A 71431-nucleotide genomic window follows, 5' to 3' on the forward strand; every position below is an offset into this window, starting at 1 on the left:
CATCCATTACCACTTATGCCAACTTGTGTTCCTGAATAAAAGAATAACACAGTTGGAAGGGACCCTCTTTTAGTCCAATCTCCTGCCCTTGCACTTATTTGAAGGGATGGGTCATTTGGCCGATAATCAAAGCTTGGAGTTAGAAGGGGAGGGGGGAGAAATGACATCTTTTTCCATCACTTTTGGGAGAATTGGCCATTGCAGAACAACTGGATATCTGGATTAGCGAGATATGTCACCTGTGTCAACATTCTTGTTTTAAAGAGTTTATGAGGATGATCAGAAAGCATATGATTCTCAAAAAATATTTAAGTGGAGATCAGTCTGAGGAAAGGCATATAGCAATTCCAGGCCATTCAAGTGGGACCTTCCTAATAGCGGGCTGGTTACCTGTAGGAAGAAAGGTGTTGCAGTAAGGCAGCTATCTCAGAAAGGATGCTCGTACACTTTGGATGAGTATATAGAACACTTTAATAAATAAGTAAAAAATAAGTAACAATAAGCTATGTATCCCAACATATAACTAACTTTTATAACATCTATAACATGGGGTTGTTTCCTGGAGGTGTATTTATTGGGTCTAGAGGAATAGAAGATTTGGGGGTATATACAAAGGTTTTTAGAGGTATAGAAGTTTCTGTGGATATGTACAAAGTTTTTAGAGGAGCAAGAGTTTCTGGAGATGAGGATGAAGGTTCTAGAGGCATAGGAGTTTGGGGAGATTTGTATGGAGGTTCTAGAGTAGCAGAGATCCCTGAAGACCTATATGATGTCTCAAGAGATGGAGGGATCTCCAACTGCACGTATGATGGTTCTAGAATATCTGAAACCTCTGTGGGTATGTATGGGCTTTCTAGAAGAACGGAGGTCTCCGTGGGGATGTATGGAGGCTCTAGAGAACCGGTGGTCTCCCAGAGAGTATATGGTGGTTCCAGAGAGGCAGTGGTTTCCAGAGGGATGTATGGAGGCTCTAGGGATCTGGTGGTCTCGTGCAGTGTATATGGTGGTTCCAGAGAGGTAGTCGTTTCCATAGGGATGTATGGAGATTCCAGAGATTTTGTAGTCTCTTGCAGAGTATATGGTGGTTCTAGAGAGGCAGTGGTTTCAGGAAGAATATATGGAGGTTTTATGTGGAGGGATGGCTCTGGGGGTAAGTACGGTGGCTGTAGAGGAGCAGAAGTCTCTAGCGGGATGTATTCGGGCTCCAGAGTGACCTTTGCTTGTGGAGGAATATATTGGGGGGGCAAAATAATTGTCCCTGGAAAGCGATATTCCGGTCTATCTGCTGATTTTGGTCTCAAGGGAAACGACTTGTCAACTACAACAAACGAAGGCTCCTTAGGGATGAAGGGGGGCACTGGAGGCAACGGGGTTATTTCATCCGGGACATATGGAGCTTCTAGAATTATGGGAACGGTTTCCTGAGGGACGTGTGGTGGTTCCATGACAATTGTTTCCTTAGTGGGATCGGTGACTGAGGCTGAACTGATGTCTTCATTGTTGCTGTTTTGTAGATGTTTCTCTTTTGGTTTACTTTCTGTTCCCATCATCTCCGTGGAGATCCATTCCACAAACTGCTGAATGGAGGTATAAATTATCGGATGCTTTGTCTTGGAACAGTCTGTCTGAAAGTTGGAGATGCCCACTACGTAGTACGGTGACTTGGGTGATGTCCTGCACGTCAATAGTCCCTCAAAGTTTCCCTGAAAGAAAAGGGGAATAAGATTCAGCAATCCAGCTTCAAGGCCACGAAGCATAGAGTAAAATAATCTTTGAAATGGAGCAAAGATGGAAATAAGATGTCACACTGCTGGAGATAGAAGCAGGAAAGGCATCTCCATTCTGACAAAGAGCTGTTGACTATTTTCATATGGCTGCTGTCTTGCTGTGATACACATTCTGACCTAACTGGGAGTTGTGGTTCGCCGGCAGACAGTGCAGACGGCAGCGGAATCGGACAGTGGGGAAGAAAGGGGACCAGTCAGGGAGTCCGGAGAAGACTTGGATGAGGGTCCTGCGTCCAATGCAGAGATGGGGCCAGGACCATCTGGGAGTGGGGTGCTGCCTTCAGAGTGTGTTGACCCAGGAAGCAGCACACACGTAATAAATTCCCAAGCGTAAATAAATTTCCTTTAATGCCTCCAACTTGGCCTCGCTGTTCAAGTATTCACAGTTGGAGATTAAACTCTTTCCAAAAATAGTCTCCAAAAGAAAGAAATGCAGTCCAAACTCAAAGAACAGATAACGGAGAAATAAAAAACCAAAACAAACCGCACTGAAGGAATTTCCATGACAGACCAGGATAATTAATTACAAACTTCAAGAAGATAACAAGGCACAGTCTGTTGGAAGAATGCCAACCAAGATAAACCTCAGCCAGGAATAAAACATGCTTTGCTTCTAGCAACGCTGTGTTTTAACCGTCTCTCTTATATACTATTCTCCCCAGCTGCAGCCAATGAGGGGGATCATGGCCACTTCCTCTCCTGTAAGCCATGTTGTTCCCTTCTCTGTTCCTCCCTGTGTGCCCTAGGGTGAAGAGGGGATGGGCCTGGGTCTTCCTCTGACTGCCTAGCCAGCCTCTGCCCTTCCCCAGCCTCCTCCACAACTTCTGGAGCCACACTTCCATTCCCTGTCAGCTGTTTCTCCTCTCCCTCGGAGTCAGTCTCCAACAGGGGCATGACATGGAGTCTGGCAGCAGCAAGGCAGAGGACCCAGGGGGGCCTGTTCCCAGTGCTCATGTGCACAGAGCTGCTAGAAGGCAAGAGCAGCTGAAACAAAAGGGGCAACTCGGAAGTAAGGCTGGGAGGTGATTGCCCCTCCCATAAGGGATAAAAGTCAGTCCTAAATTATGAAACCTTTGCAGGAAGCAAATTAGTTCGATCAGTTCTGTCCTCCAAATTGGCACAGAGTGTGAAGGTGATCTATCTTGGGGAACTATTTTAGGGAAATTTTGGGTGGGAAAACAATCCCAGCGCAATAGGTAAACAGTTGTGAATGAGGGGGGGGGGGGGGGGGGTGGGGGTTGTTGTGGAGCCTGGGCCTAAGTCTGCAATGTTGCAGTGTCGTGGTGGTCTCCAGAATTTTTGCTCTGGCTTCATACACAACAGCAGACATACCTGTGGCCAAAGCATGGAATTCAGTTGGATCCTTCCTTAACACACACTCACACGCCTCCTTTCCCAAATCACAAATCTAGAGCCTGCTTGACACGAACCTCACCGAGAGAGAGAGAGAGAGAGAAAGAATCCCAGTATTACTCATGAATTAGTCCTTACTAAACTATACATCTGGAATTGATGGGTTCACCTGGTCTGAGCTAAGGGGTTTCAACATCCGTGTGTTACTCAGTAATCAAGGTATCTTATTTGGCATGGTGGAAAAGCTAGCTCCCTGAGACCTGACCACAGCTGCACTTCCACTCACTAAGAAGAAAAATGGGCCAGAGAAAACTGTCCTGCACCCAAACGGAAAGAGACACACCAGCACAAAGTAACAGCAAGCATTGCACTCATCTTCTCCTCTACTGGCCTCCACCATCATAGAGGGTGAAACATGGCAAGTTGTCCCCATCCTGAGATGGACAATATTGTGAAGGCTTGTCCTTACCACAGTTAGATGGAGATGTGGGAAAGCCTATAGGATTTATAGCCTCTAAGGGAGAAGCAGAAAAAAATCCCATACCAGCACACTTGCCTGTCTCTAAGTGAACATGGGGAATCTACACAATAGAAGACCCATCTATGTGATTCCACGCTTGCTTGTGCCTCCCTCCACTCTGATTCCCTCACCCTCAGAGCTCCAGCTGCTGATGTAACAGCTGGAGAAGGCTTCAGGGTCCACGGAGACTGGTGGCAAACAGATTGGCTGCACGTAGTTATCAAAGTTCACAGGACTGTCAAGCTCAATGAGCGCAATGTCGTTGGTCATTGTGAACTGGTTGTAATCTTGGTGGAAGATGATTTGTTTTATTGATCGTAACTGTACTGTGTCCGGCAATCTAGAAAGGTCTCTGACACCGAACACAACCTTCCAGGATTTCAAGGAACTGCAAAGAAAGAAAGAAAGAAAGAAAGAAAGAAAGAAAGAAAGAAAGAAAGAAAGAAAGAAAGAAAGAAAGAAAGAAAGAAAGAAAGAAAGAAAGAAAGAAAGAAAGAAAGAAACATTAGATGTGCAGCACCCCAATAAATCTTTCAAACACAGCCTATATCCCCAGATTTCTAAAAATATGGGACCGTACGCCCTTCCTCAAATACAAAGAATTCAACCACAGTATGCAACTTCTGAAGGTCCCTGATGTGTACCTGGCACAACATGGCCCTCAGGGTGCTTAGATCTGGGCTTCAGGGCCACCCCTGGAAACAATGAAGGACCGACCCGCGGTGCCTCTGCCAGCAAAAACGGAGCTCCGTTTTCGGTGGCAGAGGGTTGCAGGAGGCCATCGTAACCTAAAATGGAGCTCGGGAGCCTATTTTCATTGGCAGAGTGCTAGGGTCTCCACAGGTGTCCCCAACACGAATGACATCAACCTGGCCATGCCCAACCTGGCCATGCCCCCCCCAACCCCTTGGGGTCAACCACCACCCTGATGTGGCCCTCAATGAGACGAGCTTGACACCCATGCTGTAGACTCTGGGAATTAGATGGATGGTATACCAATAAAATAAACGAAAGCCACATCTTCCCTGTTCCACAAATACTCAGCAAGTAGTAAATGCTGGCTTCTTTCTTACTCTCTCTTTGCAATGAAGCAGTGTGCTGCAGTGAGGATCCAACGGGCATTAATTATGGCTCCATCACAGGAATGCCTTGGTCCTCTGGCAGTGTAGATCTGGATGCTGATAAGCCATGGCCAGGTCCCAGGTAAGGCATGAACACCCTCCGTCACCTGCTTCTGGTCCTGGGGTTTGGGCTCCAAGAGCTGCATCCCACAGACTGAGAAGAAGCGAACCCAGAAAGATCAGAGGTCCAAGAAAGCAAGGAGAGAGAGAGAAAGAGAAAAAAAATGATCGCGCTGGATTGTAGTCAGGCCGAAATTGGCAGAAACGGCATTTCCAGAAGATGTCACAATCTGGGAGCAAAGAAACTGTGGGGGTGATTTCTCTGAGTGTGATCCCAAGGAAGCAAGATGCCTCCAAGGGCAAGACTTTCCTTGATTCCTGATCCTTGCATCACTTCTAGAAGGGGAAAAAAGGGGGACAGGAGGGGTTCCTTCAAGTTTCTTCTCGGAATAGCATAAAAATATGGGCAGCTAAGGGCACTGCAGATTGCTGGCGAGAAGATTGCAGAATAAAAAAAATAGGACATCTCTGCTCACCCCTTGCCCATCTCACTAACAACCAGAAGAGCATCCTGCTCCATCTGTCTTTCTCATTCAAATTCCTCTTCTCCTATGGAAGAATTTCTAAAGCAATCTCAATGTAAAATTAAGCTCACATGCGATCAATTTGAACAACCCACAACTAAATATAGCCACCAAACATTGTATTTAAACCTTGGCCATTCCTTTTCTTCAAATCCCTAATATTTAATCTACATTATAGGTTTGATGCAAATCTATACTTGGTAAGAAAGATTGTAAAGGAAAAAAACAACTGTAGCAGTTTTTAACAAACGAACGTTCTTCTGATGTCTGCAGTGCTATTCTCAACAGTCCGAGCTAGCAAGACTGCATTAAACATACATATTCATGTTTAAAGTAATGGTGGCTTGGACTATTAATTTGGATTGTCTCTTGATAGCTGTCTCCATACTGTACTAAGGGATTCTAATTTGGGAATTTGCAACTCGACTGATGAAGTCATAGAATCATCTTAGAATCTTGCATAGACTCATGCGGTAGACTAAAAGATTCATTGAGTCATGGACTCTTATGGACTCAAAGAGTCATAGGGCTGGAAGGAATGTTGGAGATCTTCCAATCCAGGGGTCTCCAACCTTGGCCACTTTAAGACTTGTGGACTTCAACTCCCAGAATTTGCTTTGCTGGCTGAGGAATTATTCTGGGAATTCTGAGGAATTCTGGGAATTGAAGTCCACAAGTCTTAAAGTGGCCAAGGTTGGAGACCCCTGTGAATCCAATCCAACCCTTGCCCAAGGCATGAGTCTTTATTATACCCATCCTGGACAAATGGTTGTCCAATCTTTTCTTGAAAACACCTAGTGATGGAGCAACCACAACTCCGGAAACTGTGATGTTTAATTGTTTTGTCAGGAAATTCCTCCTTATTTCCAGACTGGATCACCCTCTGATGAGTTTCACCCACTGCTTCTTGCCCTGCTGCCAGGTTCCACAGAGAATAAATTGAGCCCCTTTTTCCTATGACAGTCCCTCAAGTTTTGGAAGATGTTATCATGTCACGGCTAAGCTTTACCCTCCTTAGGCTAGTTTCCATATCTAGTTTCCCTAGCTGTTTTCATCATACTGTTTGGCCTCCTTTTCATCTCTCTTGCTCTTTTGGGCACTCTTTCTAGGGCCTCAGAATCTTTTTTTTTTTTTTTTTTGTATCCAAGTGAACAGAACTGGACACAGTATTCCAGCCATTATGACCTCACCAGTGCAATACAGAAGAGCAAGTCCAGGGGGACGCTAAAGCAAGACCACCTGACGAAGTCAGACAACAATCTTATTACAATAACAAGCTGACTTAATTCTATTATATAATTGTTTTCTAAGCATCATCATAACCACAGTACATTTTTGTCTGTTTCATGTAAAAACTCTATAAGGGCTTTCAAGTCAGCCATAAGTATAGATACTGTCTTTTTTTCTCTCACCAAAGAAATTAATTTAGCCATTTCTGCAAATCCCATCCTCTTCCTCAACCATTCCTCCATTGTGGGTAATTGCCAAGTATATAATAATTTCCCAGCTAGATTCCAGGGCTGCTTGACAAGATCAACTTTCATCTGGACCCTTAATCTAGCCTCACCAGATAGTATGGCCTCCTGTTTTTGTGGGGCTTATTCCTAGATGAACTCTAAAGTTTGTTTTTTTAGGGCAAGTGCTGTCAGTCTACAAAAGGGTGCAGTCACAGTTCACCTGTCAGCAAAAATTTCAACAGGTTGTTTGGGAAGACCAGACCTCAGCACCAGATCTAGAGACATGATTGTGAAAACCCTTATGGTGGGCCCTGGCGATGGAAGTCACGGAGAAACCCTACATGCCACCCTTCCCATGCTTTCTCCTCACGTGTGGCCATGTCACACGTCCCCAACAATGACAGGAAGACAGGGATTAGCCATCCCAAGCGGGGCCTTGATCCTGCGCTGCAGTCCATGGCACCTGTCTTCTATTGTTCAGACTAAGGAGGCAACCTTAGTAAGTTCTTCTGCATTGCTAGGAGACAAGCCCTGAGTTCCACCAATCGGCTAGGCTGGAATGAACAAGCCATTCCATGGTCCAGGGAGGGGTTGGAGTTTCATCACGGGGATTCCATCAAAGTCTACAGGTAGCATAGCCAGGCCATTTTTCTCTGAGCTGGGGAAGTTACCTGGAATTTTAAGCCTTACCATTCACCTTTTCATAAAAGGTAATATTAGCATTTAACCATGGCATCCATGCCTCCTTTTGAAGTTGAGGAAAACCTGGTTTCTTCTTAGCCATCTTTTTTAATGTGCAACAAGTGACCTATTCATAAACTAAACGAGAGAGAGGGGTTTCTAGAAATCCTTGAATGCACTTGCAAATTTTAAGGAAGATACAAACCTGGCTGGGAAAGGAAGTAATGGAAGCCATAAATTTGCCACTTCTGGAATATTTGGAATCCTCGTTTTCCGTTCTTCAATTCTCACACGTAGTGTCTTTTATTGCTTGATCACTTGCTTTCTGAGGTATCACCTTTACCGAATGTATGTGTCACTTGTTTCTGTACCGTATAAAAATTCTTGACCCTCTTTAATAAACACTTTTTCCTTTGCCTGAATTACTGGTGATGAATATTTTTGGGCAGGCAAAATATTCCCTTTGCAAAAAAAAAAAAAAAAAGTTTTATTTCCCAAAGTCAGGAAATTGGTCTACAGCTCCATGCAAATATGGGGTGCCTGAGTTTCTAGGCAACAGTGTGAGCAGCTACATCTTGAGATTTTAATAGACAGTTATCAGATGTGATCAACTTAATATAGTAATATAATAATTTTGATGGCCTCTTCCTAGATTAGTTGCCTTTGGGTCCATGCAACGAAAACGCGTTTCTTCAGCAAGGCCCAAATTTACAGTAGCTGCCCAAGTACACACACTAATGTATCCACATAGTATATCCTATTTTCACTAGTATATCCTCATAGCTAATTAAATCCTTTTGGACATATGAAAATGACTTTTGGAAGCCTTCCTTGAAAGACAGCATGAACTGGCATCTTAGGTAGCAATTGGTTTCCTTCAGAATAATTACAAGCTTCCACATCCATCAAATTTAGTTTGAAATTGCTATATTTTGTTCATTTGTGTTTATAGAACACTCCTGTCACTTTCACCAAATCATTGTAATGTTTTCTTCACCTTTAAGGTTACGAAAATATAAGGTTTTTCATAAGGTTCAAACATAGACTTTTCAAAGGAAGCAATAGAGAAGACATTTCATAAAATTCAACTTTGCAAGGAATGAATGAAAAAGCAATACAGGTAGTCCTCAATTAGCAACTGCCTCATTTAGTAACCATTTGCAGTTATAACGGTGATGTGAAAGTGAGTTTGCATAGATCAGAAAAGCAAAGGAAAGCTGAAGACCAAAAACACGGTCATGGTTTCCTTTAGTGGCTGGTTCGCTTAAAGACTGAGTTGCCGGTCCCATCTGTGATCACTAAACAAGGTCAGCCAGGATGAAGCATTACATCTTATTCATGTCTGTTTTGGAGGGTGTGTGTTGGGTGGTGTTGGTACCAAGATTTAGGGTGGCTAGTTGAGCTCTATCATCTTCCTTTTTCATTTCATAAAACTTACTCAATTACCTTTAAGGCAGAACTTTTGTTAATAAATGTCATTAATTTGAATGAATTCTTTATTGGCCAAGTGTGATTAGGAATTTGTCTTGGTGCATATGCTCTCATATTTCTGTCAATATCTTTATTTTAAATTTGGAGAACTTGGTCCTTAAACTGCTCTGTGCCTAAATCTTTCTGTAAAATCTATACTATCCAGACGTAGTCTAATATTGGGTAAGAGTATTCAAAAATTACTCCAATACGCTTTTTAGTTTTACCTGATCGAACAAGTGGCTGATGTTTGTGCTCAGGTGGGAACAGAGGCATCGGTTCTTCTGCCACCTATGCTCTCCTCATCCATCCCTCGTCACAAACTACGGGGCTATTGTGAATACCGGTTGAGTTGCACTCCTGGTTCCCTTGGACCACAACATGTGCAGGTTCCTTTAACCTTTGGGGTTTTCCCATCTCAAAAGATGAGATCTAGTTGGTGTACTGTTCAATAGACATTCTAATCCATCCTCATCTCTGTATCTGTAGCATTGGCTTCATGAGGACAGAGCTCAGTTGGTGCTTTGGGTGGGTAGCTTTTCAGTTTTAGTTGGGCTACTTAAGGGATACACCTGTTCAGGTGACACGCCCATGTATGGAATGGAACATGAGGTGGGCAGGCCGTGAATTGGCAGCCAAGAGCCTTTGTAGGTGAAGCTTAACCCCCTCCCTGGTGTGGAGTGCTATGGTCTCCATCCAAATATGTCCTCTGATCAGGTTTGTCAGGGAATTGCGCAGCCGGTGTCCAAATGGAGTCAGAGACATTGACACAAATTTGCAGTTTTATGTAAATATATTTACAGGAGACAAACAGGAGCATCGTCAGGTAAATCAACACAACAGGAACATCATGAGGTAAATCACAAACCACACACACAGGAAAAAGTTGGGAAACAAGGAAACTCCCATCTCGTTAGGCCATCTAACGAGGCTTTGGATTTTGCCAACATCCAAAGATCTGCATAGGAATGGACTTAGAAAGCCAAACATTTTGGGTTTCATGTTTTTTGTGATAGTCCTGAAATGTAGGGCAGTGTTATAATCACCAAGCCACCAATGGATGTTGGACTGAGGACTTGGTCGCTTAGGACTCTCCTGCACGACAGTGAAACCGATAACTGAATTCCATTCATCTCTTCCCTGATATGAACTCTTTATAGCACTTCAGTCATGAAGAAGGTTTAAAAACATGACCACTATGGGGTTACCAGCTCCTTGTTCCCGCACAGCTGGAACAGAGTGAGGATTGCTCACTTTTGGCCATTCAGGAAAACCTTTACTCAAGAAGAAAGAAGTGATCTACTGCCCAAATGAAAGCTACCGGTATTTCCCACATCTTGGAAAGTGACGACTGGCTGCCAGGGAAGGTGAGTGGTCAGGAGAAGGACTGGACGTTTGCTTTCCTCCCAGGCTTAGCTCTCGATAGCCATCGCCGATGTGCTCCTGGCCTTCCGCAGTGACCTCACGTTTCATCATCAGGTTCTACTCTGAAAATTCTCCCTGCATCTCAGAATGTGCAGGGTTACCGTAGGGACAGGAGTAAAAACTTTTAAATAATCCCAATCTTACTGACCACTCTTTACCGGACGCTGACTCGACAGGAGGTAGTAGTGCCAGAACTGCTCGCAATTTTTGAAAGCCATCAATTCTTACACCATGGCAGGTAGGAATTGGGCCATCTCGCCCATTGAAGGGATCCCTAATTTCCCACTCAGTCAGAGGGAAAGGATTAAGAGGCAGAGCTGGGGAGAGGAAAAGATTTAGGGATGGGCTGTAAAAGAAAAGCCAAGAGAATCCATGATGGAAAGGAAGTCAGAAGAAAACCAATGGGGTGAGCCATCTCCAAAGCCAATTTTGGGAAATTCTTGACTCCTTTTCATTGGATGTAATTTATGGAGTAACTTCTTATGGAGTGACTAAACTACATGGTACCCTCAGCCCCTCTACAAGGAAATTGCAGAATTGCTTCTTGGCCTTTTGGCTAAGATCAAGTGTAGAAAATGTTTCTTTTTTACCAACCAACTCCCACCGCTTTCATTCTGGGGCATGTGTGCTGAGGAAAAGGACTTTGTGTCTGGGGGAGTAATAGGGGTTTAGCCTTTCCCTGGACATTTCATGATGAGGACCTAGTTACAATAAAATATTTGTTTATTTAAATTCTTTCATCCAGAGACGTGCAACCGAATGCTAAAGGTTTAACACAAAAGAAGGGCAAAGTGTTTTAAATAAATAACTAGATAAGTACATTATGAGGGTACCTCAGGCGATGAAGGACTAAAGGCCTTGCTTCTCTCTTGTGTCTCTTACAGATGTAGACAACTTGTGCATCCTGCTGGCTGGGTGGCAGTCATACTCCTTTTAGACAGACGGAAGGTAAGAATAACCCTAGATAAAGATATTATGAGGGCTGTTCCAGAGATGAATGACTAATGGGCTTGCTTTCTATTGTGTCTTACAGAGGACATCCATTATTTATGCCATCAGCTGGCCCAATGGCACCCATTTATAAACTGACCTGCCAACCTTTTTGGCAATGTGAGTGTTCCCAGGCCATAATAACCGCCAAGCAGTGGGTTAAGATGCAGCCTTCCAGGGCGGTTCCTGGTACTTCAAGAGAGAACCTGGAGAACCACTTGCCCATTTTCAGTCTGGCAGATGAGTCTAGACTGACTGGGCATACTTGACCACCTGCTGACCGAGGTATGCAACAGGTGACCTCAAGGAAGGGTGGAAAAGGAAGCATGTTTCCCTTCAATTGTAAATAAAGGGGCAAAAAAAGCACTCCCAGACCCTGAAGCGAGTGGGTAAGGAGGCTACGTCCAGCCCAGTAGAAAAGAGGCTGTGGCTGAGAATTGCCTTTTGACCCCCAGGTCTCTCTGTCGGCTCGTGCTCTGTGGCCAGAAGGGTCCCTGGGGGAAATCCTGGATCCCGTGAAGCTTTCAAGGCACCCAATTTCCATGGGTCTGCAGATACATGAGGTGGGACAACAGGTCTCAGAACTTCAAAAAATCCTATTGAAGCCAAATGGATACTAAATACAAGCACCAGAAGTCTATTTTTACTGAACTCAGTCTCGGAGCGGAGATATAAATCCCATTTTCAGGAATTTAGAACTTTTGATAGCCTTTTGAGTTGTATTTTTATTTGAACAGTTCCTTTACTTTGCATAAGATAACTATTCCAAAAAACTGGGCTTAAGAATGAAGTGCTCTTTATAGCACTTCAGCCATGAAGATTTAAAAACATGACAGCTAGAACAGAGTGAGGATTGCTAACTTTTGACCATTCAGGAAAACTTTATTCAAGAAGAAGTGATCTACTGCCCAAATGAAAGCTTTTCCCTGTTTCTGTGAAAGTGAAGATTGGCTACCAAGGAAGGTGAGTGGTCAAGAGAAGGACTGGATGTTTTATTTGCTTGCCAATATCTTGTGGTATTTGAAACCCAACATCTCCTCCATTATAACAGGTAGGAATTGGGCCATCTTGCTCATTGAAGAAATCCCTTGCTTCTCCAGAAGATTCACTCAGAAATAGTTGCATTAAGAGGCAGAGCTGAGGAAGAGGAAAAGATTTAGGGATGGGCTGTAAAAGAAAAGCCAGTCTATAATGGAAAGGAAGTCAGAAGAAAACCAATGGGATGAGGCCATATCTAAAGCCAATTTTGGGAAATTCTTGACTCTTTTCATTGGATGTACTCATATCTTTGGTACTCTGGAGTTTTATATCTGTTAACAATATATATTTTTCAAAGTATGTTTCTTTATAGAAATAGATGTGTAATTCTATTTCTTCATCACACCTAAAGTTTAGCAGGTGATGGAAGAAAGGGGTGAAAAGAAATATGAATGGCAAAGCAGGAAAGCAAATATCCTGCTGAATTGTCTTTATTTCTCTATGGCCGAGGAAGAGAATTCAGGGTCCTTTTAAAATGTTAGGGAGAATGTCAACTCCTTGGGGGGGTCCTCTACTTTTGACAGCCCAAATATTTTTATTTAGAAGAAGCCCCCAATCAGTAGGGAGTAGGCAAGGGTAGATCTCTCAAACTTTGTATGGAGTAACTTCTTATGCAGTGACCAAACTACATGATACCATCAAGTTGTAAAAATAAGGAAAAACTCCATTCTTACCAACCAACTCCCCCCCTCCCCCCACCCTTTCATTCTGGGGCATGTGTGCTGAGGAGGACTTTGCCTGTGGGAGTAGTAGGGGGTTTAGCCTCTCCCTGGACATTTCATGATGAGGACCTAGTTACAATAAAGTATTTGTTTATTTAAATCCTTTCATCCAGAGACGTGCAACCGAATGCTAAAGGTTTAACACAAAAGAAGGGCAAAGTGTTTTAAATAAATAACTAGATAAGTACATTATGAGGGTACCTCAGGTGATGAAGGACTAACGGCCTTGCTTCTCTCTTGTGTCTCTTACAGATGTAGACAACTTGTGCATCCTGCTGGCTGGGTGGCAGTCATACTCCTTTAGACAGACGGAAGGTAAGAATAACCCTAGATAAAGATATTATGAGGGCTGTTCCAGAGATGAATGACTAATGGGCTTGCTTTCTATTGTGTCTTACAGAGGACATCCATTATTTATGCCATCAGCTGGCCCAATGGCACCCATTTATAAACTGACCTGCCAACCTTTTTGGCAATGTGAGTGTTCCCAGGCCATAATAACCGCCAAGCAGTGAGTTAAGATGCAGCCTTCCAGGGTGGTTCCTGGTACTTCAAGAGAGAACCTGGAGAACCACTTGCCCATTTTCAGTCTGGCAGATGAGTCCAGCAACACACTGTTATTTACAAGTTACTCATATTTAGAAATAATTTAAGTGTACATGACATTTTTGGGGGCAATTTCCCCAGACCCCACTCAAATAAGAGACCTACCCTTTGTTCAGCATTTACAAATGATCTGATGAGTCAGTAATTGAAACATCTGACTTTGATCCAGCCTTCTATTTCCTACCTGCCTGCTCAGTTGACCCCAAGCAATGCTAGCATCCAAAGCCACCTGCCTCTTGGAGTTGCACACCTCCAAACTCTCCTTGGGGATAAAATTGCAGCTTTCCACAGTGGCAGCCAGTAACCCTCTCGTCTTTGCCTTTCTTCAGCCTTGTTATGCACCACCTCAGTATCAACATCTTCCTGCCACCAGGTCCATACAGCAGATACACAGCCTTTCCTACCTCCAATGCTGACTGTCAGCTGGTTCAGAGACAACACCTTGTGCCACCTTCAATTTGGGCCTACAGCTGCATAGCCAACCAGCCTGTTTGCAAGATGATAGTTACTTGTGCAACCCTGGAGTTCTGGGTCTCATCACTTTGGGAGAGAATAATCCATCTCCACAGACAGGTAAGTCTATCCCTCTGTTGCCATCTTCAGCCAGGCAAGTGGTTCTGGCCCTCAAAGAAGTGGAACCTCGGATCTTTGAAGCATCGATTCCAGCAGGGCCATCAAGACCCAGCAGGGTGAAAGTTTCACATGCAGACCTGAAAGATCTGTGGTCTTCCTTTCAGAATGCCAGAGTTTTGACCTAGCCTGTGTCACCACAGAGAAGAATTTTGGGCTGTGTGCCAAAGCGCTGCAGGTAGAGAGGCTGCCCACTTACCAAGGGAGGATTTCTTGCAAGAAGCCTGAAGGTACAGTTTCATCATGCTCTTCCAAGAGGTTTGAAATTTTTTTGTCGGCTTTAGAGAATATAACCCTATGAGACTAATCCCCCATCAATAATGGATATCGATCCAGACCCATGTCAGCAAAAACATAGTTACACCATCACATAAAACCCAGAAGTAATCTTGAAGCAAGGATCTTAAGACATTTTAACAGTCTTAAAAAATTAAGTCTTACATCTGAATACAGAAAGTGAGGGATTAACATGCCGCCTTCCAGGTGGTTTTCTGGTATTTCAGGAGATAACCTGGAGAACCATTCACCCGTTTTCAGTCTGGCAGATGCGTCCAACCTGTGGACGTGGCTGACCAATTGCTGACAGTGTTTCACTATTCCTCAGCAGGTGACTTTTAGGAAACGGGAACCATTGTGTACTGCTTCCTTGCAGAGGGGATGAGTCTCTCAGAGCTCAGCCGCCCTACTACACCTCTGAATCTTTGCAAGAGGCTGGTGGAAGAAGCGCTGCTCCATCCTGACGTCGCTCAGGATGTTCTCCAAAATCATTTCTGCTTCATTGCAGCCAGCCCTTTATAGCCCTTTGTGTTCATCAGCTGAACCAATTTTGTGGAAAATTGCCAAGCGTGTCCATTGTAGGCGGCCCTTTTCAAATGTGGTGAACCAGGAAGGAAGTTGCACCCTGGAGAATGTTCTGCGGAAGTTGAAGACAGTCGTCACAGCAGAGCAATGGCAAATGTCGAGGTGGGAGAAATATGGGAGCCTACAAGTGGCTCATCTTTTGTCTCAGCAAACTGGTATCCATATCCTCCCAGGGACCATAAATCATTTAAAAGGGGGGAAAAAGAAAAAACCCTTTCATTGAACAGGGCGTAAAATAAAGCAAGGCACAGGCAAGGCACGAAAACAGTAAAATACGCCCCATTATAGCGGGCCCTCCATGTCGGCCTCATCCTGAGGGCAAAGAGCCCTGTCAGGGTTTTGGCGGGAGCGGTCCTGGGTGCCTCGATTAGGCTGCGGGCGGGCGGAAGAGCGGCTTCCTCGACCGCAGGCCGCTGGAGAAGGCCGCCTTCCCTCAGGGGGGCCAGCGAGGCGGCGATTCCTGCCTTCCCGGCCGAAGAGAGAGCTCCCTCCACCCGGGAGGGACGGAGCCTCTGACTGGAATTCAGCCGCGCGGCAAACTTTGCGCCCCTCAGTCACCTCAGGAGGCGGCCGCCCCGTCTCTCCCTTCCACATCGGTCCGGAGCAAGGGCGCATGCGCGTTGGCAATTTTCCCAATGGCGGGAATTTTTCCGTCCCCCGGCGGCGCGTTGCCCCTGAGGAGAAAGTGGTGGGCGGGGATCCAAAACCGGGGCGGCTGAGGTGGCGGGGGTCCCTCCGAGGGGAAGCCGAAGAGGACCTGGAGCGAGAGCGCCTCGAGGGACGTCGCCCAAGGTCCTGAGGCAGCGCCGGGTGAGAGAGAGGGTTCCCGTGAGGAGGGGGCGGCCCAGGTGGGGAGGGGGACAGGTGAGCTGCCCAGGTGAGGCGCTGCTCTCCAGCGGAGGTGTAACGTGTGGGTGTGACCGTCCCGTCCCGCTTTGATCAGCCAAGTTGCCTTCAGAAGCTGTGGGAGCTTCGTCACTGGAAGCTTTCAAGAAGAGACTGGATAGAAATGGGGTGGGGTCTCCTGCTTGGCAGGGGGGGTTGGACTGGATGACCTACGAGGTCCCTTCCAACTCTGATACTCTGCCAATCCCAGGAGGTGGTGCTGCCTTTGTTTAATGGATGCGGATATTTTTTTCTCCCACCTTTTTTTTGTTTATAACTCAGGTGAACAGACCTAAAAACTCCTCATTCTTCCAACCTATTTCCCCACCACAACAACAACCCTGCGAGGTGGGTTGGGCGGACTATCCCAAGTCCGTCCCAAATCACAATAGGATCTGTTTAGGCAACCCGGTCAGAATACTTTTCTTCTCCAAAATACCCTTGGGAACAACTGCAGCTTACTAACTCCTCAGCCTGTAATCTTCCCATCTCTGCCATTATTCCTCAGCCTTTCCACGCAGCACTGCAACCTCGGGGTCCAAATGTTTCTGCCACCACCAACACCACCTTAAAACAGATACACAGGCCTTCCCACCTTCAACATTGGCTTTAAAAATGAATGAAAAAGGAAAAAAAATCTATTTTAAGAGCTTCTGTAAGCATCTTTGCCTGGCTCAGATCTTGAGGAACTTCCAAAACACAAGGGACAATTTTCGTTTTAGAAAATGCCTCTAAAATTACTTTACACAGATATTTTTTGAGGTTATTTCTTCCTCTTCTTTTGGAGAACCTGCACTTTTGCCCAGGTCTTTTGGGGATTCTTGCCTTTTTATTGGATGTGCTCATATCTTTGGTAATTTATGCAGTGGAGTTTTATATCCGCTGCCAATACGTATTTCTTAATTATTTGTATAGAAATAGATTTTTAACTCTTTTATCACTGAGTAAGTATATTATTAGGGCCAATCAGGAGATGAATGACTAATAGCCTTGCTTCTTTCTATGTGTGTCTTATAGATCTGGTGGGTGAGTGGCAGCCATTTCCCCTTTGACAGAGCAAGGTAAGAATAACACTGGATAAATATATCTTTAGGGCTGATCAGGAGGTGAATATCTAATGATCTTGCAATTCTTTTCTTGCAGAAAAACCTGAACCAAGTTGTCTGATAGTAGCAGCTATAACTGCTATAGGAGGCAACCCTGCTAACATCTCTGGAAGAGGAACACCACTTCTGAGCAATCTTTGGTCCAGCCTTCTATTTCCTATCTGCCTGCTCGGTTGACCCCAAGCAAGCTAGCATCCAAAGCCACCTGCCTCTTGGAGTTTCACACCTCTTTGGGGGAAAATTGCAGTTTTCCACCTTGGCAGCCAGTAACCCTCTCGTCTTTGCCTTTCTCCAGTCTCGTTATGCACCACCCCGGTATCAACATCTTTTTGCCACCAGCCCCATACAGGAGATACACGGCCCTTCCTACCTCCAACGTTGGTTGACAGCTGGTTCAGAGACAACACCTTGTGCACAAACCACCTCCAACTTGGGCCTACCGCTGGTACAGCTGCAGGCAGTTGGGCTTGGTCAACCAGCCTGTTTGCAAGATGAGAGTTTCTTGTGCAACCCTGGAGTTATGGCTCTCATTCATTTGAGAGAGACGAATCCATCTCCACAGACAGGTAGGTCTATCCCAGTGTTGCCATCTATGTTGTCCTCTGACCACACTATTTGCAGAGGCCCCCTCACTGAGGGCTTCTGATTGCTTCAGCTCCACTGAGAATTAGCTGAGACTTCCTGTTATAGGGCCAAATTTCCACGGGGACAGTCTAAATAGCGAGTAGTGGATTCTTCACATTAAAATTCAAATTGGAAGTCATTAAGTTGGTTATGTGCCTTGTTGATGTCAACTCTTAGCGACCACTTAGCTAGATTTTCGCCAAGCAGGACTGTCACCCTTTTGGTCTCTTGGTCTTTCCGCAGGGCTCCCATTGCTTGGTTTGAGTCCATCCACCTTAACTACTGATCACCTTCTTCTCTTTCCTTTCACCTGGTTGCCTTGAAAATTGTTGGGGAGAAGCTTTGTTCAAGAATTGAAGAGGGAGAGCACCGTCAGTGGAGATAGTTGAGAGAAAAAGAAGTCTAGCCACAGGCTTCTCGTGGACAGCAGGGCCCAAAAGTGAAGAGCTTGGTATATTGAAATTCTAAATGCAAATAACACTGGATAAGTATATCGTTAGGGCTGATCAGAGATGAATGACTAATGGCCTTGCTTCTTTCTATATGTATCTTACAGTTATTGTAGATGACTTGCGCATCCTGCTGGCTGGGTGGCAGCCATTTTCCTTTAGACGGACCGAAGATAAGAACAATGCTGGATAAATATATTATTAAGGCTGATCAGGAGATGCGTATTTCATGGCCTATCTTTTCATGTGCAACTTACAGACAAGTACAACAGTTGTACACTCAGCTGGCTGAGTTGTAATCATTTGAAGATGGACCCAGTCAAACAGCCTTTGTCCAAGGTGAGAGTTTTGGGTTAAGATGCAGCCTTCCAGGGTGGTTCCTGGTACTTCAAGAGAGAACCTGGAGAACCACTCACCCATGTTCAGTCTGGCAGATGAGTCCAGACTGACTGAGCGTACCTGACCAGCTGCTGACCGAGGTGTGCAACAGGTGACCTCAAGGAAAGGTGGAAAGGGAACTATAGCAGAACAGGGGCAAATGTGGAGGTGGGAGAAATAGGGGAGCCTGAAAGTGGCTCAGCATTTGTCTCAGCAAACTAGTTGGTACCCTGAAATCATAAGTGTTTTTTTGGAAAGGTAAGTTTCAGATTGGAGCCTTTGGTGGACTTGTAAAAAAGCTAAGCAATATTGGATAGAAATTAGCAATGTAATTTAAAAAGTTTGGAAAATTAATGTACAATTTAGGCCAGAAGCTTTTTGTTAGGATATATGGATAAGATATTGGGGGGGGGGGGTGAGGGGGGGGAAATCACATGGTACTTTATTGTTATATGTGATTATAGCAGCACAACTTTTATTGGAGAAAATCCTATGATATGTACAATAGAGGGATGGTTAATAAAGATGACTGAACTGTAATGGGCTGAGCTAACGGTCTCATGAGAGAGAAACCAGGGAAGGAATTCTTACTTTCTTTTATTTTCTTGATCAGGTGTTCCAGGCCGAGAGTTGCAGGCCCAGCATATTGAAGATCATGGTCATTTCAGTACCTAAGTTGGAAGTTATTGTTTGTATATAGTTGTGGTTTCTTTTTCTTTTACATGTTTCTGTTCCAGTTCTTTTTTTTTTTACTCTTTATTCTTTCCCTCGATTGTTAGTTGATGTTGTTTTTATATGAACGCTCTGAAAAATGCAATAAAAATTATTTTAAACAAAAGATAGGTTTCTTTGGTTCTGAGGTCATGTCTGCCGGCTCCATCCTTCAGAGCTCTGGGATGTAATCCATCGGGTCCTGGTGATTCAAACTGCTGGTTCTCCTCCTTTGCACAAATAGCAGCAAGAGCCACTGAAGTCTGGCTATGCCCCTAGCATCACATTTTTGTCTGCAAGTTGTTGATATTTTGAAGTAATTTAAGTGTATACGACATTTTTGGGGGAGGCAGTTGCCCCAAACCCCACTCAAATAAGAGACCCATTCTTTGTTCAGGTTTACAGATTATCTGATGAGACAATAATTGAAACATCTATAAAGGCAGTCTCTAATTTCTTTCACATAGCTATATTCAAATCCTGGAGACAAGTATACTCAATAATTGTATTAATCCATTATTTCAAGGTGGACTAAAAAGTCCAACCCCCCCTCCTCCTCCCACTCAAGCAGGAGACCCCATACCCACTCCAGACAAATGACCCTCCTGACTCTTCTTGAAAACCTCCAGTGAAAACCACCCAGGACTTCCAGAAGCAAAAGCTGCTCCAGTGATGAATTGTTCCCACTGTCAGGAAACATCTTTTTCGTTCCAGGATGGATCTCTCCTTCAGGATGTTCCACCCGTTATTTCCTCCCTTCCGCTCAGGACAATATAAAGATGGTGAAGACAGCAGGACAAGCGACAAAGGACAAAAAGAAGGAAGATGCTCAAAAGCCTGTGGTCAGTCCACTTCTGGAAAGTCACACTGCAAGTCAGAAAGTCACACCATGTCCCCATATTGGGCACAGCCGGTTGGAAGGCCATCTAGCAGGCTTTGGATATGGCCAACATCCAAAGTTCTACCTAGGAATGGCCCTAGAGAACGGGACATTTTGGATTCTATGTTCTCCTATGATGGTCCTAAAATGTAGGCAGAGTCATAATCACCAAACCATCAGTGAGTGTTGGACTGAGGACTTGGGCCTCTCCTGCATGACGGCAAAACTGATACCTGATGTTGGAACATCATCATACATCTCTTCCCTGATATGAACTCTTTATAGCACTTCAGTCATGAAGAAGGTTTAAAAACATGACAGCTGTGGGGTTACCAGCTCCTTGTTCCCGCACAGCTGGAACAAAGTAAGGATTGCTCACTTTTGGCCATTCAGGAAAACCAGTGAAAAATATGTTTTCTACTTGCAGTGGCCCCCAGCCTTTTGGGCACCAGGGACCAGTTCTGTGGAGAGAATTCACGAACGAATACAAATAAATGAACAAGGAGCTGGTAACCACAGGGCTGTCATGTTTTTAAACCTTCATGGATGAAGTTTATATCAGGGAAGCGATGTATGAAATTGCTCAAGCTTGCCTTCAGAAGGGGTAGGTGCTCCATTACTGGAGGTTTTCAAAAAGAGACAGGACAGCCATTTGTCTGAAATGTTATAGGATCTCCTGCCTGAGCAGGGGGCTGGACTAGATGACCTCCAAGGTCCCTTCCGGCTCTATTCTGAATTTGAATTTAATTTTAATAAATCTGAATTTAAATGGTCTACACACATACAGATACTCAGGAAAACTCCAATGGCCATATATTGATGCTGAGGAATTTGAAAAAGAAATGTTTGCATTTTTAAAATTATTATTATTATCTTTATTTTTGCTTATGGATTATAATTTTATGCACAGACCTCTGTCACATCTGAAATTAAAGTTTCTTTTAACGTTCGGAAACTCTAGATTCTGTCCTAGTATAAGTAAACTTGTAGATAAGTTAAAAATTCTTTTTAATTATTATATTCTTAGAAATTGGAGTGATAATGCTATCATCTTTAATGTTTTTTTTATTCATTTCTGCTTTGAATGGAATATTAGTTCTTAAAGTGTTAAACTGATTAATGATTTTGTTTATATCTGTTCCGGTTCAGTATTACTTGAAAGAAAATGGTGGTGTGTTTTTGTTACTTTTTCTTTCAACATCTTATGCAATGTTTATATTCTGTAAAGTCTTAATATATTCCTTCTTTTTTCTTTCTTTTCAGTCGTACAATAATATCTTTTTAAAAATAAAAAGGAGTTATATATTCTTGTAGTGAGGGAAAAACTCTATTACTGATAAAAAATCACCGCCTCCTATATTATATACCCACTTCTTTCTTTTCCCCTTCTCTCTTGTTATAGCTGCTTTGAGCCATTAGAGGAGGCCAAAGATTCAGAAACATGAAACATAAATAGCACTTCTTAAGCTTGGTTGCTAAAATCATCTGGATGGGGAATCTCACAGATTCTCTTCCAGAAAAATAACAAGAGCAATGAAACAGAAACAAACCTTTTGCAACCTTTCACCAAAACACAGCAAGAAATCCTTGAGGACCAACCCTTTGAAAGAAAATAGTGGCAAGCGGGGCTTCCCACAACTGGGTTAGTTTGAAGATTGCAACAGCCCTTTGTGGGTGGGAGTCCTGGCACTTGAAGGATCTCCCGAGTGCTGTCAACTCATCGAAAGCTTTTTAGCGCCTCTCTTTTTTTTCTGTCTTCCTTTAAATAAAAAGGTTTGCAGATGTTGGATGTTTATGTGCAAGAGTACAGGAATGTGGGATGTGCTGATGTAGAAGTGACAGTAAGTGAGGACATCTATTTTTTTTTCCTGATTCTTAAATACCAGGATCCAGACACTATGGTAGAGAGCCGGTAGTGGTTAAGGCGCTGGGATAGAAACCAGGAGATTGTCAGGCCTGTCACAGCTTGGATGTTTAGGAAAGAAAGACCCCGGACTCCATTTCTTTGAAGTAAAAGGTTCTTTTGCTAAAGTCAAGCTGGATTTGAGTTTTCCCCATGCAAAGTTTGCGCTTTCCACCCTTTCCCTGGCCCTCCCCGCTTGGCCAGTCCATCAGTGTCCAATAGCATTCCACTTTTGATGTTTTGGGAACAGCTTTGGCTCCTCTTGGGGTATCATTTTCACATTCCATTCTCAGGCTCTGTCCTTGATCGGCCAGTTTATTCCGGATCGACATCTCTGATTCCTGTCATCTTGTCCTTCCCTTCCTTTTTATGGTCCAATCCCATGCCCGTTCCTTATTTCCCCAATTTCCTCCCCTCCTCCTTTGCATTTTAGGGGCAGGATGCCTGCGAAGTGGCGTGTGCTGAAGATGACATGGGTGATGAGTTCTAGTCCCACCTTTGGCACGAAGCCAGTTGAGTGATCTTGATCCTTCTCTCTCAGCCCTAGGAAGCAGTTGATGGCAAATCGCTTCCAAAACCTTGCCAACCGCTGGGACTTGTCCAGGCCTTTGCCAGGAATCAAAAGCTGTCTTGAAGGCACCCACACCCACAAACACAATGGTAGAAAAACCCAGGAGCTTCAGAGGTATCCAAGTGGGCAGTAGCACCAAGACAGAGAAGCACTTGGCTACCAGCCTCCTGGTGCGTAAGATCTTAGCTGGCAAGTCTCTACTGGCTTTCGGAAAGGTTGGTGTCTCACACATATTTTCTTGTTTAGTTGCAGTGACACCTGTTTTTTGTGCCTAGGATGTGGGTGATCCACCCGGCCTAGGCGGAAGCTGAGATCAGAGTCATGCCACCAGATTATTCCCCGAGATAACCCATGGATGTGAAAGTTGGACTTTGAAGAAGCCCAAGAGGGAAAGCATTGACCCCTTTGAACGTTGGTGCTGGAGAAGACGCCTGAGAAGATATCGGCATGGTGGAGAAGAAAACAAACGGATGGATCATTGAATAAATTCACCCAGACTTTATCCTGGAGGCCCAGATGGTCAAGGGAGAGATCTCTTGGAGAAGATCTATGTGATCATTGAGAGTCAACTGCTACTTGATGACAGATCATGAATTGCTTCAGCAACAAAAGAACATTCAACCTGCAGCCCTAATTTAGAAACAACATCATTCCACTTAAGATGTATTTTTAGGGTTGCACTTCCAACAATGTGAGCGTATGTTTTGTGTAAAATTGCTTGTCTGTTTTGGTTTCCCTCCTCTTCTCAAGGGAGGGAGGGAGGAAGGATAGGAAGGAGAGATGGAGGAAGGAAGGAAGGAAGGAAGGAAGGAAGGAAGGAAGGAAGGAAGGAAGGAAGGAAGGAAGGAAGGATCTGTTTGGCAGTTTTCTGTGGAGTGTCATTTCCTATTTCCTCCATGTCCCCTTTGTACAACTTGGGGAGAGAAATGAATTGTAGCACACAACCAGAGTACCCGTTTGGTATTTCTGAGATGCATGGAAGCCTCGGAGACTGGTATCCCCACCCTTTCCCACGTACATTTCCTCTGTGACCCCAGCACTGCTAGACAGGATGTGAGAGATGCAATCTGGCTCAGCTCACCTCCACCACCACCGGCCCAAACCAACGTCTAGATGCCTCCCTCCCCTCCCTCCAGCCTGCTTATTTTTTCCCCAACCGAGTCAGCTGCTGCCTTCTTCCCAAAAACATGGGACTCCTCCCCCCCACCCCGCAGGGATAAAGTGCAGCAGAGGGGGAAGAGACACAAATTGGGGGCTCCTGGAGGGAAAAAACCCAGCTTCACTCTTCACTCCCTTCCACCTGGTGCGGTGGCCCCACCCTGCTCCATCCCACTCGCTGGAAAGCAGCAAGAAGGGCCTTGTCATCAGAAAGCATCAAACCTGTCCGGCCGGTTTGTGTGTCTTCCACCCCCCTGCTTTCCCCAAACGTTTTTTGGAAGTGGAAGCGGTTCAGCAAGGACACAGACTTGCTCGGCTGAAGGTAGAGAAGCGCCCAGCGGAAGTGGTCCTAAGCGCTCCTCTTCTTCTTCTTCTTCTTCTTCTTCTTTTTCTTGTCTTCTCCTGGACAAGCTGGACTTGGGGCCTGGAAAAAGATCCTACAGGGCTGGGAAAGGTGGTTCCTTTGGTTTGGCAGGAAGAAAGGAAAGGCCTTGTTTTCCCCACTCTACCTTGCTAGAGTGTCTGGGGATAAGGCCCACTTGCGACACGACGCTAGTCTCGGACCCTGCCGGATCCTGGCATGGGACATGTGCTCCTCTTCTTCCTGGCCTTTGCCTTTGCCCACCCAGATTTGGTCCACTCCCAGCAGTGCTCTGCAGAAGGAAACCACCTCTTGACCCTCCAGTTCGCCGATGTGGGTGCTGATCAGCGTATCCCTGCTCAACGCCAACCTCCAGGACCTCTGGATCCCCTCTATCACCTTGTCCACAATTACCTGGATGTGGTCCAACAGAACCCTTTCCCCACAGGTAAGCCTTGTTGATAGGTTTGGTCCAAGTGCCGCCCTGAATTGTGGTGGGGGGGGGAAACTAACACGGTTGTGTGTTCTCAGGAATAGCTTAGTGAGCAGAATTGGGCGAGGGAAGCTTTCGATAGCATGGAGGTCAGCATTGGTTGCCTGCTAGAACTTGGGGACCGCCGATCTAAAAGGCACCAGATCTTCTCTGCTGGGGAGGGCACAGGGGTCAGAGGGCAGAGAAGAGCAAGGAAGGTGGTAAGGGATGTGCAGGCTGACACATGACACACACATCTTACCACGAGTGCTTAAGGGAACTGGGTACATCTAGACCAGGGGTGTCCAACCTTGGCAACTTTAAGACTTGTGGACTTCAACTCCCAGAATTCCTCAGCCAGCTTTGCTGGCTGAGGAATTCTGGGAGTTGAAGTCCACAAGTCTTAAAGTTGCCAAGGTTGGACACCCCTGATCTAGACTATCGAAAAGAAGGGACTAGGGGTGACCTGATAGCAATCTTGGAGCAGCTGAGAGGTTGCCACAGAGAAGGAGGGGATCGGCTTACTCTCCAAAGCACAGAGCGAAGGAGAAGAAGCAGTGGGTAGAAGCTCATTTAAGAGAGCTCCAACTTGGAACCAAGGAGAAGTTTCCTGATAATGAGAGGAAATTAATCCGTGGAAGGGCTTGCTTCCAGAAATTATGGGTACTTCACTATTTGAAGTTTTCAAGAAGAGGATTGGGTAGCCATGTGTCTGGAATAGTACAGGGGTCTCCTGTCTTAGGGGGAGGGTTGGACTAGAAGACCTTCCATGAGTCTAAGAATGTATCTACAAAACCTTTGGGAAGCAATTTCTGTGGGCAGTTCCAGTTTGATAGCCAATTCCTCCTGCACCTTAGAGAAGACCAGTATAGATCTATTCCTTCTCAGACCGGCTTGTATTTTGCATTGTCTGGCTAACTTGCAAATAAGCCACATATATCTGGGTTCATATGTTGTGCTGAGCTAAAACCTTACGCATCACATTAAGGCTTGGTGCTGTGTGTGAATTCAACCTGAGAATTCTCTGCCCGGGTTGTTTTCAAGATTTCCCTCCAAACCTCCAAAGCGATATTTGTATTCTTCCTCTCTCAAAATGCAAGCATACTGTAGGCTTCATTAGGGGAATTTTTTGGAAGGTTTTAATGGAAGGTGGGAAGGTTTTAACTCATTTGAATGTAGTTAAGCTGCCTTCAATCCTAGTTCCTAGTGCTTAAGAAACATCTTTCTTTTCTTAGTTTTGAGACAGGACAGAGCGATGTGTGCAATTACATTCAAGTGTATATTACAAATTAATATTACAAGTATTTAATGATTTTTTTTTGTCAGAATGTAAGTCAGTAGCCTCTAATGATAGACTTGGCAGGATAGAAACATGTTACTTAATGAAACATGTCAGAATATTCAAAAATAATATTTTGTTTCCAAACAATTTGGGAAATACAGTATGTTACACTTGTGTGCCTGAACATTTTGCAACATTTTGTTCTGAGGACAGAGCATAAGTTGTTAAATAGTTCAATCTGATTTTCTTTTTTAAGAATTGCGGGAAAGAAAAGTTGTACCTGAATTGTATATTAATATCCAAATTATATTGCACCTACACGCATAAAACAAATTAATTAATTACTATATTTCATTCTCTTTCAATATCCCCAGCATTATGGGGCTGAGGGACCAATATATATATATATATATATGGATAGCTTGGGAGCACCACCATGCTATAAGATCCAAAGGATTCATTGAACAGATGATTTTAACTGGCTTTGGCAGATAAAATAAAACCCGGCACAAGATACTTTAAAATGCAAATAATCAGCATGTCAAGGTTCCAAGTAATAGATCCATAGCAAGCAAAACTCCAAGGCAGGTAGATTCCTCCAAGAATAGCTTTATTGATTATATCATATCGGCACAGATCTGGTGAAAACCGACTCTGAAGGTTCCTGCGGTTTTCACCTAATTAAACAAATTTTTTTCCCTTTTTCAAAACAATCAGTCACGTGGTCCAATCCTGCTTAGTGACATCCTCCTTCCTCTGACCAGGCGTGAGAATGTCCTTGGTTCCCAAGAGAAAGTATTTTGTTTTGGCTACAAAGTCCCAGCTGTCTCGACCCCCCAGCTCTAGTGTGGCCACATGGAAGCTCCAAGATGGCTTCGGTCAGGTCAGCTCCAGGGTTGACACAGCACATAAAAGCCACAAAGTAGACACAGGTAATCTTTGGAAACTGGGAAGTCTGCCAATCACCGGAATGATGCCAAGTCAGGCACATTGAGAGGTCCAGGTTTCTGGGCTGACCTCCCAGCCCAACTTCCCACGGGTGCTGCTATGTTACTCGCGTTTGTCACATCCCTCGTGGGACCCCCTCCGGGAGCTATTAGAGTTCCTGCAGCCAAAGGAGACCCCTCCAAGGGAACTGACCTTGGGATGAGCTGAAGGCCGTCCTTGTTCTCCCTCCATGAAGCAAACAGCATTGCCCCCCCAGAAGAAAGACATGCTTGAGATAAAGAAGACCAACCTATGGTTTAGGTCTCACTTGGAAGTCCTTAAAGAAGGGGATCTGGTGATCAGGAGAGCTCCTGGCATCCCAGACTGTCTAGCTTTGATAAGTATCTTAGGTAATTAACTTTGGCAATAATTGCCTCCTGCCACTCCGTCTGTTCCTGCTTCCTCCTCATTTCCTTCATGCAGCCTTACTTAGGAGTAGAACTTGCACAAGGAGGTTGGAGAGAAAAGCCCAAACCTTCCCTTGGCCCATTCAGAAGGTACAATCACAAGAGAAGAGGGGTCTCTCTTTCTGCTTTTAAAATAGCCTTGTTTTATTCCACAGAGCTGTTGAAGGATGTCCTGAATGAGCCACCGACTGCTACACCTTCTCAGGTGAAAGAGTGAGCCTGGAAGAGTGGAATGCCCCTCCCTCTTTCTTCAGGGGTCTGTGTTGGCCGTCACAACTCAGCATCTACAACAACCCCCCCTCATCTCTCCAAGTGCTGGATTGCAGCTCCCAAAATTCCTGGACAGATGTTCGGAAATTCTGCAAGATAAATGCTCAGCCCACCTGGGAATCTTCCCAGTTTGGCTGCCTCTTTATTTATAGAGAATGACTTGTTTATGAATGATAGGAAATATAAGAATGGGAAATATATGACAAGGTGGATAATGAGTAAAGATTTGGCATTAGTTAAATGGGTGCACTGGGTAAGGGACGATAAAAGGTTTTGAGGAAATCGGAATGATTTTATTGTTTAGATTTTTAGGTTTACATTTAGACATTTTTATATACAAGATGGTGAAGATACCTAATACCTCCTCCTCCTCCTCTTTTTCCCAACCAACAACCCTGGGTTGAGTGGAAACTAAGAACTAACCTAAAGTCATCCAGCTGCCTTTCAGGCTTAAGACCGGACTAGAACTCCCAGTCCGCTGGTGATCACCCCAAAGACACCCAACTGGTTTTCAAGCCCAGAGTGGAGACTAGAACTCACAGTCTCCCAGTTTTTAGTCTTGTATCTTAACTACTACGCCAAAGTGGTTATTACATTTAAATTAGATAGAAGGATCTTCTGATCATGGGGTTGCCTTTAGCCAGGGTTGCTTCTGTTCCTTGGAAGAAGTAATCAGAGGAAAATCCCCTGGGTTCTAGCCCACCAATCAACCTCCCAATTCTCTTTAATTTAACAGGGTATGGGGAGATGGGTAGGAGAAATCATCCTCTCAAGATTATTGTTATTATTTTCACTTCCCTTGCTCCTCAGATCCTTCGCTACCAGGCAGGATATGTCGTTTGCGCTGCAATCGCAGTGCTCTATTTTGTGACGGTGCCCCTGGTCGGACTGAGCCTTTGCTGCTTCCAGAGAAACCGGCCCTGTGCCGGACGGATCAAGGCCTATCGCCGCTCTCTGCTCTGCCAGCGGAACCTTCTCATGGTCTGCCTGCTCCTCACCACCCTCCTCATCCTGTGAGTGTGAGGGGCTGAGCCAGATCCGTTTCCCGTCGTGTTGCCCCCATAGAGATGAGGGGATCGGGAAGGACAGGAAGGTGAAGCAGCGCACGAGGGATGCCAAAGGTGTACATTCAAAAGCCAGGAAATGCTGCTCTGGAATACAGGGAAGCCAAACAAAATAGCAATCCTGGTCTAAGATATGTGGACTTTTAAGACATGTGGACTTCAGCTCCCAGAATTCCCCAGCCAGTGTAGGTAACTCATGCTGGCAAGCATACCTAATGCTCCTTTCTCCTCCTATTTTCCCAACAAGAATATATTTTTTTCTATTTTCCAACCTAGAATAGACTTACACTGAGATACATTTAACAAATAAATAACAAGCAAGCAACGAATCAGTGGACTGAGGGTGAGTAACTGATCCAGACAGTTTCCATGCCTAAGGCAGGACTAGAACTCACAGCCTCCTGCTTTCCGGGCCAGCACCTCAATCTTACACCAAAGTTGTAGTCCATATGGCTAAAAGTCACCCAATTTGAGAAACCCTGGTTTCTAAGAGGGATCTAGTCTTGAAATCTAGGAAATCTAAAGACCTCGTCTTGAAGTCCTCTCTTTTCTGCAATGTCTATGGCATGAGCCACGGTGGTGCAGTGGTTAGAGTGCAGTACTTGCAAGTTACTTTTGCTGACTGCCAGCTGCCTACAATTTGGCAGATCGAATCTCACCAGGCTCATTCAGGCTTCCATCCTTCCGAAGTGGGTAAAATGGGGACCCAGATTGTTGGGGCAAAAGGCTGACTCTGTAAACCGCTTAGAGAGGGCTGTAAAGCACCGTGAAGTGGCATATCAGTCTAAATGCTCTTCCTTCCTTCCTTCCTTCCTTCCTTCCTTCCTTCCTTCCTTCCTTCCTTCCTTCCTTCCTTCCTTCCTTCCTTATTCCTTTCTCTTTCTCTTTCCTGGTGCTGCAGTGCTTAGAATTCAGTATTGCAGGCTAACTCTGCCCACTGCCAGGAGTTCAATCCTGACTGGCTGATGGTTGACTCAGCCTTCCATCCTTCCAGGGTAGGTAAAATGAGGACCCAGATTTTTGAGGGGCAAGAGGCTGACCCTGTAAACCACTTAGAGAGGGCTGTAAAGCACTGTGAAGCGGTAAATAAATCTAAGTGCTATTGCCCGCCCTCCCTCCCTCCCTCCCTTCCTTCCTTCCTTCCTTCCTTCCTTCCTTCCTTCCTTCCTTCCTTCCTCCTCCTCCCTCCCTCCTCCTCCCTCCCTCCCTCCCTCCCTCCTTCCTTCCCCTTCCTTCCTTCCTTCCTTCCTTCCTTCCTTCCTTCCTTCCTTCCTTCCTTCCTTCCTTCCTTCCTGTTAGAATGTAGTATTGCAGGCTAATTCTGCCGACTGCCAGCAGTTCGATCCTGACCGGCTCAAGGTTGACTCAGCCTTCAATCATTCTGAGTATGATAAAAGGAGGACCCAGATGGTTGTGGAGGCAAGAGGCTGACTCTGTAAACCTCTTAGAGAGGGCTGGAAAGCACCGTGAAGCGGGATATGAGTCTAAGGGCTATGGCCATTGCTGTTTTTTCACCACAGGGGGTGTGTTATCTGTGCTTTTGCTGCCAACCAGAAGGTGAAAGAAGAGGTGGACCCTGGTGCCCGAGACGCACTCCACACCCTGAGGACACTGAAGAGCCATCTGAATGGGATTCCTCGCGTGAGTTGACTCTGGAAAAATCCAAGGGACCAATCTGTTTAAAAAGACACCATCGTTTCCACTTCATGCTAAACATTTTGGCAGGAGGCAACTCAGGGCGTTGAGGCTGTGTTCATTCCACATTGTTAAGCAGGTCAAATTTGACCCGGAGGACAAGAAGTTGGGGAAAGGGCCATGGAGTGAGGCCAGAGGTGAAGGTTTTTTTAAAAAAAATAAAAATCAGGAGTGAAAAATGACATTATTTGGGCAGAAGGAACCATGGAAGGCCAAGCTAATTGGGGTGGGGGGGATGTTTGAAAAGAATATTTTTACCCATGATGAGATTGTAATGGAAACATGAAATTTTAGCTGGGTTTTATAAATTTAGGATACGGATGGTCCACACCATTTGTGGGGGGAAAAATAATAATCTACAAATGGTCATGAAAGTTGTGGGTTTTCATTTTGGCTCCAATGTTGAACAAGGAAACAGAGGCTTTGGAAGGAAGGTCAACGAATTGGAAAGGACCTCAGTTGTAAGAAAGGCGGGAGGATGAAACTTCCTAGGGCCTCCGGTGGGCTATTCACTCCCTTTATCCTCACGTAACTACAAGGTTACCATTCAAGGCAAACCACTCCGGGGCTGAAAGGATCGGGGGTCTCCCCGGGGTTAAAAAAAAAAAGTCAAGAGGTTGCCTGTTTACATCACCTGAACAAAATGGCAGAGCTTTGACAGCCGCCGTGGATTGTACAGCCACGTGTTTCCGATCCCTTTGAGAAAACCCATTTCTAGATTTTTTTTTTTGAAGTTTGGAAATCCAGAAACGAAGCTTGTTTTGTGCTCCGGAGCTCCGGTGCTTTGAGCATTTCCCCTGGCACTCATGCCCAGCGTCACACTGTCACCATGGTGACGCCTTCGCTTGGCAGGTGTTTTCTAGGCTGCAAACCCCTGGCAGCTGCAAAGCAGGGCAGGGAAAGGGGTGGGGGGCTTATGAACCCCATGATGCCAGCAGCTCTTTCGAATTCTGCTGCAAGGGTTTTGTGGCACAAAGGAAAGCTTTGAGAGAGGGAGAATGGGGGGTGAGTGGGACCCAAGAGCTGCCCCCTCCACTTCCTCAAAGTCAGGATAGGCTGCCTGGGGGCGGGAGGAAAAGGGCTCAGACTCACAGGAGCTCCCATCCTACCTCCCCCATCTAAAAAGCCTGGGGTTGCTACAGAAGGGGGTGGCGTGGTTTTTTTTTTTTTTTTTTTAACCCTGGCCACTTTAAGGTGTGCGGAGTTCAACTCCCAGAATTCCCCAGATGGTACAGGTAACCTTCGAGTCTCAGCCACCAAATTTCTACTGCTAAGCAAGACCGTGGTGAAGTGAGTTTTGCCCATTTTACGACCTTTCTTGCCACAGTTGTTAACCAAATCACTGCAAGTCGTTCAGCCAATCTGGCTTCCCCATGGACTTCGCTCATTGGAGGTTTGCGCAAGAGGCTCACCTGGCCTTGGGACGGCCACAAAAAATGTGCCACTTGCCAAGCCTCTGAATTTTGATCAGGTGGCTGTGGGTCCTAAGGGCGAAAAAAAAACGCACCCGAGTCACTTTTTTTTTTTTAGTGCCGTTGTAACTTTAAACAGTCACTAAATGAACTGTCGTATCTCAAGGGCTACCTGTATGTTTTTAAGACCATCCAAGATTAGCTAAGTGGCATCTCTTGCTGTAGGCTCAATGTCCGATTCTGAAATCTTTACACAAATCTCTCCGTTTTAGGGAACATCAGGCCAGGTTTGCAAAAAGCCAAAAAGAAAGAACATCGGTCGCTAACACTCCAGGTTTCCTGCTGCCTGGGGACAACAATCCTTCCTGACTTTTCTCTCCTTCCACGACAGGGGCTTCGGCTGACGGTGGAACAGTTTAGGGTCCCCCAAAGGCAGATTCTCAGTGACCTGAACAGTAAGTCCCTTTTTCTTCCGCTGCGGATCCTTGGTGAGAGATTTTTTCCCACCAATATAACCTTTTGTTTCAACCTCCTTTTACCGGTCCACCATAGAAAGCATCCTCACATATTGCGTGACGGTGTGGTATGCTGGCTTGACAGCCGCGGATAGAAAGACGCTACAGAGGGTGGTGAGCCCAGCACAAAACATCGTGGGCTGTTCCCTGACACCACTAGATGACCTCACTAGGGCTCGTTGCCTTGGAAGAGTGAGGAAAATCCTCAGGGACGACTCGTACCCCGGTCAGCCCTTCTTCACTCTCCTACCATCGGGTAGGAGATAGAGAAGCAGAGCCAGCCACACCAACAGGCTGAAGAACAGTTTCCACCCTTGGGCTGTCAGACTCCTGAACAGAAACTAATTTCATGTCAACAGAGTAGGATAGACTTGCAGGGCCGGTGAGTTGTGCAACAAGGTCACCTAGTGTAGTAAGATTGGATCTGGGTTAGGGACTTCTGTCCTCACTGTGAGTTGTGTTGGGTGTGTGTGTGTGTGTGTGCACACGAAGGGAGGCTCAGCCAATCTCATTGTACACATGTTGTCCTCTGACAATAAAGGTAATAATAATAATTGTTGTTTTGGGGTCAGTGGCATCAACATACAACATGTGTAATGCAGCCCCATCTGCTTTTTGCAAACAAAAGTCCAGGTGTTTTCCAAAGGGAACGGTTTATTTTTGGCCCCGAGTGAATGCCTTGGGGTTGAATGGGAAGAATGGGGGATTAATGCTGTATGAACCACCGCGGTCCAATCTCTTTTCCCAACCATCCAATTTCATCAAAAGGCAGAAGCAGCTCAGTTTCAGGAAGCGAAAAAGAAAGAGACGTGGAATTGTTTAGCTGGCATATCAAGCTTCCCTTGATTAGAGAGCCGATTAGTTTCCCAGGCTTAAAAATAAAGCAGGAACCTATTATTTTTCCAGGACTGGCAGGATTTTATCTCTTTTCCAAATGACCGAATGAATGTCCATCACGAGGTAGAGAAGTTTTTAAAAGCCTGCCGTCAGATTGTTTAAAGTAATAGCCGTTGTGTGCAACGCGAAGCAACAACAATGCCACCAAAGTAAAAAGTTGCGTAATTTCAAGCAAATACCCACCACCGTAATGCCTAGAAACCGGTGTTTAAAATGATTCAAAATGATGTTCATGATGTGCGTTGTGCCTAGTTCAGGAGTTGCATGATACAGTGGGAGATGAGCATGAGTTTGGGAGGCACGTGGCTCCTGTCCCAAATGGGAGATGGGTGGGAGATGCATTTTCCCCCCCTGGAGATTTCACCCGAGGTGGTGTTGTGCCTTGCAGATATTAGCTGGAACATTGGCAGCACCATTCACTTTCTGCTGAAGGAAACCGTGTCTTCTGCTATGGCTGCCCTCAAGGGCAGGGTGCAAGGTAAGAAAAAGTCTTTCCTTTTCCTTCGTTTCTTTTCCTTAATGCTACGCAGTCTTGTAATAGGTAGAAGAAATAATCTTGAGGAACAAGAGGGAGAATCACAATGAAGACAGTGGTAGATAAGAGCAATCTGAGTCTTGAGTAGAAATGTAATTGGAGCCTCTCCTCTTTCTCACCAATAAGTGAGATAATTACAGTATATTAATAACAAGGAATAAAAGTTGGAATTCATCTCCCTGATTTCTGGTCTTGTCTTCCTTGGAGGGCTGATAGCAACTTAGCTTAACCCAATGCTTCTTACAAGGATGGCAGGAACGGCTCCTTAGTGTGCCTTGGCTGGCTAGGAACTCTGGGAGTTGTAGTTCGACGCACCTGCTGAGCATCGGACCAGGGAAAGTGGGTTTAGTTTGGCTACGCCAGGACTCACTCAAGGCAACTCTTCCAGCCACCCTCTTGGATAGGGACGACCCCTCTCCCAATTTGCATGGTTAACAGTGGGAACATTTTTCGGGAAAGAGAATAAAAAGGGCCGGAGCCACTTAACCGTGGGATATTTTCAGAGAAGACAATTAAAGGGTCTGGAGCCGCTTCTAATGGGAAAAATACGGCAGCATCTTCTTGGAGAGAAGGTGGATAAAAGGAGACAGCGCACAGATAGGTAAAATAGGGGCCCAGAGCACTTTCTCTTTCTGTCTCTTTTGCAACTCGGGGGCACTCATTAAAACTCCAAAGAGAGATGCCAGACAGATAAATGAAAGGGCAACTCGGAGTTAAGCCTAGGGAGTTTGCTGTCATCAGATGTGAGGGTAGCCTGGGGGTGGCCTTGGCAGGAGCTTATTAGGATGGATCAGGGCTGCACGTTCAAAGGATCAAAGGATTGTACAAGAAGTGCCAGCTGTTAGAAAGTCAGCTTTTCATGCCTTTCACCTGCTGTCCCGTGCTTGTCAGGTCCTTTTAACGCATGTGCCCCCTGGGCTGGAGAGATCCAAAAGGGAGTAATATATAGGTGTGTGTCAAAGCGGCAGCTGTAGCCATGCCATTAAAGCTCTTTTAAAAACCCTTCTGAGTTCTTTTGACACGGAAACCACGAGTAGGTGCCACTGTTTCGGCACGAAATTTGTAAGCCTCGCTGTAGAACGGCCACCCTTGCAGCTCACGGTAGCCAATTCCAAGCGGAGCTCTTAGAAGGAAAAAACGAATACGGCTATTCCTCAGTTTGCAACCATTTATTTGCTGACCGCTCAAAAGTTAACAACTGCACTGGAAAAAAAAGGGGACTTGTGACCTAGCAGCATCCCCACAGTTACGGGATTAAATTTCAGACGCTTGGCCGCTGACTCATACTTACAATGGTTACAGTGTCCTGGGTCTTGCGGTCCCCTTTGGCGACCTTCCCACCAGCGAAGTCCTTGGGGAAGCCAGATTCACTCAACGAATGAATGCAGGGATTCACTTAACAACGGTGGCAAGAAAGGTTGTAAAATGGAGGAAAAAATTCACTTAATGAATGTGTCAACTCATAAAATATTTTTATGGTCTTTTTAGAGTTGCCAACAGAAAGGGAGGGGGGAACAGTGGACAACTTGCATTCCATAAATGTTTTCAAAGATAGTTTCTAGGTGATTGAAGTTTCTGCCACGCAAAATTCTATAACATGATTGATGACTCTGGGCTATGGATGTGTCTCGTTGGAGAATATGATTTATGATACACCCAGGGAGTGGGAGGAAAACCAGGGTCAAGGGTGATAATGAATGATGTGTCTTAGAGTTGGCTACACCCAGGCAGTGCCGGACATGTTAACTCCCAATAAATTCTTTTGAAGTTTTGGAACTTTGGCTCGAGAGTCATGATTTAACTGGGGGTTACTGCTGGAATCCTGACAGAATGTCTTTCTTAGCAGCAGAACTTTTGGCTCAGTTGTGGTCATAATTCAAGGACTACTAGATGGGATCAGGTCTATTGACTTTACGTGCATAACTTGCTTCAATTCATATTGACTCCTGATCCCACAGAATATTTTAGATCAGGGGTCTCCAACCTTGGCAACCTGAATAAATTGGTGTCATCAGCAAAATAGAGGAAGGGCTGAAGATGTCAGACACAGCTACTATTCAAGTAGTTCTTGACTTACAAGAGTTCACTTACTGACTGTCTGAAGTTAGAACAGCACTGAAAACGTTATTTATGACCATTTTTCACACTTGTGACCATTGCAGCAAGCAAAGTCAACGGGGAAGCCAGATTCTATTATCAACCATGTTATGAATTTAACCACTGACATGATTCACTTAACGACTGCAGCAAGAAAGGTTGTAAAACGGGGCAAAACCCGCTTCACAACTCTCTCGTTTAGCAGCAGAACGTTTGGGCTCGGTTGTGGTTGTAAGTGACGGATTCCCTGTAGAGGTTAACTGGCTAGCATGGAATTTGTGATAGCTTGGCATGAAAACATCCGGACATCCCATCTCCTGGGTGACTTTTCTCTTTAAGACCTAGAGAACTCCGTGCGCCACTTGCATGCGATCCACGGGTCTGTCCAGGCCCTGATCTGGGAGCAGGACGAGCTGGCGTCGGCGCTGAAGGAGCAGAAGCGAAGCCTCACTTCCCTCCTGGAAGAGCCCCATTGCACGTACTGCATGGGGGTCCTCAGCAGAGCTCAGGACTTGAAGTTGGGGGCTGACTTCCAAAACGTAAGCCAATCCAGATCCTGGCGGCACCCAAACGAGAATGACGCATCCCAGTGGTGGGATTCAGAATTTTTTTTACTCCTGGTTCTGTGGGTGTGGCTTAGTGGGCGTGGCTTGGTGGGCGTGGCAGGGGAAGGATACCGCAAAATCCCCCTTTCCCTTCCCTCCCCACCAACCTGCTTTCCAGCTCCGTTCTCCTGGGCAGGGCAACCAAAGGAGACCCAGCCAACCAGCTGGGACTCAATGGGAGGCAGGGAATAGATGGAGGTGGGGCCAGCCAGAGGTGGGAGTGGCTGGTTCTCCAAACTACTCAACATTTCCACGACTGGTTCTCCAGAACTGGTCAGAACCTTCTGAATCCCACCTCTGGTGCATCCATCCAGAACTCTCTTGGAAAAATGAACTGGTTAAGGGACATGCTTCTGGGATGAAATGGGCCTTGTTGTACTGTACAACAAGGTATCAATAGGTTGGCTTGAATCTTCAACCTCTGAGGTCTCCTGGTCCAACCCTCTGCTGAAGCAGGAGACCCTAAACCAGGGGTGTCCAACCTTGGCAACTTTAAGACTTGTGGACTTCAACTCCCAGCAAAGCTGGCTGAGGAATTCTGGGAGTTGAAGTCCACAAGTCTTAAAGTTGCCAAGGTTGGACACCCCTGCCCTAAACCATTTCAGACAACAAGTCCAGCCTCTTCTTAAAAACCTCCAGTGAAGAAGCAACCACCATTTCTGAAGTTCCACTGGTTAATTGTCTTCACTGTTAGGAAACTTTTTTCCTTAACTCCAGGTTGCTTCTATCCTTGATTAGTTTCCCATCCCTTGTTTCTTGTCCTGCCCTCTGGAGCTTTGTAGAATAATTTGACCCCTTCCTCTTCTTTGGGGCAGCCCCTCAAATATTTAAAGTTCTGCTATCATGTCAACCCTAATTCTTCTTTCCTTTAGACTAGCCAAACCCAAAACCTGCAGCCGTCCTTCATATGTTTTAGTCTCCAGATCTTTAATCATCTCAGTTGCTCTTCTCTGCACTTTTTCTAAAGTCTAAACACCTTTTTTGTAGTATGGGGGCCAAAACGGGATGCAGTATTCCAGGTGTGGTCTTCCCAAGGTACTAAAGTGGTAGTGATACGGCACATGATTTTGATTCTATCCATCTGTATTGTGCCAGAGGTCTCCAAACTTGGCAACTTTAAGTCTTCACTTAAAGCTATGCTGGGTGGAGAATTCTGGGAGTTGAAATCCACAAGTCTTCAAGTTGCCAAGTTTGGGGACCCCTGGTTTATGCCATAAAGGATTGCACTGACATTTTTGGCTGTTGCAGCACACCGCTGGCTCATATTTAAGCCAGATTTAGGCTGTGATTGCTTTCCATGTCAATACTGTTTTATATATTGTCACTTTGATCTTGGATCCCAGGGATTAATCTTTGACAAACCATGTCTTTCTTCAGGTGCCTTCTGTTGAAAAAGTTTTGAAAAATTTGCACGGGCTGCCTCAGACGAATTTCTCTGAAATGATTCAGAAAGTAAGTGAGGAAGGATTCTTGAAGGGAATCTCCTTTCAGCAAAACGCACATTTTTGTCTCCAATTTCACTGTTAAAAATATGATTTTTACACTTCTAGGCCAACAACAGTTTCAATGCAATTCCACAATTTACAGTAATGAAAATGGATAAAGTTGTTCAAGGTGAGTGAAGTTTTTCCAGGAAAAAAAATAACCCGAATTCACACCATGGCATCCGGAGTGTGTCAAAAAATGTCATGTTGGAGGCCAGGAACAGACAATTTGAATTATGATGATGATTAGACTAGACTAGAGTAGGAGCTGGAAGGGACCTTGGAGGTCATCTAGTCCAGCCCCCTGCTCAAGCCGGAGAATCTATACCATTTCAGATAAGTGACTGTCTAGTCTCTTCTTAAGAACTTCCCAGTGATGGAGTGGCCACAATTTCTGAAGGCAACTTCTGTCCCACTGGTCAGTTGTCCTCACTGTCAGGAAGTGCCTCCTTAATTCCAGGTTGCTTCTCTCCTGGATCAGTTTCCAATCATTGTTTCTTGTCCTGCCTTCTGGTGCTTTGGAGAATAGCTTGACCCCCATCTTCTTTGTGGCAGCCCCTCAAATACTGGAATACTCCTATCATGTCACCCCTAGTCCTTGTTTTCTTTAGATTAGCCAGACCCAAATTCTGCAGCCGTTCTTCATATGCTTTAATCTCCAGGCCTTTGATCCTCTTAGTTGCTCTTCTTTTTTTCCCCCAAAGTCTCAACCTCTTTTTTGTAGAGTAGTGTAGCTTCTGGAGGAAGGACTGGAGAAGGTCTCTAGCACCTAGGTCCTAGGTAAATCAGATAGGAAGACTCCACAATGTACCATCGTAACCGTAAGTGCCCGGTGGATGCTCTGGCAATCGCGGTTTCTCTGTGCAAACGATGTAAAATCTGCATCGGGCATGTTTTGGCACGAGGACCATGGTGACCCCTTGCATGGTGGAGGCCGTGGATGGCAACCCTTTGCTTTCCTTGCAGAGCTGAAGAAGGACGTCGAGAGAGTTGCCCAAAAGGTCCACTTGGTTGCAGACGACTTCCCCATCTCTGACCAGACCCGTCCCATGAACGAGGCCTTGGCGAAGGCAGAGAATATGAGCCGCCCTTTCCTGAAGGAGGTGAAGCCTTTTGAGACCTACAGGTAAAAGGGGAGAGCCAGGCAGAGAAGATATTTGGCAAACATTTATCTGACCAGAAACCCAACACTCCTAACATTGGAAGGGATGGAGAATGCTGGTGAATGGAGCAGTAATGTAATATGGGCAGAGCTACAGCGCACATTTGACCAGCCTGGGCAGAAAATTTCCTTTCCCCCTGGTGTTGCAGGAAAGGAGATTTAGGAGGGCTCATTTTTATTTTTTTCGTAAATTTTATTGGTTTTTAAAAACAAACATAAACAAACAAAACATCAAAACATCAAACTTTCTTCCATAGGTATACAAACAGTGTGCCGGTTGGTTTACAAATCATTTTGTGCATCCATTTTGTAGTCTTCAATTACAGTTACATTACATAAAATCATATTATCCATCAAAACTTAGATACCCTAATATCATTATTAATCAATCATTTGACTATAGTTTTATTCATTCATATTTTACGAGATAACCATAATTTACTTAGTTTGTTTTATAACAATTCATATTATCCTCCCAAATCTATCCTAAAAACAGGAGGTCTCATTTTTTAAAGGCGTATTCTATGCTTTCTGGTGTTCCTTCCTTTGACTTATTTATTTGTATCCCACCTTTATTAGCATTTCTATATAGAAATACTAATAAAGGTGGGATTCAAATAAATAAATGATCGGACTAGAACTTTGGGCACTGCAAAAAGGGGTTGGAGTATCAGGCTGTCCAAGGAGGAGACCCAAGACAGAGAAAATCATCCTGAGATCTTGTGGGAGGACCCACTGTTGATACAGGGTTGTGCATGAAAACCTTCCATTGACCACAACAGTTCCGAAGACTTTTATATACGCACAAATATTTCAACTGATTTATTAGAACAGAACAGAACTCTTTATTGGCCAAGTGTGACTGGACACACGAGGAATTTATTTTCAGTGCACATAAAACTCTCAGTGTACATAAAAGCTATAAGTGATCAATCATGATTCTAGTCATCAAGCAGGTTTTGACTACAATAGCATCCCAATTGGCAGATTTTTCTGTCCCTCACCTGTCCCTCAAGTCTTCCAACATTGTACCAGTTGCCAATATAACGAAGTACAAGTGTTAGAGGGTGTAAATATTTTGCCTTGGGTAGCCAGAAGCAGGAGGGCAGGAAGGTCCCAAGAAGTAAAGCCTTGATGGCTTCAACCGTGGGTCCACAGAGGCCATCTAGACTTTTCTTAAGGACACAAACACCATGGATGCCAAGCCTGTAAAACACCCCTTGCATTCACCCACCCAGTTTAAACATTTCTAATTGAACTGAAACCAGCACACCACGTTTCTGGCGGATGCGTTAAGAACGGACTCAGAGCCTGAAGTTGTCTCCTTCCTTTTTTTTTGTCTTGGCCAGGTGGATTGTAGGTACAATAGCATGCACAATTGTCCTGCTGATTGTCTTCTGTAATGTTCTGGGCCTTTCCTTTGGCACTTATGGCTTGGTGGTGCGAGAGGATCCCAGTGACTACGAGAGCCGGGCTGAAGCTGGAGCCAAATTTCTCATCATGTAAGAACTCTTGGACGTCCACTCTATCCGTAAAGGAGAATGTTTGTAGCGCAGGGTTGAAGTGAGGGCTCCTTGGTGGTCTCTGAGCTGGGTGGTTTTCTGGCAGATGTTTCACTAACCACCAGCAACACCTCCCCACCAGTGGTGGGATTCAAGTTTTTTTTTACTACCGGTTCTGTGGGCGTGGTTCTGTGGGCGTGGCAGGGGAAGGATACTGTAAAATCTCCAGTCAGAGGTGGCATTCGCTGGTTCTCCGAACTACTCAAAATTTCCGCTACCGGTTCTCCAGAACTGGTCAGAACCTGCTGAATGCCACCTCTGCTCCCCACCAGCACCCAGATGAGCATAGATTAGCTCCAAGATTAACATCAGACCAACAATCAAGAAGTAAACAATACCCCCATGAAGGAACTGCCAAACAAGCTAGCAGTAAACAGCCCAACCAAAAAAACCCCAAGACCATCCCCACCATCACTGACCGGGCAAGAATATAAAATGTGAGCAAACCCCATCCCTTCCTGCACTGATGATGTTACCTAGTTGGGTAATGAAATGTCTTCAAGAAAGCAGACATCAGAGAGCACCAAGGACCTCCCATCCTCCTTTTCTTCCTCCTCCTCCTCCTCTTCCTCCTCCTGCAAACTCTACTTCCTAGCACTGATGGTTTTCCCTAGTTGGGTAATACAATGTCTGAAAGCAAATAACCAAACTCAGGGAGGACCAAGGACCCCACATTCCTCCTCCTCCTCCTCCTCAACCCCATTCCCTTCTAGCACTGATGATGTTATCTAGTTAGGGTAATGAAACGTCTACCAGAAAACAACCAAGCAGGGAGCATCAAGAACCCCTCATGTCATCTCCATATCCAAATTTGAGGACAATGGAGGTCCCTCTGCAGAAACAAAACAGTGAAACAAAACAAGGAGGACAGAATGTGGCTATTTCTAGGCACCTGGCACCTAAGCAGAGATGTCAGGTGCTTCCCTCTGCTCAACCTGGCTTCCAGGTTCTTTGGAAGGACCAACAATCCAGATGGGGGAAATGTGGTGGTGACTTTTGTCCCCTCCCTGACACGTGTTTGTCCATCTGATTACAGTGGTGTCACCTTCAGCTTCCTCTTCTCCTGGATTCTGATTCTCTTGGTCTCTGTCACCTTTCTGGTTGGAGGAAACATCCAAACGTTGGTGTGCAAACCTTGGGCCGATCAAGAGATACTCAGAGTGAGTTCGTCTGCATGAACACGAGGAAGGGTGTATTAAGAGTTGTTGGCCTTATTTTAAAGGAGCCTTGCTTTTGTTGTTGTTGATGTTCTAGAAAGAGTGCAGAGAAGAGCAACAATGATGATTAGGGGGCTGGAGGCTAAAACATACGAAGAACACGGTTGCAGGAATTGGACATGCCCAGTCTAGTGAAGAGAAGAACTAAGGGAGAGGATAGGAGTGTTCCAATATTTGAGGGGCTGCCCCAAAGAAGAGGGGGGGGTCAACCTGTTTTCCAAAGCACTGGAAGATAAGACAAGACTCAATGGCTGGAAATTAATCAAGGAGAGGAGCAACCTAGGACTAAGGAGACATTTTTGGGGAAAGTGAGAACAATTAATCAGTAGAACTGTTTGCCTTCAGAAGTAGTGTCTGCTTCATCACTGGAGTTTTCCAGAAGAAATCGAACAGTCACTTGTCTAGAACAGGGGTCTCCAACCTTGGCAACTTTAAGACTTGTGGACTTCAACTCCCAGAATTCCTCAACCAGCAAAGCTATAGAATACTATAGTTCTTTCATCTTGGCCAACTCTGATCCACATCAGCTCCAAAACCTTTGAAAAAGTGGTGTGGGAATGGTTGCCCTTAGGAGAATCAGTCCACAAGTGTGTGCAGACAACTCCCCTCCCCCTTCTTTTTCTGTGTCACACACCCACTTGCACACAATTAATTTTATCAGGTGCATAAATGTGTTATCTTATAGTGCTGAAAGTCTGCACCTGTCTTTTAAAGAAATTCCAGGGAAAGATAAAACAAAAAGAGTACAGATAATCCTCAATTATGCTTATGACCACAACTGAGCCCAACAGTAGCAGGGATGGTTCCTCTCTTGATATTAACCTCTCCCAATGCATCACCATTGACCAGCAACCGTGTTTTCCACCGTGCCATTGATATTATTATTATTCTCTGTCCACAATATGAAGTCCCACCCGCCAGTTCTTTAACTGGGGTTGGCCTCCTCCATGGGCATTGACTTCCTCCAAGAAGCCACCTTGTTGTAATGCATCGGCATAGTAGACATGTGGCTCTAGCATAGCCTTTTGCAACTGAGAGATGGAAATGTTGTCAATGCACAGATAATAATGCACAATTATTATTTTCATTATTCAGTTCATCGACACCCCCGGCAACCTCCCACCTTCCATGAATGCCTCTCAATACCTTGGCTTAAAGCAGAATCTCAACCTCACGTCGGCATATCAGTGAGTACCCCCTTTTTCCAAGGGCTCCTTTTGCTAAAGAGTTGGACTGGCTGGCCATCACCTCAATAGGGTTACAGAGTACACAATAAGAGAGTTGGAAGGGACCTTGGAGGTCTTCTATTCCAGCCCCCTGCCCAAGCAGGAGAACCTATACCACCCCAATCAAATGGTTCTCCAGTCCAAACTTCTGCAGGCAAGTTGTCCCACTGATTGATTTCACTCTCAGGAAATGTCTCCTTAATGCTAGGTTGTATCTCTCCTTCATGAGCTTCCGTCCACTGCTTCTCATCATGCCACCTTTAATCCTAGTACAAGATAACTAAACAGGCATCAGAGAACAAGGACAATTGTCTAGAATGGTATAGGGTCACCTGGTTGGACTAGAAGACCTCCAAAGTCCCTCCCAACTCTCTTATTCCATCCTGTTCAGTAGAGTGCTGGCCCTACAATCCTATGGTCTCAACCATCTTTGGTTTTAAAGCTCTGCCTTGCCAGATGGAGGACTTGCAGCTGAAAAGGAAGACGTGTTCTCCTTTTGCCCAACACCTGGCACCCCTAACCTGGCAGACTCCAAACATTAGGAGTGAAGGGGGCTGGGAATTGCGAGTCAACGCTATCTAGACATCTCGCCTAAATTGAGGCAGATTGCAAGCTGATGTGATGAGGGGGTTGGCTTCATTTCTTTCCATCTCCTTTCAGGCAGTGCAGGAACGGTGCGGGCCTCTGGGAAGTCCTGCAACTGAAGGACCAGTATAGCCTCGGCGAGCATCTCAGCGTTGCCAAGGTAACAAGCCTCTCGCTGCATCCTTGGTTGCCCCCTTTTGCAAAGCGAGGCTCGATTCGCCTGGGATCCTTCAGGAGGATCTTAGGAGACAAAAACTCACCGTCAGGCTCAGCTCTACTTCAATACTTGGCTTCCAGAGGTTCTCCAGATGTTCCTATCAATATGGGAAGAAAACCACTGGATCACAGCCTCCTCACCTCTCAAATCAAGCAATACGTTAAATATACTGCAGGCTGGCCTCCTCTGTTCAATCAGATGAAAATAGTCAGAGAACTTGTTTTGCAGTATCGGCTGGGGTGGGGCTTGAATTTTAGGCAACGTTTCTCTTCATTATATTTAAATATACTTGGGGGGGCGGGGGCAGGATTAGCCTAGCCACCCTTTTTGTAAACTCCAAAAGCTCACCACCTTATTTACTTTTGCTCTCTTAAAGAAGGTAGGTCACCTTTCCTTGGAGAATTCATTCCATCTTTATTACTGGAGAATTCTCAACGATTAATTTGCTCTCCCCATAAAAAAATAGGGGGAGATTTTAATATAATCTTTTCCTGTCCTGTGCTTAGAGGATCAGCGAGGCTCCTGTTCTGAATCTTAGGTACATAACATCAGATTAGGTGGCAGGCTTGTCAGCTTTCTTTATAAAGAAAGTCATCAGCTGATTAGGGAGGATTGAGGCTAAAACATAGGATGACGGTTGCAGCACGGGCCTGGCTAAGGGAAGAAAGGACCAGGGAGACAGGAGAGCATCCACTATTTGAAGGAGAGGGAGAGAAGGAAAGAAGGAAGGAAGGAAGGAGACAGAGTGAAAGAGCAAGAAAACAAAAGGGATAGAAAGAGGGAGAGAGGAGATTGGAAGGAGGCAAGAGAGCAAGAGAGATGACTGGATGAAACATTCGATGAACCGCAGGAACAGGGCCTGGCTAGTCTAGGGAAGAGAAGGACCAGGGGAGACAGGAGAGCAGACTTCCAATATTTGAGGGGCTGCCACAGAGAGGAGGAAGGGGGTCAAGCTATTTTCCAAGGCACCTGAAGGCAGGACAAGAAACAAGGGATGGAAACTGATCAAGGAGATATTCAACCTGGAAATAAGGTTTCCAACAGTGAGAACAATCAACTGATGGAACAGAAGTTACCTTCGGAAGTTGTGGGAGCTTCATCACTGGAGGCTTTCAAGAAGAGACTGGATTCCCATCTGTCAGAAATGGTTCAGGGTCTCCTGCTTGGGGGGTTGGGGGGGTTGGACTAGATGACCTACAAGGTCCCTTCCAATTCTGTTAACCTGTTAAAACGTAAAGTCTAAAGAAAACTTCTGCCCCGGGGACATATATTTGATGTGGCTCCCTGTTTGGGAGACACAGTTCCACCCTTTCAAACTTTGTTTTTGAGGCACAATTATCCACAGAAGGACACTCCAGGTTGGGGAAGACAGTGGGCATCTGTTCTCTTTGTTGATTTTTTCCTCCCCAGAAAAAAAAAAAAGAGGACAGAAATAGCAGTAAAAACACATCAGGGTGTTATTTCAAGTGGGAAAATGCACGGAAGAAATGATTTCATAGTCAATCTGACCATTTCTCAGCCTATACAAGCCCGAAGGTGGAGGGAGAATGGGGATACCACCCCCAGGACGTCCTCCCAGTATTGATTTTACCTTTGACATTGGAGTCAGGCGGCTATAATAAATTCAGAGAAATGAATCCATTGATTAAAAAAAATAAAATGATTAAAAATGAATTCATTAAACTTAGTCCAACCTTAAATCGAATAACCGCATTAAAACTTTTGCCATTGTGAAAGCAACCTCCATTTCCACCCCCCACCCCCCTTCCGCTCCAGTACACGGCTGAGTTTCAGGAACGTCTCCATGCCCTCAACTTCCACTTCGAAGACCTTGTTTTGCTGAATGCCGAAGGGAGGCGGGACTTGGAGGCCTTCAGGAAGAGCCAGGTGGACTTGGTCAACTACGCTGACTTCACGGCAGAGGTGAGTCTGTACCTGGGGGGAGGAGGAGGCAGATGTCCTGCCTGGACTCTGTGTCTACGGAAGCTTTCAATTATCCAGGTCAGGGTTGTCCCAAAGGGGCTTTTCCAAAAGGCAACTGGACTTACTTGTTTCTCTATTTTCTTTGGAAATGTTTCGCTTCTCCTGAAAGAAGCTTCTTCAAGTTCTTCAGTTCAGTTCTTCAAGTTCTTCACCGAAGAAGCTTCTTGAAGGAGAAGCGAGATGTTTTCAAAGGAAAAACAAACAAACAAGAAAGTCCAGTTGCCTTCTGGAAAAATGACCTTTGGGATGTTCTTTTCTACCCACAACTACAGATGCAGAAGTCGCTCGGTGCCAGCCCTTTGAGGTAGTCCAGACAAGATGCTCAGATCATGACTAACTCTACTTTTATTTGTAAGGTTACTGCAGCAGCATATAAACATGTGGGAAGGTAACAGCCTTCTGTATTTCGCTGTATGCTCCATGCTGCGGCGTGATGTCATGCTGGCCCATGACTGCTGAAACCTCTCTGGACAATGCTGGCTCTTTGGCTTAAGAAATAGAGATAAACATCACCTCCTAAAGTTGGTCATGATTATCCGGGTGGAACCTGCAGGGACACTCCATAATAACAGAAGTATGAAAGATTGAAAACTCTTCTCCCCTCCCTCACCTTTACCTTCCAGAGAAATAGGGAGGGCCCCACCTGAGGCACTTTCAGCACCTCCATTCCTTCTGCAGGCTGTTGTCTCGGGTATTTACTTCCTCCTCCCAAGGATATTCTCACAGCCCCTTACACGGCGGATGATTTCTCTTTCAGTTGCGCAACCCTGTGGTGAAGACCAATGTGGAAGGATTGGCAGTCGATCTTGAAAGGTTGAGTAACGTTCAGGTGGGGAACCAGTTGAGATGGGTGGCCATTTATAAGGGGGGTGGGTGGGAAAGAAGCAAAGTCTTTCTTAAATTCCCGTCCTCACTTCCCAGTCAACCCAGAGATGTTGATGTTTCCCGCAGAGCGACAGAACTCTGGCAGGACGATTGGTGGAGGAAGCTCACAAGCTCAGAAGAGTCCAGAACCAGATAGTCCTCCCAATGGAGGCCCTCGTGGTAAGCTTTCGGTGAATCACACCCAGGAGCCTCGACTTGACATTCAGAAGGGCTTCAACAGAAAGAGCAAGCGACCCAGGGGTGGGAGTCAAATAATTTAACAACCGGTTCTCCGCCCTAATGATTTCTTCCAACAACCAGTTCACCAAACCGCTCAGAAAGTTAACAACCGGTTCTCCCAAACTGGTGCGAACTGGGGTGGAATCCCACCACCAAAGCAACCTATTCGGAGATTTTAAATTAATAGTCTATAAAATTTAATTTTAGATAAAGTGAAGGTTGGGTTTCTGGTTCTATTTGAATGGAAGAGGAAGCATGTGATTAATATTTCACGGGACCAAATTAATTAGTTTTATTTCATTTTATTTATAGGCACAACTGAAAGAAAGTGTCCAGTTTTTAACAACCATGTCACCTAGCTTCCAGGTATTGTGATTACAGGTGAAATAATTTCAGGGATGCAATCTTTTTGTCTATCTATCTATCTATCTATCTATCTATCTATCTATCTATCTATCTATCTATCTATCTATCTATCTATCTATCTATCCATCCATCTATCTATCTATCTATCTATCTATCTATCCATCCATCCATCCATCCATCCATCCATCCATCCATCCATCCATCCATCTATCTATCTATCTATCTATCTATCTATCTATCTATCTATCTATCTATCTATCTATCTATCCATCCATCCATCCATCCATCCATCCATCCATCCATCATTCCATCTCTCTCTCTCTCTCTCTCTCTCTCATCTCCATCCATTATCTCTCTCTTTCTTAATCTCTCTCTCTCTCTCTCATCCATCCATCCACCTTCCAGCTTTCCTTAAGTTGGTCGTAAGTCGAGGACTACCTGAACAGTGCTTCCACATTAGCCCGTCTAAAGCTATTTCATCTACGAAAATTCATTGTTTTCTACATGAGCCAGAAGGCCTGTTTGGCCCAACAAAACCTGCCTTTAAGAGGAGACGTTGCTTTCGTTCTGCTCTGGAGGCCGAGTTCTTCATTGAAGGACATTTCATCCTCTCTCACCTATTATAGGATAATGAATGCAAATTGCAGCCAAAACATCTTGCACAATTAAAGATTAAGCAGACACTTTGCTTTTGTGGGCTGGGGGTGGGGAGGACAGCCAGCCAGGTGGACCATAATTACAGACAAAGGGAAAACACCTTGTTATCAAACACAGAGGAACTGGTTCCTCCTTTCCATAAAAATGTAAAACGCCTTGTGCATTTTCTACACACAACATTTCCAATTGAACAATGGAAGGTGACTGATTGGACATGCATAAAAAAATAGATAAGTACATGCATTAATGTTCTGGCTGGCAACACACACCTGTGGGCGCCTGGGCACGCAACCCCAGATGCTATCTACGGCATACTAGAACAGATACTTATAATTTTGTGCTGAGTGGCTAAAAAGTTGATTTGGCTGTTGCATTCTTGTGTAGATAACTGATTATATCCCTGGCATCAACTAAAATAAAATAAAATTCTACACTACATAATTATCTCCTTGTACTTTCCCTTCTCCTCTTTCTCCTCCTTTCCCTTTCCCTTCCCCTTCTCCTTCCTTCCTTCCTTCCTTCCTTCCTTCCTTCCTTCCTTCCTTCCTTCCTTCCTTCCTTCCTTCCTTCCTTCCTTCCTTCCTTCCTTCCTTTCCTCCTCCTCCTCCTCCTCCTCCTCCTCCTCCTCCTCCTCCTCCTCCTCCTCCAGGTGTCCACCAGTCCTGCAGTAGATAGTGGAGTGTAGGAGCTCAGGGCAAACTTGCCATTTTCAGAGTTTCTTACTTCCTTTGACAACAGACCTTCCCCTGACGGGCAAATAATTTGCTTTTTCTTCCTGCCTCCCCCAGGCTCAATTCAACAACACCGAATCCCAGATCACCCTTGTGGAGGCCATTCTCCCCTTACAGACCCAGAAGATTCTCAGACAGGTGAGCTGCCTGAAGAAAACAGGTAAACTCGAAAGGTTGTTCCCAAGAGTGCGGCTATTCAAGGAGTAACAGCCCCATCATCAGATCCTTTCAATCGCTCTCGAAATAGGCTGCCAGAGCCTTTCTCAACCTGATGTCCTCCAGATATGCTATAGGACAGTGATCCCCAACCTTTTTTGCGGACGCGGCCCGGTCCGCGAACAACTCCTACCGGCGCTGCTGGCGCCGCCATCTTTTTGATGAAAAAGTGCTTCCGGTGAGCTTTTCACCGGTAGAAAGCTCACCGGAAGCATTTCATCAAAAAGATGGCGGCGCAGCGCTTCCGGTGAGCTTTTCCGGGTAGAAATGCTCACCGGAAAACGCTTCATCAAAAAGATGGCGGCGCCAGCGCTTCCGGTGAGCTTTCTCCGGAAAAGCTCACCGGAAGCACGTTTCATCAAAAGATGGCGGCGCCCAGCTGGATGCCGGTACTGGGCCGGCGTGGTTGGGGATCCCTGCTATAGGAGACCAACTCCTATACATGCAGGCGCTTCTGGAGAGCAGCAACGTGAAGGTATCTGGTTTAGAGAGTACACAAACACACACATGGAAAGAGCTGGGCCATGCATCTGTAATTGCATCTGTTCATTGACCTGGATTCTGCAAGATGCTGGATGCACCAAGAGATGCCTATTAATAATACAAGAGAGGAAAATCCTATTTGTGAACAAATTCTGGGCTGCCCAGAGGCCCACCATGGCAAACAGAATTATGGCTGAGCTAGGCCTTATTTCTGACCCAGCGTTAGGGTTCCTCTTGTTGCCCTTCACCCCTCCCCACAAAGCTCGTCCTCTGGAACAAGAAATTCAAGGAAGGTGGGGCTGGGAAGAACAAGGCAGGGCGGAGATGCAAAGGGAAGGAAGAAAGAGGGAAGGCTGACAGGAAGGAGCGGCCTTTGTGAATACCCTGGGAAAGCGGCAGGTCACAACGTCTACAGGGGTTCTCAATCATTCAGGTCATGGTTGTCCCAAGCGTCTTGGATGAGAAGCAAAACTTCTTCAAAGGGGGAAAAAAAGAAAAAAGCAAGACAGTCCAGTTGACTCTTGAAAAAGCACCTTTGGCAGGTCAAGAGAATTGCATTTCTTTTACCACGTCAATCTAGAAAGAGAAATGGCAAAGAATCATAGAATCCAAGGGCTTGGAGGTCTTCTAATCCAAAGCACCAGCATGCAGATTCTATCTGCAGAAAAAAAAAACATTTGCATATAATTTGTTGGTGGAAATTGTCCTCGGTTTAGACGACATTTTATCAAGAGGGGGGAGAATTCGCAGGAGACAACGGGCTTCTCTTTTACAAAAATCTGCTTTTAACTCGGTTTTCCTTTTCCTCCAGGAGTTGGACTGCTTTGCAAGGAAAGAATTGGGATATATCTCCCAGTACCTGAACTGGATGAGGACCATGGTGAGAATTGGCTTCCCTTACAGTCCTCAGATGCCCCTGTGTCAGCGATGTGCAAATCACAGACAATCACACACACACACACAATATCCTTTTGTTTGTTCTGTTCCAGCTGGCTGAGGATGTGGCTTCCTGCCAGCCCTTTTCCACTGCTCTGGACAATGGCCGGGTCATCTTGTGCAATCGCATCCTGGACCCTTGGGTAAATCTTTCTGCCCCCTAACTAAAGCCTTCGACCTTTCCTGGCCCACAGCTTACCTACCACCTAGTGACCATTCGAAGTTACAATGGCCGCTGGGAAAAAAGTGACCCTTTTTCACACGACTGTCGCAGAACCCCCAGCAGTCACGTCATCAAATTTCGGATGCTTGGCAAACGACTCGTATTTACGATGGTCGCAGGGTCCTGGGGGTCACGTGTTCCCCTTCTTACGAGCAAATTCAGTGGGGAAACCAGATTAACAACCGTGGTATAACTTAGCAGCTGCAGCCATTCACTGAACAACGATGGCAACCAGGGGTTGTAAAATAGAGCAAAACTCACTTAACAACTGTCTCGCTCAGCAACCAGACTTCGGGCTCTGTTGTGTTGGTAAGCTTGAGGATGACCAGTATATTCCTAGCCTGGTTTTTAAGAAATATGTTTTTATTAAATGAAACACTTCTTTAGCAATTCTGAGGAGTAAACACTATAGAAGGAGGAGGAGAACCATTTAGATTTGAGAAAGTCAAACTCCGAAGCAATCCAACAGTGCTTTTCCAGCCTTGCTCAAACGGCTTCAGCCGAGAGGTGGCATTCAGCCGGTTCGGACTGGTTCTGCAGAACCGGTCGTGGAAATCTTGAGTAGTTTGGAGAACTGGCCAATCCCACCTCTGACTGGCCCCGCCAACCCCATCTATGCTCTGCCTCCCATTGAGTCCCAGCTGATCGGCTGGGTCTCCTTTGGTTGCCCTGCCCAGGAGAACGGAGCTGGAAAGCAGGTTAGTGGGGTGGGGAGGGAAGGGGGATTTTGCAGTATATCCTTCCCCTGCCATGCCCACCAAGCCACGCCCACAAATCCAAGCCACGCCCACAGAACTGGTAGTAAAAAATTTTTTAACCCCACCACTGCTTCAGCTAAATCTGTGCCCTGCTTCCGATGAGTGGACTTTAGCCCGTAAAAGCTGGTGCATTTTTAATGAACTTCGCTGGCGTGCAAAGGTGCTTCACCACAGCAATGTCTACAGGTAGGTCCAGAAGATGATGTCGTTCTCAAAACACTTCGGCGAGATCCGATTGGCTGAAGACCGACTCGTCACGAAGGGGAGGGCTGGGAGAAACCCTTCTGTACCTTTGGACCGTGGGAAACCCAGAACTGGCCTGACTTGACTTCAGCCAGCATCCTTCCAGTAAAAGAACCTTCCGCTGCAACCAAATGGACCCAGATTATATACCAGAGTCAGAGGATTTTTCCTCGGTGCCAGGAGAAAGACCCACCCGTATACTTTCCCTTTGGTGACGTGTGCCTTTCCTTTCCCCCAGAATGCCTTTTGGTTCAGCCTGGGTGGATGCGCCTTCTTCCTTCTGCCTGGCATGTTTCTTGCCCTCAAGATGATGAAGCATTTTCGGCCAATTCGGCACAAATTAGTGTAAGTAGCATCACTGCAAAAAAATGAGGCGCGGGGGGGTACAGATGGTTCTTTGCATCACTGCTGTTGCTGTTGGGATGGTTTGTCTCGCAGTCTAGACTGGGTTTGGCATGTTTTATTCCCCTATCGAGTCCTTCGCAAGGACCTGGCATAGACAGAGGTGAGCGTTTGATGGGGTTAAAGACGCAGCATTGTTGCAGGATGCAAGCTGTTCCGTAAAGCTGCCTTTCGCAATTGACTCACGGTGAATTTGTCAATGCCGAAGAAGCTTCGGTTGTTTTGGGATTGCACCCAAGGCGCCTCTTATTATTGGCACTAACACTTTCTTTGACCACAGTTGTTCTAATTCTATTTACAGGTCTTTGCATTTCTTGATTTTTCTTCAGTTCTTTCTCTTCCATTCTGTTGTCTCCAGGTATTGCCACCTCTATTATTTTTTGGTCTCTCTTACCAACAATTGTTAAATCTCGGAGTTTTATGTGGCAGGTGCCTGGCTGTTGGAATTCTAAACGCCCAGGGCACTTGAGCTTCATTTTCTACTATTTTGTCTATTTGATGGTCCTACCATTTCTTATTTGCAGGCTATTTTTTGTAGCATGGACCCTTTTTCTAGATTCTCCTAGCTCAGCATGAACTTATCAGGGAAGAACATACAACGGGGGGAAAAAAACACAAAAGCTGCAGCAATAAAAGATGTATAGATATATTTTTTAAAAAATAGAAATCAAGCCTCGCTCTAGCCTACATACAGTTATCTGAATAGCTCAGCAGGGCATCATCGACTGCCAAAATGCTTTAACTTTCTCTCTTGCAAAATTTCACCCACTCAAAAAAGACTGGGAATACTCCAGGACCTTTTTCTGTCATCTTTGGAGAGGGGCCACCAAACCGAGCCTCCCGCAGAGGTAGGGGCCCCCTTGCTAAGTGTCTGTGGAGATTCTCCATCATCCCAGAGATGCTCTTTTCAAGAGGCTCCAGAAAAGTTCCAGAAAGTCCAGTTGCCTCTTGAAAAAGCATCTTTGGGACCCCTAAGGGACAACTCACCTCCCATTATCAGGCTAAATGCCCATCCTGTGGAGCTTCGGGATGGAGAGAACCTGGCGTTGTTCCTTTTTTTTAGCTATCTGTGATGACCCGGGACATGACACAAAAATAACCAAGTCACAAAAATAGAAGAAAGTCACTTTAATGCCTCCAACTTGGCCCCAATGTCCAATTATCCTCGGCTGGATATCAAACTCTTCCAAAAGCAATCTACGAAGGGCAGAAATGCAGTCTGAATCCAAAGTAAAGATAATTAGAAATAAAAAAACAACAACACAAACCACGCTGAAGTCATTAACACAGCAGGCCAGGATGATCAATTGCAGACTTTCAAAGGATAACGCAGCACCCACAGTTGGGAGGACGCCAAAACCCAGATAAGCCTCGAGAAAGATCATGCACGCTTTGCTTCCAGCAAGGTGCTGTGTGCAAACGCCCCACTTATATCCTGTTCTCCCAGCTGCAACTAATGAAAGGGATCAGGGCCCTTTCTCTTCCGCAAGCCACGTTGCTCCCTTCTCCGTTCCTCCTTGCGTGCCCTAGGATGAAGAGGGGGTGGGCCTGGGTCTTCCTCTGAATGCCCAGCCAGACTGTGCCCTTCCCCTATTTCTTCCACAGCCACCAGAGCCACATTCCCACTCCCTGTCAGCTGCTCAATCTCCCCCTCGGAATCAGATTCCAACAAGGACATGACACTATCAAGTGCCAGAGTCTACAAAACAAAATGGAGTCTCCCTTTAGTCCCTGTTTTGCTGTACGGTATTAGTTTTGGGTAGTTTCATTTTTATTTCTGGAAGACACCCAGAGTCATGCAGTTGAGGTGGGAGGCGAAATCAATCAAACTAATGCATAAAGAAGGCACCCAGACTGACCTTATCAAGGAGACAGGCGGCACATCAATTGAATGAATGAATGAATGAATGAATGAATGAATGAATGAATGCCCCAGTCATTCTACAAGCCTTGAACAACTTCCTGCTCGGTGGGGTCTATAGGGCACAGTCAAAAAAGCCAAGGGGGCAGCCACAATGCTGCAACGGAAGCTCTGCCCACTTTTGATGGGCACGATAACATCTACGCGCCATGTACAATGATGCTGTGGTGGCCATTTTGACTTTTTTGACCGCAGTGTGCGGACATCCCCTGTTTCCTGAGAAAATAATAGAATTTGCTTTCTCTTCCGCTGCGTCTAGTTCTACTGGATCAGATGAAACGTTTCCCTTCCACATCCCACGGGTCACGTCTCTGCGGCTGTAAGGCCTCCCTGACCACCCCTCCGGATGCCCAGGTGAGGGGACCGACGGCTGCTCCTTCCAGGAAGTGCCCTTTGCTGTGTCTCCCGCAAAAAGGTCCTCCTTCCAGAACTGCAGTATCGTCAGCGCGTTGATGGGCAGGACTGTTTCCAGGAGACCTTCACCAAAGGCCCACTCCCAGTGACCCTGGCTGAAATTAGGGGAAAAAACGGTTCTGTTTGACAGTGCTCCAAACACAGGTCGAGTTGGAAGTTTGAATGGCCCCAAAACTTGTAAAAAAACAACAACAAACCCTGGCTATTGGGACTTAAATGCTCCTCATCGTTCAGTGCCATTTTTAAAATACATATATATTGTCAGCGTTCCAGAAAACAAATAACTCCAACAAATAACTTCTAGACAGACATCTTCCCAAAAGTTCCCTTTTTTTGGATAGCAAACTGGCACATCTGGGGAATCCCGAATCTGAAAGTTCTGGGCTTCCTTGCAATAAGTAAAAAACTACAAATCCACCTCCTGCACCCATCATCGCATCCCATGCCCCAATCACCATCCATCCCTACTTGAGACGTCCTCTCACCCAGGTGCAGAAATAACATGACCTTGACTTAGAAAAAGAATGTTGTTATGTCTAACTACATACACTCCAAGAAATTCCCTCCTCCCATTTTCCTAGGCTCAAAATTTGGCAGTGTGAGAGCATCTGGTGGCCTCAATATGGCTTCCAAAGCTCACACACACACACACACACACACACACACACACACACACACATATAAAATTGATACAGGTAGTCCTGGACCACAATTGAGCCCAACATTTCTATTGTTAAGTGAGACATTTGTTATAAGTGACTTTGCCCCATTTTACAGCTTTTCTTGTCTTCGTTTTTGAGTGAATCACTGCAGTTGATAAGTGAGTAACCCAGTTGTTAAGTGAATCTGGCTTCCCCAGTGACTTTGCTAGTCAGAAAGCCGCAAAAAAAGGGGATCGCATGACCCCTGGGGATGTTGCAATAGTCATAAGTATGAGTCAGTTGCCGAGCACCTGAATTTTAATCACCTGATCACGGGGATGCTGGAAAAGTCGTAAGCCCCATTTTTCAGCGCCGTTGTAACTTTGAACGGTCACTAAATGAAATGTTGCAGGTCAAGGACTACCTGTATTGCCTTTCGGTTGTTTTATGTGACTATGATTGCTCTGCTGTTGGCTGTGGGTTGTTTCTTTTTCTTTTGGTCCACCATTCAGGTCACCTTGAAGCCGTTCAACGGGACAGGGGAGGCATCTCAAACCCCTAAGGGCTTCTTCTGCACCTACCAGGGGTCTTCTTTTAAGTCAGAGGTCTCCAAACTTGGAGTTCAGATTATTGCAGTGTAAATTCAGCGCCAGAAGAGTAAACACAGATGGCTGAGGCTTCATTTTAACTTCTTAATCAACACATAAAGTAAATCTTACAATACCAGTTGTAGATTTCTCCAACATTTCTCCAAACTCAAACAGAAGCAGACATGTTAAAGGTTCAAAGCTTCAGCAGCAACTCAGCTTTAGCTCAGAAACAGACCTCGGTTTCACTTTAGTTCAGCAGGCAAGCAAGACACACAGCGGAGGAAAGAAGCCGTTTTATTCTCAATAGACAGACTCAGAGCTCAACAGAGTTGCACAGCTTAATATATAGATCCACGCCTAGGCTACTTCTAGTTTCAGATTCCAAACAGTCCTCCTTGGCTGACTTAATTGCTATGCCTAGTCATTGGCTGACCTGGTTACCATGCTCTTATTCCAGTTCATGAATAATACTCTGACACTTGGCACGATGCTGGCTGCAGAATTCTGGGAGTTGAAGTCCACAAGTCTTAAAGTTGCCAAGTTTGGGGAACCCCTGTTTTAAGGGGTGACGTGTCCCCAAAGGATTTCCAAGGTGTAACTGCTTGGAGATAGTGCTGCCCACATCAGGAAGACTCATCAGCCGCATCCAACTTGTTCTGTTCGGCTGAAAGCGGTTTGAGGCTTCAGGGATCCGATTTATTTCCGAAACTCTGAGAAGAGCCGGCACTAATCTGGTTATTACAGGGAACAAGTTTTCTCCGCCGTGGCCTCCCTCCCAGGCAGGAGAGGAATTAAATAAACTTCTTCTGAGCGCTAACATATAACTGCATATTCCCAGACTGGCACCCACATTCCAAATAGAACAGTCATATAAAATTTGCAGCCCTCCCAATGTTGCTGTCAGGGCTCCAACAAATCCACCCCCCCCCATTCAAGTCCTAAGTCTCTAGCCACATCTCTCAGAGTCAAAAAAAAATAATGATTTATTAGGAGTGGCCATGTTGGCGTTAGCTGGATGCAGGTGATACTAAAACACCTCATTCATTTTCCCCTTGAGCCTGGTCTTCCTCCCACCCCAAGGATGTATATTCTCCAATGGGACGCATCCATAGCCAAGAGTCATCGTGCTCTCCGGTAATAATATTGCACGCCGACAGCTTTGCGCTGCCCAGGCGATTATCTGAGGCATTTAAGGAATGCACTGCTTTCCCCCACTCCCTTTCTGCTGGCAACTAAAAAGGCCAAAGAAGTATTTTTTTAGTGGATAGTTGCAAGGCGCTCTCTCTCTCTCTCTCTCTCAATCATATAATTTAAAAGCGTATTGGGGAAAGTCTGTATATTCATAGAGGTGATTTATGAAAGAGTTATTGCAATATGAAAAAAAAAATAATTTGCAAAAACAATGTACGCTAAGACAAATAAACATTTACTTGGAGAAATATATATCACACTGGAGGCAGGGCTGGGAGAAAAAGAGATGGATATGTTTGCAAAAATAATAATAAAAACACCGAGATAAGCCAAAATGAGCTTCTTTGACTGTCCTTAAAGGTTCCACTTAGCCTCTAAATGGATTGCGAACACAGCAGGGGTCTCTTGCCAATGATGGCTAGGTCTCCCTGCAGAAAACCCTAAGCTACAGTTAGTCCTTGACCACACAAGGACTGCACCCTTGTGTTCCCACACAGCCTGGATTAATTGCTTTGGGGGGGACATTTCTCTGAGGACCACCAAAATTTTCTCATGGACCACCAGTGGTCCCCAGCCCACTGGTTGGCGACCACTGGACTAGATGACCCACAAGGTCCCTTCCAACTCTGTTAATCTGTAATCTCTCACCTGCTGAGCCAGGTAACATCTATTTTGCACTGGTACTTTTGCTTTTTCTCTGCAGGACTTTACTTTTCTCACCATCCAGCCACATTTTGTTGGGTAGCACCCAACATTTTCCTTACAGGTTTTGTTCTTCGTCTGTTTTATTCGTCAATTCTGTTTGATCCTCCATTTTCATCTTCATGTCTGTTCATCTTGATACCTGCTACTGCAGCCAATTCTTTTGCTTTTCCTATTCGTGTTTTAATTCCCTTTGAAGACTCTTCCAAAACCACCAGCAAGTTATCTGCAAAAGCCCTTAATTTCCTAAGTTTATTTTTAGATCTTTGCTACCACAATCCTTTCGTCTTGTCTCACACATCTACTCAGAATTGCAAGAACCAAAATAAACAAGAGAGGAGGCAGTGCCATCCTTATGTCGTCCCTTTTTATATCTCACAGGTTTCTTTTTTTGGTTAGATCAATTATTTGTGCTTTCTGTGAAGTGTAAATCGATCTCAGTCATTTGATAAAGTTCTCTCCAAAATTAGTATCTTCCAAAGTCTTCAGCAGGAAAGCTCACTTCAATTGTCAAAGGGCTTCTTCGCATCTTAAGACAATCAATGTGGCTCATTTTTCATTATGTTGCTCCAAATATTCCAAAATGTCCATGTGATGACCCGGGGCGTGGCACAAAGGCAACACAGTCAAATAAGTAAGAAAAGTCCCTTTAATACCTCCAACGTTGCCCCCAATGTCCAGTTTACCTTCGGCTGGAGAAAAATCTCTCCCAAGAACAGTCTTTAAGCGGAGGAAATTCAGTCCGAAAACAAAGTACATACAAACTGTAAATAAACATCCACGCAAAACATGCTGCAGCAATTAACTGGACAGGGCAGGAGAAGGAATTGCAGCCTTGAAAGGCCAATAAAACACACACAGTTGGGAAGATGCCAGGAACCCAGATAAGCTTCGATGATACCAGAGAATTCACAATTTGCTCCCAATAACTTTGCTGTGTGCAGCTTCCCTTTTTTAAACATGGTGTTCTCAGCTGCAGCTAATGAAGGGAATCAGGGCCCTTTCCTCCCCCATAAGCCACACCACCCACGTTGCTCCCTTCTCCGTTCCTCCCTGCGTGCCGTAGGATGAAGAGAGGGTAGGCCTGGGTCTTCCTCCGAATTCCCTCTCCCTTGTTCTATCTCTTCCCTGGTCTGCCCAGCTGGACCTTGCCCTTCCCCAGTTTGCTCGGCCTCCCCCACCAAATCAGATTCCGACAGGGGCATGACAGTCCAACTATTTCCTAACACTGCCTTTTAAGTGGCTTTTACGTAAAAATCTACATTGTTCCTCATGAATAAATTCTAACCAAATTACGTTCAGTCAACCAGCTGGTATCGTGGTGAAAAAAAAACATGTCCCTCTTGAGGTGTTAATGGTTATATTGGCTTCTTTCCAGGATCTTTCCTCCCTGTAGGATAGAGTTCCTCATGTTTTATAAACATTGTAAAAAGTTCATCCTCAAAACATTTATAATGGGAACCTGGTACACGTAGTTCTTAACTAACAAGCATTTCTTTTAACAACCGCTCAAAATGATAACAGCACTGCTGTTGGCTTAGAGGTGGCCCACTTGCCTCACAATCAGGAGGCTGTGAGTTCGATCCTGCGTAGGGGCAGATATTTCTCTCTCTGGGCACACTGAGAATATATCTGCCGAATAAAACTCCACATTGGTGACAGGAAGGGCATCCGGCCAGTAAAACCTTCAGCTTCATTCAGTTGGGATTATGAGGTCGTTAAAATATGATGATGATGATGATGATGATGATGACTGCAGAAAGTGTCTTACAACCACCCCTGACACCCGTTGTAGCATCCCCATGGTCACATGATCAAATTCTGGGCTCTTGGCAAACCATTGTTGTCTTTACAACAATGGAAGCATTCCCAGCTGGCTTTTCTGACCAGCAAAATCAATGGGAGAAGCTATATTCATTTAACGACTGTGTGATTCACTTAACAACCACAGTGATTCTTTAACCATGGCGGCAAAAAAGATCGTGAAATCAGGCCCGACTCCTTGAACTCTTTGCTTCGCAACAACAATTGCAGTCCCAGTTTTGAGCATCAGTCGTGGCCTACCTGTAATCTGATCCAAGTAACGCACACAGTCCCAAGAAAGTCAAACTAACCAAGTTTTGTAGCTTCTGTAAAACCCCAGCAGGGGGCTTGTCTTTGATCTGGCTGTGTTGTGCAGATGGTGCCAACATGCAAAACCTGTGTGAGAGCACACCCCTGCATTTTGGTTTGGAGACAGCTTTTCTCTCTCTCTCTCTCTCTCTGCTACACAGAAATGCCAGCAAAATGCCTATTTTTAGCAATGGCTCTTTTCACGCAGCCACAGCCTTCCAGATGTGGCTCTTGCCTCATGGTAGAGGTGCTCTCCAAACCCTTGCCATTACGCACCCTGAATTCTTTGGAAATATTGGCCGTAGACACCAAAAAAACGACAACCCAGAATTACACTCCTTGGTCTTGCTGTTGAGAGCATCTTGGAACTGAAAAGTAAGAGGTGGCTGGAGAAAAATACCGCATATGTAAAAAGCATCCGTTATGAACGAGAAGTATGCTCGGTTCATTTTTTTAAAAAAGAAAATAATTTTAATTGTGGCACATTTCCCCACTGTTGCTTTGCTAGCAGGGGCTGGCAAGCTTCATCCATGCTAAGAAGTCATTGGAAAAAGCTTCTGGTTTTAGTTTTTAAGCTGCAGGAGGAGGAAACCTTACCTGCCTGGAACCATGTTATAAAATAAAGGCCTTCCATCTTTGAACCTACTATTTGCAAACGATGCCGAAGAACAGCGATCTCTTTTATGCTCCTAATTGGTTGTGTTTCTGCTTAGTAGCCTGTAACAAAATGCCACCGACCGTGATGAAGTTTAGCAACGGGGGAAAATGCAGGTAGTCCTTGACTTACGATGACTACAGTTGAGCTCAAGGTCTCTTTTGCTAAGCAAGACAATTCTGAAGTGAAGTTTCGTGCCATTTTATGACCTCCCTTGCCACATGCATTCAGTGACTCTGCGCGGATCCAGTGTTTGGATCCCCACAGCTTCAAGAAAGAGATTGACCTGTTTTTCTGCAATGAGGTTGGCTTGGCCAGATTCCCTTTGCAAGGGGGGGCGGGAGGGCGTGCGGGAGCAGAGAGTGAAATCTCGAGGGAGGTTGATGAATCATATTATGGGATGTGAGGAAAGGCACCTCAGAAAGAGGCTGCGGAAAGTCCAACAGGAGATTGTTGGAAGAAAACCAAGCCAGGAGAAAAACGCTGGAGATAAAATGGAGGCCGATTTGGAAAGAAGGACTCTGTTTATGGAGGAGCAGAACTAACCATGGCATGCGGTTCTGGAACAGCCGGCCAATTGGTTGAACGAGGGGATGGATCTTGATAGGTTCCTGTGACTTTGACGTTTGAACTGTTCTGGGGATTGTGCAACGAAGGGGCTTTGTCTCTTGTGCTGTTTCAGCAGTGGAGGGTTAATCCTATTATGTCCTAAGGGTTAATCCTATTATGTCCTGTCCTTAATCCCATCAGCTGGAGCTGAAGGCTTTTTTTTTGTTTCTAAATAGGCTGGATGTTAGGGTTTGAGGATTAACCCTAGCAGAGTATTGCAGCAGTAGTCAAGCCAGGCAACCAAAGGAGAGCGGAAGGGCCCCAGAGTATACACACACTGAACACAAACACTGTTTGTAGTTTAAATAGTTTTTAATCCAGTTAGAGTTTAAGCATTGTCATTCAGTCCATTAAGTCATTCACAGTATTTCCATCCAGTAAGACTCACTAGTATAGTCCAAGTTAAGAGTCCTTGCAATATCTTTATCAGCCGATAAAGATATCTTCTCCTCCTCCGGTTTCACTCTCCAGAGAAACAAACGCTGGATATTCAGTAGACTTACGCAGTAAATCAGCAAACAGTAGCAAACAATAACAGTTCAGTCACAGGCACTCACAGTCAGTAATCACTGTTAGTCGCAGCAGCACACAGTTACAGACAGTTACAGTTACAGCCAGCCAGAGAGCTTTCCAGCTTCTAATGCTTCCTTATATTGTAACTTCTAACCGCACCCTTAATCGGCTAATTGCCTGCTGCATTGTGCTTAAAGTGATAAGCACTTAAACCATGATATCTAAGTTTTATATATTTATTCACCCAAACCATATTTGGTATCAATGTTATACCTAACATACTCCCCTTTTGGGTGAAATAAATATATAATACCTTTACAATCTTATCCCATATTTTTCACAACTCTCCTGGTGCTTACTGGCACCTTGGGCTTTAGTAAAATTATCAGCTAAATTGTCCTCCGACATACAGTACTCTAGCTGAATCATCTTACTTCTTACAGATTGTCTCACGTTTAGGTATCTTAGATCTGTATGCTTGCTCCTTGTTTTTACTCCAATATTTGTGGCCATTTGAATTGCTGCCTGATTATCTTCATGTATAATTATAGGATAATCTACAGTTATACCTATATCAATTAACATTTGTTTATACATTATTAACTCTGTACATAACAATGATAAACAGGAGAATTCTGCCTCCATAGTAGACAAACTTATATGCTGTTGTCTTATTGACTTCCAGCCTATTAATGTATTACCCAGCATTATGGCTGTTCCTGAAGTCGACTTTCTAGTGTCTCTTTCTGATGCAAAGCTAGCATCTGCATATGCACTTAGAATTAAATCACCCTTTGGTTCTAAATACAATGAATAATTCATTGTCTTTTAAGATATCTTAATATCCTCTTAGCTGCTATCCAGTGTCTTTCACACGGTGCAGAATTGAATCTAGCCAACTGATTCACACAGTACGATATATCTGGTCTAGACCAATTACTAATATAACTCAAACTACCAATTAAAGATTGATAAATCACCTTATCAAACTCAGGGCTTTGTTCATCAGTGTTGCTAAACTCCTGACTCATTGGAGTCTTAGCTGGCTTACAAAGCTCCATCTTGTAATCTTTTAGCAATTTGCTTATCTTATCTTCCTGAGATATCTTAAAACCTTTCCGTGTTTTCTTTATATTCAAACCGAGATACTTCTTTATCTCCCTAATTGCTTGATCTTTATTCTCTTTCTAATGATGCTATTATTTTATTTGCTTCATCATTAGTTTCAGTTATCAAAGCAATATCATCTGTGAATAGTAATAATAATGATACTTTCCCATTTGTCTCCCTCTTAAACAGACATGGATCGGCTAAACCAGCTTTAAATCCTATATTGTCTAGTTCCTTTACAATATACTGGTTCCATTCATAGCCTGATTGTTTAAGACCATAGAGACTTTTCTTTAACAACCAACAATCATTATTATCCTTATTTTCACTTTTAATACCAACAGGTTTTTTCATATAAATAATATGTTTTAATGGGGCGTGCAAGTAAGCAGTTTCCACATCTAGATGGTTAACTATATAGTTTTTACTAGCTGCCCACACTAAAGCTGCCCTCAAGGTTGCTGCCTTAAGACTAGGTGCAAACACCTCATCATAGTCATTAGCATTCTGCCTAAAACCTTGGGCTACTAACCTTGCCTTATGGATTAAATTACCATCTTTATCTGTTTTTACCTTAAATATCCATTTGCAGCCAATGGATTTCTTTCCTACAGGTAATTTGGCATTTTCATACACCTTCATATCTCTTAATGAATTCAGTTCCTTATTCATTGCTGCATACCATTTTTCTTTTTCCTTAGTAGGATACTTTTTAATTTCTTCAACAGAATTAGGAACTTGATTAATCTGGCACACTGTGTTAGCCTGGTACCTATCAGGCGGTCTAGATATACGTGTAGTTCTTCTGGGAATTACAGGGCTTACAGGAGGACTTTGTTGAACTACTACCTGTTCATCTTCCTCATCCTGTTCAGCTATTGAATCTATTTCTTCCTCTATGGGCACTATCTCATCCTGTATTTGTCTCTTTACCTTATTTTTAAAGTTACAGGGATAACTAATGGGATTTCTATAGGATTCAATAATTACATCTTTATTGGCATCCTGTTCTAATTTCTCCCATCCTTCATGTTCTAGAAATTGGGCACTAGCACTACATAATACTTTAGATGTGCCTTTCTCCCAAAATCTATATGCCCTATGGTTTGCCTGATAACCAACGAAGAAAAAATCTTTTAGCTCTATGTTGCCCTTTTTTCTGAGTTGTGCAGGAATATGCACCCATGCTGGTGCACCAAATGTGTGCAGGTAACTTAGGTCAGGTTTCCTGCCATGCCACCTGGTGAATGGTATTTCACCTGTCGTTGTATTAACAACGTTGTTCAATATGTTATTAGCACACATTGTAGCCTCCCCCACAAAGAATCAGGTAACCCAGAATCATTTAACATTGTTCTAACCATTGCCTGTAGTGTTTGGCCTCTTCTTTCAATAAAAGCATTATGTTCTGGCCTGTATGGAGCAGACTTCTTATGCTCTATTCCAGCTACCTTAAGTCTGTTCTGGAATTTGTTATTAATAAATTCCGTGCCATTATCTGTCACCAGGGTTATCAGTTGTCGCTTAGACTTTCTTTCAGCAAACCTAAGCCAATTGAAAAATGTTGATATGTTTCAGTTTTGCTTTTCATTAAATAGCAAAACCCATATCTAGAATAATTGTCCATAATGCTCAGTATATATCTAGCACCCCCATACTGGGTTTCTTTGGACCTATTATGTCTGCAAATACTACTTCTAAAGGCTCTTTGTTTTGAAACCATTTAGCCTATTTGCAGGCAATACTTTGCTCTTATCTTCACAGCAAACATTACAACGCAAATATTTATCACAAGGTTTTAACCTTTATTCCTTCAGATAACTCAACTGTACGTTTTAGCATTTTAAAATTTACATGCCCCAAACGCCTATGCAATAAATGGATACATTCTTCATGAGGCTTTATATTATTAAATACAGTTTGAGCCTCCCCTTTCTTACTATTATCTAAGACATATAATGTTCCATTTAAAGCTGCAGTTACCCTTTTGTTATCTTTTTCAATTATGCAATTATTATCCTTAAAAGTAATTACATAACCTAGTTTATCTAATACCCTTACTGAAAGCAAATTAAACTTTAGTTGCGGTACATACAACATTTTTATATCCTGGTTTATGTACGGACAACGTGCAAAACCTTGACCTTTAGCTTTCAGGTTCCAGCCATTGGCAAGAGATATATGTTGAGAACTTGTAGACATTTTTATAAATTTTGTCTTATCTCTTGTGATGCAGTGGGATGCGCCACTGTCAACCACCCATAAATTATTCTTCACATCAGAGTTGCTAAACGTGGCTAGTTCAAATGCTTTCTTTGGCTTTTTTACATTCTGGCTTTTTCTCTTTTGCAGAATCTTGCCAAATGTCTCTCTGCCTCCACAATTAAAACACTTTTTAATTGTGTATGCCGTTGAAGATAAATTCTCTTCTTCCGGGTGCTTTACTTTGCTTTGCTGGTTTCTTTCAAGCTTTGAAGATAATTTCTCTTCTTTCTTATCTTCTCTCAGCTCGTCACGCTCACGCCTTCTTCTGGCTTCTTCTAGTAGCCTGCCTGTTATGTCGGTTAATGAGAGGCTTTCTTTTGGCAATACCTCTAACGAAGTCACATAGTCATCATAGCTTTGATCTAATGAAGATAATATTATGTAGACTTGTTGCAGTTCATTAAATATAAGCTCTTTTTCTTGCAATTCTTGAAAATGCTCTTCATACAGTTTAAATGAACTAACATATCTCCATTCCTCTGAAGATGCTGTTCGAAAAGCTTCCGTGTAAGATTTATATGTGCTCCTACACTGTCCCGAACATAAATCTTCCTGAGGTTCTCCCCAGCAGTTTGCAGCATTTTCTTCTCCACGAATATGGACAAGCTGCTGATCACAGAGAGTCAGTCCTATGATGCATAAAGCCTGCTCATTCTTCAGTTTAAAGTCTTGTAACTTTTCGTTATCATCATCATTAGCAGGATCCCAGCTACTCACATCTGGTGGGTTTGCTATAATGTCCCACAATCCTTCTCTGCGTAGAAGTAAACTACATTTCATTGACCATGAAACATAGTTTGTTCCATCCAGCCTGGATATCATGGACAGTTGTGACAAATTTACTTGTGCCATTACTCTTCAGATATTTTGACTATTTTAAACTAATTAAAACAGTTTGTTTTTACAGTAATGTGCAACTCACACCATCTCTCTCTGCTATATCCTGGTTATTTAGACTATGCTGCTGGGCCCATAACCAATGTTAGGGTTTGAGGATTAACCCCTAGCAGAGTATTGCAGCAGTAGTCAAGCCAGGCAACCAAAGGAGAGCGGAAGGGCCCCAGAGTATACACACACTGAACACAAACACTGTTTGTAGTTTAAATAGTTTTTAATCCAGTTAGAGTTTAAGCATTGTCATTCAGTCCATTAAGTCATTCACAGTATTTCCATCCAGTAAGACTCACTAGTATAGTCCAAGTTAAGAGTCCTTGCAATATCTTTATCAGCCGATAAAGATATCTTCTCCTCCTCCGGTTTCACTCTCCAGAGAAACAAACGCTGGATATTCAGTAGACTTACGCAGTAAATCAGCAAACAGTAGCAAACAATAACAGTTCAGTCACAGGCACTCACAGTCAGTAATCACTGTTAGTCGCAGCAGCACACAGTTACAGACAGTTACAGTTACAGCCAGCCAGAGAGCTTTCCAGCTTCTAATGCTTCCTTATATTGTAACTTCTAACCGCACCCTTAATCGGCTAATTGCCTGCTGCATTGTGCTTAAAGTGATAAGCACTTAAACCATGATATCTAAGTTTTATATATTTATTCACCCAAACCATATTTGGTATCAATGTTATACCTAACACTGGATTTCTTTTTCTTTTTAATTCATGTTTTATTTACAGTTTTCCTTTCACACCACACATATTTTGTGGGCAGTGTATTGACTGGGTCCATATCCTTTTTAAACAAGGCTAACAATAATAATACAAATAAGTATACATAATCCTAATCTCCCAACTTCAACAGTACCATGCTCTCTTCGTGGCCTGGATTTCTTAATGGGTACAAAAATATCCCTCTCTAAAGACTTCAGGCCTCTGCTGGAGGTTGTCAGGAGCTGCTTCCTGCCTTGGTTAAGATTTTCCCCTCCATTCCTCCTTTGGGGAAATAAAATAGAACAGAATAGGAGGGAATTCTTTTATTGGCCAAGTGTGATTGGACACACAAGGAATTTGTCTTGGTGCAAATGCTCTCAGTGTACATAAAAGAAAAGAGACATTTGTCGAGAATCATCAGGTACAATACTTAGTGATAGTCATAGGGTACAATAAGCAATCAAATAATATTCTGCCTCTTTTAATATTTCCCAAAATAGGTCATTCTTCCTACAAGATGCAGCTAAGCAACGGAGACCTTGCCGAATATTGATACGGGGGAAAAACTGATCACAGTTGGGGCTTCTTCTCACGCTAAGCGTGATAAATTGCACCCACAACACCCACAAGAGAAGGTGATGCTAACACACACCTTGGCGTCCGCCATGCTCCCTGCTGAGGGTCTGCAAGGGGGACACATTGTGTGCACATCATGTGTCATTGCAACATGGACCAAATCCACCAGTTATCCCACTTTTTGCCTTGTTAATTTTTTTAAAAGATTCTTTTAATTAAAAAGGAAGGAAACTGTAGTGTGTACTAAGCCAAACGCCCAGCCTTGGGCATCGTCTATATTTGTACCCACCCTGAGGACACTGTTAGAATATAAAAATCTGACAGTTTATAGTCTGAGGGCTGTGTTTGCTTCTGCTATTTGAATATTTTGTAGCTGGTTGCCTCATCTTGGCAGCTGCGTTAGTTAGAATGCCAACAACATGTTCTCGGATTTTAAATTCCACAGTCCAATTGTACCCAAAAGATGGTGGGATGCTGTATCTTGCTTAGAAATAGATCTATTTATTTTTAGAGAATACTAAATAGCAGAGTCTGAGGGGACCTCGGGGATCTTCTAGTCTGACCCCCTGTTGGAGCAGGAGACACAATATCCTTTCAGACAGATGGCTGTCCGGTCTCATCTTAAAAAGCTCCAGTCATAGGGCACCCATAAGAGTGGCGCAGTGGCCTAGAGGTGGAGCTTTCACCTCACCATCGGGAGGCTGTGTGTTCAAACCTAGGTACAGGCAGATATTTCTCTCTCTCTCGGCACAATGAGAATATATCTGCTAAACAAAACTCTGCATTGGAGACAGGAAGAGCATCCGGCCAGTAAATACTCAGCTCCATTCAATCGCCCAGACTCCATCCCACAAGGGATTATGGGGTCATTAAATGATGTTAGACAGGGGTCTTCCAACTTGATAGCTTTAAGACTTGTGGACTTCCACTCCCAGAATTCCTGAGCTAACATGACTGGAGGAGGAATTCTGGGAGTGGAAGTCCACAAGTCTTAAAGCTGTCAAGTTTGAAGACCCCTGCAATAGATAGATAAGAGAGGTAGAATAGATAGAAAGAAAGCGATAGATAGAATAAATAGATAGAGGGGGAGAGAGAGAAAGAATAGATAGATAGATAGATAGATAGATAGATAGATAGATAGATAGATAGATAGATAGATAGAATAGATCCAGGGTCTTCAAACTTGGCAGTTTAAGACTTGTGGACTTCAACTCCCAGAATTCCTGAACTACCATGACTAGGGGAGGAATTCTGGGAGTGGAAGTCCACAAGTCTTAAAGCTGTCAAGTTTGAAGACCCCTGCAATAGATAGATAAGAGAGGTAGAATAGATAGATAGAAAGCGATAGATAGAATAGATAGATAGGGGGGAGAGAAAGAATAGATAGATAGATAGATAGATAGATAGATAGATAGATAGATAGATAGATAGATAGATAGATAGATAGATAGATAGAATAGATCCAGGGTCTTCAAACTTGGCAAGTTTAAGACTTGTGGACTTCAACTCCCAGAATTCCTGAGCTACCATGACTAGGGGAAGAATTCTGGGAGTGGAAGTCCACAAGTCTTAAAGCTGTCAAGTTGGAAGATCCCTTTATGTTAGAGCACCCACAACTTCCAGAGAAAATGTCACAGGTGAGAAAATAAAAAAAAATCCAGCTGCTTTTGGAGAGAGGAAAAACAAGGTTGCTCCTGCTCTTGGAGGAAACTGTTGAAAACCAAAAGTAAAAGATTTGTTCTAGAAAGGGAAAGACAGAAGGAAGCCTCTTCTCTTTTGATGGCAAAAGAGAGAGGTTTTTGCATTGTCTTTCCAAAAGGACAAAGCTCGTCTTGTTTGTAACAGTGATGCCCTGGATATCGGCAAGCAACGACACCACAAAAGGTGAACTGAAGCTTTGCAGAAAATCCATCCTTACCTGCCGCCCAGATCTGCCTCTCGTGTTTCAGGCCTTTGTCTGGCATGAAAGGCACGGATGACTTTATTAGGTTAATTTGGCGTGCCCAGCTGCCAGCTTAAAGAAGGCCAAAGGAACAGAACAACAAGAGTTGGAAGGGACCTTGGAGATCTTCTAGTCCCACCCCTTACTCAAGCAGTATACCACTCCCTTCAAATGGCTGGTCCAATCCCTTCTTGAAAGCCTCCCGTGATGGATGGAGCACCCACAACTTCTGTTCCCCTGATCAACTGTTCTGACAGGAAATTTCTCCTTAGTTCCCGATTGCTTCTCTCCTGGATTCATTTCCACCCTTGTTTCTTTTCTTGTCTCCTGGTGTTTTGGAGGATAGCTTGACTCCCTCTTCTCTGGGGCAGCCCCTGAGATCTCGGAAGACTGCTATCATGTCAGCCCCCGGTCCTTCTTTTCCCCAGACCTGACATACCAAATTCATACAAACCATTCTTCATGAGTTTTAGCCTCCAGCCCCCTTTTAGATTAGATGCCCTCTAAGGCAGGGCTCTCCAACCTTGGCCCCTTTAAGATTTGCGGACTGCAACTCCCAGAATCCCCCAGCCAGCCATGAATGATAGAGTTGGAAGAGACCAGAAGGTCATCTAAGTTGGGGTCTCCAACTTGGCCACTCTAAGACTTGTGGACTGCAACTCCCAGAATTCCCCAGCCAGCCATGAATGATAGAGTTGGAAGAGACCAGAAGGTCATCTAAGTCAGGGGTCTCCAACCTTGGCAACTTTAAGACTGGTGGACTGCAACTCCCAGAATTCCCAGCCAGCCATGAATGAGAGAGTTGGAAGAGACCAGAAAGTCATCTAAGTTGGGGTCTCCAACTTGGCCACTTTAAGACTTGTGGACTGCAACTCCCAGAATTCCCCAGCCAGCCATGAATGAGAGAGTTGGAAGAGACCAGAACGATCACCTAGTGGGGCCCCTTTCATCTCTAGGATGCTGTGAGTCACAAATGTCCTCCCAATTTAATTAACGTTGGCATAAATTCTCCCAACGCGATTTGGACAGAGCTAATCCCGTTTTATCCAGCACATTTGGGTTCTATGCGTCGTGTGAATGCAACCTCGACTGTTTTATCTCTGCCTTGGGCGGACAAACCTCTCTCGCGCCGAGAAAGCCTTTGGGGGCCGCTTTGCCGGACACGCGTGACGCCGCACGCGTGAAGCCTGTCCCGCGCGTCTCAGCCCCCGCCGAACCGCTGCCAAGACCCAAGCCTGGCTTGGCTCCCCACCTGGGCTTCCCCTCCTTCTTACCTGAAGGGAGAGGGGGAGGGGGGAAAAGAAGCTCACCTGTGAGGGCGAGGCAGGCGCGAGGCGGGCGTGGGGAAGGGTCCCACGCGTGTACACCCGGCTGCAGCGGCTGTCCCAGCTCAGCTCATGCACTGGGGAGGATGGGTTGGGGGTGGAGGTTGCGGGATGATGGGGGCTGAGCCATCCGGTTGACAGTTTTTGGAGGGGGGAGGGGGAAACCCGAAAGATCAAAGTGGGAGCGAGGGGGAGGCGTTGGAGACACACACACACACACGCGCCGTGGGGACGGTTGCTAGGGAAACAGCGCCCGGAGGCTGGCCCGCTGCCTGCCAGACAGTTGAAAGGTAAACTTGGCCCGGGGACATCTTCATCTTCATCTTCTTCTTCTTCTTGGATCGAGGATGCTCCTCGGAGGAGGAAAAGCGGCGGCGGCGGCGGCGGCGCCTTGGTAGCTCCACTCCCGGCTCTCTTTCCACGCAGCCCACGCGGGCCCCGCGGAGCAGCAGCAGCCGGAGGAGGAGAGCGAGAGCTTGGCGGGCACCGGCCGGGTCGAGGAGTCTTGGACTGGGCAGGTTGGCCGGAGAAGGAAGGAAGGAAGGAAGGAAGGAAGGAAGGAAGAGAGAGATCGTTTCTTTTCCGCGGCACTTGGCCGTGGGACCCCCCCCCAGCAGATGTTTGGAGACCTGGTAAGGCTTCCTCTCGCCCGAGGCTTGAAGGTGCAACGGCTGAGAAAAGCAACCCCCCCCCCCAACACACACACACACCGCCTCTTTGGGGAGGGGGGTCTGCAGGGAAGGTCCCGCGCGCCCCCCTGGCTGCAGCACCGCCCCATGGGTCGGGGAGTCCTCAGGCGCGCAGCTTTTTTCCTTGGGAGAAGAAGCCCAAACCCACCTGGGCTCGGCGCCCTCCCCCATCCCACCCCCGTGCCTTTTCTCCCAAATGCTCCCCCCGGGGTAGACGGGACTAAGGCGGGGGCGGAGGCGGCCAAAGAGGTGGGGAATCCGGGTGCAGCTCACCTGGCTGGAACCGGGAGGGTAAATCCGGCCCAAAGATTTGGGGAGCTAGAGAGGGGCGGGGTTGGGGGGGGTGGTTGGGAGGAGGACGATAGGGACGCTTTTCCTCTTTCAAAGTCGGCTTTCCAGGGTGGCATCAGGGGGACAAAGGCCTGTAGAACTTCTCCGTCCATCCTCCAGGTCTCCTGGTTGTCCCAAAGGTGCTTTCCTCCCCCCCCCCAAGAGTCAATTGGACTTT

At 45.0% G+C, this 71431-nt stretch overlaps 1 protein-coding gene and 1 long non-coding RNA gene across 2 annotated transcripts; both read left to right on the forward strand.

Moving 5' to 3' along the window:
• The first annotated feature begins 17277 nt into the window (after nt 1-17277).
• On the forward strand, nt 17278-19519 carry LOC148130005 (uncharacterized). Its single transcript, XR_015750314.1, has 3 exons — nt 17278-17802; nt 18104-18648; nt 19301-19519. It is a non-coding gene; the product is annotated as an uncharacterized LOC148130005 (long non-coding RNA).
• Nucleotides 19520-24154: 4635 nt separating this feature from the next.
• Nucleotides 24155-54815, forward strand: PROM2 (prominin 2). Its single transcript, XM_087969876.1, has 23 exons — nt 24155-24719; nt 27575-27624; nt 28500-28702; nt 30274-30394; nt 32252-32315; nt 33661-33750; nt 36244-36443; nt 37887-37961; nt 38060-38123; nt 38960-39119; nt 40505-40657; nt 41754-41877; nt 43030-43121; nt 43821-43905; nt 45739-45885; nt 46703-46774; nt 46897-46989; nt 47362-47415; nt 48861-48941; nt 50314-50382; nt 50492-50581; nt 51901-52007; nt 54245-54815. Exons 1-23 carry the CDS (start codon nt 24491-24493, stop codon nt 54306-54308), a joined length of 2487 nt encoding a protein of 828 aa, XP_087826002.1. The 5' UTR covers nt 24155-24490; the 3' UTR covers nt 54309-54815.
• Nucleotides 54816-71431: the final 16616 nt, after the last annotated feature.

Source organism: Notechis scutatus, chromosome 7, assembly GCF_049901735.1.
Source record: "Notechis scutatus isolate UNSWTSFEM ecotype Mainland chromosome 7, rNotScu1.2, whole genome shotgun sequence".
Classification (NCBI taxonomy): Eukaryota; Metazoa; Chordata; class Lepidosauria; order Squamata; family Elapidae; genus Notechis; species Notechis scutatus.

What these genes read in the sequence shown, in the direction of transcription:
- PROM2 (XM_087969876.1), top strand. Translation starts at nt 24,491, where the DNA reads ATGGGACATGTGCTCCTCTTCTTCCTGGCCTTTGCCTTTGCCCACCCA. An exon ending in TCTCTGAAATGATTCAGAAA is followed by an intron (nt 37,962 to 38,059) that starts GTAAGTGAGGAA and finishes TTACACTTCTAG; the next exon opens with GCCAACAACAGTTTCAATGC. An exon ending in CCCAGAAGATTCTCAGACAG is followed by an intron (nt 48,942 to 50,313) that starts GTGAGCTGCCTG and finishes CTTTTCCTCCAG; the next exon opens with GAGTTGGACTGCTTTGCAAG.